This window comes from Rattus rattus, chromosome 12 (assembly GCF_011064425.1).
Source record: "Rattus rattus isolate New Zealand chromosome 12, Rrattus_CSIRO_v1, whole genome shotgun sequence".
Taxonomy (NCBI): domain Eukaryota; kingdom Metazoa; phylum Chordata; class Mammalia; order Rodentia; family Muridae; genus Rattus; species Rattus rattus.
In genome coordinates, this window is record NC_046165.1 from 58,767,081 (window position 1) to 58,828,028 (window position 60,948).

Below are 60,948 nucleotides of genomic sequence, written 5' to 3' on the forward strand. Positions count from 1 at the left end.
CTACTCTGCACATTCTCATTCTGATCCAGTGATGAAATCTGGGGCATAGAAGTCCATGGTTCTGGAAAAAAAAATTGTCATAACAAGAGAATATGTGAAGACACATTTTTGGACAGAAAATGAAATGTCTACTTATTAGGGGGAAAGCATTTGATTTATTTTTTGATAGGCCATCCAAAATGAGATTGTCTTAAAGTATTTTATTATTCTCAGAGGTTAGGAGTGTGAAGTACCCTTAATAAGGGGAGCAAGAGTATGCCCAAAATAGAGTATCGAGCAGCCCGGCCCGGCTCCCAGCTCTGTCACGAGGGCAGGTTTGGGTGTGGGACTCTGGAGGGAGATTAAAAGACTATCTGTCACGTAAGGGCTGTGAGGAACATTCCAAACTGTCCCTCATCAATATTCTCTTCCCCTGAAAACATAACTTTCACTTCCTGCAGAAATAATGTTTCTATTGTTTAGTTATAATTTCAGAGCCTTTGGGGAGTTATCTTCTTAGATTTGCTTTTTTCCTCTGCTCTACAAACGTGCTTGTACGTTGGGTCTGATAAATCAGGTATTTATCTCCAAACTAACTGGGTGGAAACAACAGCAAACAGGAGATGGGATGATTCCGAATCCACCGACTTGAGCTGTTACACTCACGACAGTCCTTTGCTTTGGTTCTCATTGGTCCGGGGCCCATAAACAGCAGGTGGGGCCAGCGTTTTATTACTGGGAGGAACCCCAGCGCTCAGCTCATCCAAGGATCTCCGTTAAACCTGCCCAAGTCTGACTTCATTAGGATCAGCTTCATCCTCACGCTGGTTACTCATCCCTCCCTCACGTTGTTTTCATTGTACAATAGGCACGTCCCCTCGAGGCACCCCAGATGACCTCTGCTGCCGCTGTAACCGTGTGCCTCTAATGGGGACTTCATTTAGCTTTGCTTATAAAAGTGAGAAGATACCTGGGCAGCAGGGGCAAAGTGAAGGAAAACCTCTGGCCTGAAGGGATGGTGGACCATGTAATAAGTCTTATTGGGACCCGGAATGGTCCTAGACACCTTTGATATGGTGGTGCATTCAGTGGTCTTCCTTGCATATTCTGGAGAAATCTCCCCAAACCTTTGAAACCTCGAGTAAAGAGAATGTCTTTTGTATAGCAGTAGGACAGGTGGGGGCACCTACGGAGCTTTAACATCAGTCTGGTCACCAAAAAAAGCAAGGTACACAGAGAGGGGTGGATGTGCAGCCCTCCCCTCAACCGCTAAGAAGCAGGAAGGGATAAAGGCTGTCCACAATAGCTAGTGGACATCAATCATGCTAGATAATAAGATAAACAAAACAAACAAAAAACAAACCCAAAATATCGGGTTCTGAGTGCTTTGAGAATTTGTGGAAGATGCTGGAAATGAGGTGTCCTCAGAGGTTATGGGGGTTCTGTGCTCTTAACCCATTACCTCATCCTGCACAATGCATCCATGTGGTCGATGAGCTGTGTCCTTGGTAACACCATTGTAGTAAATGGGGACGTGTAGTTAAATAGTGTTTTCCTGAGCTCTGAGCCACTGTGACCAATTAGACTGGAGGAAGGGGCTCATGGGAACTCTGATTTATAGCCAAGGTTAGAAGCATATACCACACCTGGGGTGCATGAAAAAGCTCTCTAATGGGGACAGTGTTAAGGTCCCCTCTCTGTGGGATCTGAAGCTAATTGCAAGATGATACTGGCAGAGTTGAAGTGAATTAGAAGACGGCTAGCTGGTACCCAGTTACTCTGGAGCTGGTTATTGATGGAGAGAAGCCCCTCTCTCTTTTTGATGAGCTGAGCTAAAGTAGTCTGTGTTGATTGTTGAGGGGGAGAATGGAAAAAAGAAAACCCAATAGCACCGCTTGGTTTGGTTTTATCCCACCTCCGCACAGCAGACTGGGCTACAGTGAGAGACAGTGAGCCTGCCCCACCTCTGAGGCCTTACTTCGTCCTTGGGGAAGACTGGCCAGAGCAGAGGAGGTGCGGGGGAGGGGTGCAGACAGAAGGAAGAGATCACCTTTGTTACCACACCCATTTCTAAGAAAAGGAGAGAAGGTGGGAAAAGGGCAGCCTGAGCTAATGCCACTTCACGGGGCTCTAGGACAGCCCCTCCTAAGACTTCCAGAGTGCCTTGTCATTTTGGTGCTTCTCTGTGAAGTTTCTGTGTCCCAGGCCCCATCTGTTCCCCCAGAGTCCACTGAATAAAGATTCTTTGAAAACTATTAACGGCTTGTGCTTATCGCCCACAGGAAACCAATGTAAGGACAGCCTGCTGGCTGCTGTGCCCCTGCCTTTACAGCTAAGACTAGGGTGGAAATCCAGTCCAGGAGTGGAGAAGAGCTAGCCACCAAGTGCAATGGAAAGAACCATAGAGTGTACAAAGGATGAATGGCTTGTGGGGCCTGGTGGACACTACCACTATTCTTGCTTCAAATGGAACCATATTCTATCGGGTTTCCTTAAAAGTATGTACATAACATATATAATAAATACACACATATAAACATGTATACAACACACATTATATAAATATGTATATTATGTTAAGCCACTTGAGGTAATAATGCTTTCCCAAGAGCCACAGACTATCCAATAATTCCCAGGGCCAGGTATGAAAAACCTCCCTTCAAGTTGTCAGTCAGAGGAGTCAAAAAGACACCCCAAACAACATAGGCCTTTACCATGGCCTTTGTTTGCCACTTAGAACCTGAAGCTGAGGGAGGCCCTATTGCTGGAGTCACCATGTACTTGGACACATGATTCAGAGGAACTGACCTGAAGAAACTACCTCCTCCCTGAGGAGGTTCTGAAGATTGTTTGTTTGTTTTTGGTTTTCAACACAGGGTTTCTCTGTGTAGCTCTGGCTGTCCTGGATTTGCTCTATAGACCAGGCTGACCTCAAACTCAGAGATTAAAGCTGTGTGCTACCATAGCCCATGTAGTATGTCAAGAGTCTGTACACTGCCAAGAAAGAAGACCAATCAGTAGTCTCACCCAGCTGTAAACCCACATACAGATCATGCCAACGACCCGAATAGTGACAGATCCCCGAGGGCACGGTACGAGGTGCACTACCTTCATCTTGAGAGCAGCAAACGGCTGTCTAAGTTGGACACAAGGCCAATTCAACAAGAGAGAGAATGAATGTCTGGTGCATTGGTGAGGCCATGGATCCTAAAGGCAAACCTAACACAGCTGCCTACCTAAGCCAGCATAATTCCTAACTGCACTCTAAATACTTATCCTTGGGCTCGCAGAAAGTGTAGCTCTCGCCCCTCATCAAAGAAGCTTCTTTCGCAGCAGACGGAGGCCATTACAGGAAGCCATGACTAATCAAAATGCAGAGACCAGCTGACGGTGGAGTGCCCAACCCAGTTAATGCAGCTACAGTATAACTCCCATACACCCACGGTTTAGGGGACATCACTGAAGAGTCAGAACAGGGAAGCCACACCCATGAAATCTCATAAATTTGGTCACCTAAACAATAGAATGTGTCAAAGCAAAGGAGGATTGGATGACCAAGCACCAGATGAAGAACTACAGGCAACAAATAGCTGCTGAGAGAGAAAGATCTGCTTCTGCTAGAACAAACCCCCTGTTGGGTTATCCAGTCAGTGGTCAGCCCTAAACAGATAGGAGGAGTTGGAGTTGGGGGAGGGTGGCAGGGTGAAGGGCGGAAATGATGTAAATACAGCACTCACTAAAGTAACAAATCTTAAATAAATGAAAGGCAGTGCCTGGCTTTAAAAGGATATTGCGAATACAGAGGAGGAGGGGATGCTGCCTAAACGTATAGGATTTCAAAAAGCACCAGGTCTATGATTCTGCTAAGATTCAGGCCAAACGATTCCCTTCTTGGACTGGAAAGATGGCTCAGTCAGTGAAGTGCTCCCCTTGCGAACACTAGGTTCTTCCTCAGAAGCCATGGAAGCAGCTGGACACAGCACACCAAGGAGAGGAGGCCAAGCAGATCCCTGGGGCTGACTGCTCAGCCATCCCCGACTGACCGATTGACCGGCGAGTTTCAGGTCAGAGAAAAACACAAGGTCATGATGCCTGAGAAATAACACCAAAGGCTGACCTGCGACTTAGACAGACAGACAGACAGACACACACACACACACACACACACACACACACACACACACACACACACACACTCCACAACAAACAAACGAACAGCCCACGAAGACCAACAGCTTGTAGAGTAGCCCCAAATTCCAGTAAAGATTCCAATTCCTCTCCTGCCCCTGTCAAATGCCTGAGAATTTGTAACTTGGAAGGGAGGGACTCAGGCAAGTCTGCATCCTCAGGCTCCCAGCTCCTTCCCTGCTGTGCCTGAGTGAACTGGTTTCTCCTTTAGGCAGGGAAAAAAAAAAATCAAGTTTAATGTCCCTGTCTTCTCTTCCTCCTTCTGCATGCAGCTGCAAACAAAGGCTTTGGAAGGGTCAAATGGGTGTCTGCTCTTGAAGGCAGGAAGGTTGAGCCTTCTGAATAGGACTGAGCTTGGCGTGTCCTTGAAGGCTGCAGCTGGGCCACCTCTACCCCAAAACAGAGCAGGGCGTGTGGCCTCTGGAGGAAGCTCAGCATGTCTGAGCAAGGAGTAAACAACACACATTTAATGCTGGGTTTGTCTGTGGTGTCCTATTTAGGGCCTTCCTTCATTTCTCCCACCTTCGTTCCCTCCCTCCCTCCTTCTGTACCCCCCTTTCCTTTTCCTTCTTCCCCACATCTCCAAGGTTTTCAGGGTCTCAAACAGATAACCAGGGAAACACATGGGACTGAGTGTCCACTGTTGTACGTGGTCCTGGGAGGACAATGACATAATTCTCATTTAAGGATGAAGACTCTGAGCAAAGCCAACCCCTAGGTATCAGACGGCCACGTCTATGCACAGACTTTTAGGTTTATAAAAAGTGGTCTCGGGGCTGGAGAGATGACTTAGCAGTTAAGAGCTAAGATTCAAATTCCAGCACCCAAATGGCAGCTCACGACTGTCGGTAACTCCAAGATCTGACAGCTTCACACAGACATATATGCAGACAAACACCAGTGTACATAAAATAAAAAAAATAAATAAGATCATTTTTTTAAAGGTGAGACACCCACCAGGCAGAAAGCAGGGTCCTGAAGCTGCCATCGCTGCTGGGCCTGAGGAAGCCTCAGGCATGAGACAGAGTAACTGGAACTCAGAGAGGCAAAGCTTTCCTAGAAAGGCCCCCTAGGCTGAGGTGGCCCTATAGAGCAGGTCTTGGGGTATGGGACACACCCAAGACCCCAGTCTTCCCTTCTCCCACTTCCTGCTAGGGCCCCTAGTACCTGAACCCAAGGAGACAGGAAGCAGAGTACAGAGCAGTGTCCCGTGGTACCACAGAGCTACACACAGGCTTCTGCACCCGGCCTGAGGACCTGTGCCTGAGCTCACAGTGGTTGTGGGTGGCCTATTATCTGACAGACTGAAATTCTGGTCTCTTCTTCTCTCCCCTGCCTTGGAGAGGAAACCCAGTGAACACCAGGCCAGCAGCATCCCCAGTGGGCACAGCCTAATCTACCAGTCCTTGGCTCTCTGCTCTTACTTAGCAAGCATGTGTCCTGGTGTTACAGTACTGAACGAGTTAACACCCCTGCTCTGCTCTAACCTGTAAAGGATGGTGACCCTCAGTGAGGTCATAGCCAGACCCTTGTTTAGCCACCCAGCAGTTCTCAGCTATGCCAAATGAAGCAGGGATGTTTGCTGGATGTAAGGTAGATGTAGCAAGTCCCCTGGGAGAATAATTTAATTTTACGGGGAAGAAACTACCAGAAGCACATGTAACTCATTACCTTCCCTCGCTTCCCATGGGGAGCCATGGATGACGCCACGAGTGTGGTGGGGCAGGCTGAGGCCACGGAGAGAGCAGGACTATGTTTTTCTAACTCTAACACCTCTCTTTGGGCCTCATCACTCCCCCTCACCCCCCAATGATTCAGAGGAGGCTGGCCCAGCCAGGCACCTTCCATTCCCAGGACTCCTCTGTTTAGAGCCAGCCTGAAGCAGTCCTCAACTTGCAGAACAGGCAGGGGAAACAAAGGCTAGAGGGGGAGTGGGAGGGAGAAGAGGTGTAGGAAGGATCCTGGGGGGGGGGGGATAGGAATCAGGACTGGCTGTCTCAGCTCTGAGTTTCAGTTTGGAGGAATAGCGGAGTGAGAGCACATGGCGCAAAGAGCCTTTCAGGTCTTTTCTGGGATGGTTCTCCTAAACATTTCTGATATTATGTCACCTATGCTATTGCCTAGCAGGTTGTAGCCCTGCCCTTAGCCTTACAGTCTACTGTGGACCCCAGGGAGACTGTTGAGCAAGCAAGGGGACACAGCAAAGAAGAAGCAGCCTCAGAGGTACAGAGAACCTGAGCTACTGAGGCAGGTGAGGGTGCTGCAGACACCGGTGTTTGAAAAGGGGCCTTTCGTGCAAGGGACCATTGACCACCAAGTCCCTCCCCTTTTCTTATCACCTGGGAAACAAAATAGAGGAGTAGAGGCAGGGAAAGGAGAGAACAGAAGCTAGATGCAAGGAGGGAGGGAGGGGAGGGAGGGGGGAGGTGGAAGAAATAGATTGGACAGAAGGGGGCAGTAGTAGAAGTAGCAAGGAGACACTGGGGGAGGAGGCCCTCTCCTTTGCGCACTCCCTGGCAGTAGACCCTCTAGTCCAGCTGCACGAGGCTTCGACCCTCAGACTCTCTCATTTCTGGACATGCCACTTCCATGCTTCGGAGTTCCTACTTCAGCCTGCAAAGCAGGAGCTCTTGGCCCTCCGGTCCTTTGATCCTCTCACAAAGAGGGTAGGACACAGTAACCAAGTAAGAGTCAGGACCAGTTGTAGATCCACACGCTTGCCAGCTGGGTGAGCATTGTCCTTCCATGATGCCTTGCTGCATAGGACTCTGCTGGCAGCCAGTGGCAGCCCTGGACCACAACCACCTTACCAGACAAAAGGCAGACCCTGTGTTTTCAGTCTGCCTCCCACTCAATCTCTCTGTCACAGAATCCAGAGGAGGGACCTTAAGGATCATCAGCCCAAAGCTTTCCCATTCTTTCCCCAGAAAGGAACCCTGAATTACAGGCAGAGAGGCCCTGAGTCAGGCTTCAGTCCTGCTGCTACTTGAGTGGCCTTGGGTTAGTCATGCACTAATGTCATTGACTTCCTGGTGCCTGCTACCTACAGAGTGCCTGGACAACCCAGAGAAGAACCTGTCACCTTCCCTGGCTTCAAGACATTTGGAGTGCAGTAAGGATGAAAAAAATCACAGACACACACAAAGACACACACAGAGACACACACATACACCATACATACACCATATACAATATACACACCATACACACACCGCGCACATAATATACATATGCCATACACACACCATAAGTACATACAAACACACACATAGACACACATATACCACACATCATACACACACTATATATATGAGCCCAGCCAGCTAGAATACACTACATTTTGATTGTTTATGGTTTATGTCCCCCAAACAGACTTGAGTGCTGACACCTCCTTGGTTCGCAGACAGTGAGTAGATCTGGTCCTTAAGAAGCAAGAGGCTCCTGAGGGTTCTCATTTAATTGGTCCCATGCTGGGCTTGTACTTTGCTGACATCATTTGTAGGTGATGGAAACTTCTGGGTCTGTTTGGAGGAAGTAGGTCATTGGAGGCATGTCCTTGGGGACTGCAACTTGTCCTGAACTACTCTACTCCTGACCACTGTGAAGTCAAAAGGCAGCATCCTCTCCCTTTGCTTCCGTCATAAAGGTGTCCTGCTCATGTCGGGCAGGACATGGAGCCAGTCAACGTCTCCAACTGTGAGTCCCACAAACCCTTCCTCCTGTAAGTTGCTCCTGTCAGGTATTTGGGGCAATGGCTGGAAACCAAACACAAGCTCTGAGACTCAGAGCAGGGATGTGCCTGGGGAAGCCATCCATGGGGTACAGAGTGGGTGGTTGGGGCTTGGGGTGAGAGATGGGGCACAGGTAGGTGAAGAATATGATGTGGGACTGTGGCTGCCTCGGAGGTGGCCAGAGCAAGAAGGTGCAGATAGAATCCACAGGCTCATGTTGGGAGAGCTATCGCTCGGCAATGAGGCCAAGAGACAACTGGAAAGGACGTAGCCAGGTGGGACCCCTGTCCAACACGAGTACTTACACCACAGTTCTATTCTTTTCTTTTTTTTTTTTCTTTTTTCTTTTTTTCGGAGCTGGGGACCGAACCCAGGGCCTTGCGCTCGCTAGGCAAGCGCTCTACCGCTGAGCTAAATCCTCAACCCTATTCTTTTCTTTTTTAAAATACAATTTATTTCTTTTTATTTTATGTGCATTGGTGTTTTACCTGCATGTATGCCTGTGTGAGAATGTTAGACTCCTTGCATCTGGAGTTACAGAAAGTTGTGAGCGGCTGTGCGGTTGCTGGGAATTGAACCCCGGTCCTCTGGATGAGTAGCCAATGCTCTTCCCACTGAGCCATCTCTCCAGCCCCCACCCAAAGCTCTTAAAGTCCCACCTGCATTAAAGCCCAGGTCACACCTGGATAGCTGGGCTGTGTTTTAAGGGTCCATGCCAAGACCCAAGAGCCAGTCTCCAGTGAGAGAAAATACACTCCTTTCCAGTCCCATTCTACACTGTAGGAGGCGGCCCTAAAGGGGGCCTGGAGCTTGGCCAACACTTCTCAGTTTTAATCTACTGAAGGCCCCTGGGATGGGCCTGGCCCAGGATTCCATCTGTTTGTTATCTCCTTCCAGTTTCTCTCTTGGACTCATTCCTTTCCTTCTTCTGTTTTGCTCTACAGAGAGGAAAATCAGGAAAAAGAAAAAAAGCACCAGGGTCCTTCCAAAACAGACCCATAGATTCTCCTCACTCTCTCAAATCTCCACCCTCCTGTGTCCCCTCCCAGAACCTACCAGCCTGGGACAAAGAGTAAGGCAATGCGAAAGGTGTCTGCTTTGCTGCTTTTAGATTTCAAGGTCCTCCAGCTCTTGTCCTCAGACAGTCCTCAGCTCTTCAGTGAGTATTTAGGGAGTACTTGACTGCTCTGGGGGTCAGAGGCATTGGTGAGCAGCCCTCCTCCTTTGGAGGAGGTGCCAACCCTCCTCTAGCTTCCACGCTTCTTACCGTGGTGAGCAGAGAACAAACTATAACAAACGTGCAAACTGCATAGAGTGTCAGGAGAGGTTGTGGAAGTGAGGAAGATGAGACGGGAGGGGGAACAGAGGTGGGAGGGTAGCAGGCAGGAGGCAAAATGAGAGGCTAGATGGTGTGCTCTCTGGAGAGAGCATCTTCCTCAGGGGTGGAGGCTAAGGACACTGGGGACTCTGTCCTGAAAGGGCGTGTCAGTAAGAGAGAGGAGAGTTTGGAGAGTTTGGGTTCCTTGGCCCTGTGATCAGGGGCTGGGCTTTAACTGGCTTTTAAATTGGGCAGCATCATTCTCCAACTCTGAATTTAAAGAGCCACACCCCTAAGGCAATGACCTCAGAGATACCAGCTGCATCCTCTTCTGGTGGATGAGGACACCAGCCTAGAGTCAGTCAGCCACATCTCCTGGCTTCACTGCACCAGAAACTAGGGCCCAGGGAAGCCTACTCAGGACCCTAGCACAGCTGAGAGCCCATCAGTCACTGAATCAAAGTTCTCTGCAAATCCCTCAGGTTGACACCAGGAAGCATAGAAGCTGGGTTCATTGCTTGATTTTGTTTTGTTTCCCTGGTCGAAATGATTGCTTTTGATCTGAGGTCCAGAACATAGAGGAGAGAGATGGGAGAGGGGAGAAAAAAGTGGCAGGCTTCACCCCTACTCCAGGCTGGGTGTCCCAGGTTGACCCTGGGTGACTCCCTCCAACTACTCACAGCCATAGTCCTTTCTGGCCAAAACTGGCCTCTTCAACAATGTGCCAATGAAAAGAGCATGGTCCAGCAACACCCTCACTGACTTCATGAGCAAGGCAAACACATGCACACGTGTGTGTGTGTGTGTGTGTGTGTGTGTGTGTGTGTGTGTATGCACAACTTGTGGCATGCATACACATGTACTTCTGTTCTCTTCCCTGGGTGTCAGGACACTGGCTTAGTCTGAGGAACAAGTGGACAGGACCTTTCACCAACTCTTCTCTTTCAAAATCTTTGTGTGATGCTTTATTTTGATTGACAACTTGGTGGATTTAGAATCACCTTGGGGACACATCTATAGGTGTGTCTGAGAGGATGCTCAGAGAAGTTTAACTGAAGGGGGAGACTCACCTGCACTATCCCATGGGCAGGGCTCCCCAAGTAAATACAATGGAGAAAGGGGGTTGCTTAGCAACCCCACTCATCTTCTCTGCTTCTTGACTGAGGATGCAGTGTGGCCCCTGCCACCACACCTTGTCTGTCATTATGCTCTACACCCTGAAACAGTGAGCCAAAATGGTATGGTTGTTCTTACGCTCTTTCCAGAAGCCATTTCCCTGCTTTACCTCAATAGCCACACCAAGGGGACTGCTCTCAAGCCTGCTCCTCCTCCTCCCACTATCAGTCATGGGGCTGGCACTGTTCCAGTCCCTCTTCAGAACATCCCTGACATCCAACACAGAGTAGAGCCCAGAGGAAGAGCTAAATGCTGAGAGCTCCCAAGGATGGGCCAAGAAACCCTTACTTCAGAGCTCAGATCTCCTTGTCTGTCCCTCCTGCAGGGGCTGTCCCTTTCCTCCTCTCCAAGACACCTCTTCCTTTCCTAAACCTGCCCTGTGAGAAAAAAGACAGAGCTAACGCTCCTGAGAAAGGCCATGGACAGTATCACAAAGCAAAGACCCAGGCTGCACACTACACTGGACAAGGGGCTGTCGCTAGGTGGGCAGCCTGACGTCCCTTCGAAACAACCCCGTAGGCCTCATTCCTTTCCTCTCAGAAGTTGGATGTTGTTCTCCTCTTCCACATAAGCCCAGTGAAGAGTGGGTTTGTGCGTGAAGCAAGCTTTTATTAAGTACCTGCCCCATAGCAGTACAGGCATTTACTAAATGCCTGCTTGCCCGTGCACAGGGAACAGGTGCTGGCAATTCTGTGCGGGAGCCTCTCTGAGGGACTGGTGAGTTATGGAATGTTTGATGTTGCCCTCAGTCTCGACAAGCCCATCTATAAAACAGGTTCTCATTCTGCAGTGACACAAGTTTATTCAGACGAATGAATGAGAAACTGTCATAGAAGGGATTTCCTGAGACATTCAGTATCCACAGAACTGAACAAGGAAGGCAGCAGGCACTGGGGTAACCAAAAGCACAGTGGAAAGCAAGGGCCTTCGACACCCCAGAAGGAGCGTCAAAGCACAAGACAGAGCAAGAAGCACTCACCATCCTCACACAGGTTCAGTTTGGACAGGCTCCTGCCATCAAAGGGTTCCTCAAAGATGGAGCCGTTGTCACGGTCACTCACAGTATGCAGGTACATGGCTTTGTTGTCCATCATAGCCTGAAGCAGTAGAGACACCAGGCAGCATGGAGGGGGGTGAGAGGGAACAGGGGAGACACAGTCAGTTATGTGATAAACAAGTGTTTGAACCAGTTACCCACCCATGTGACCCCCAGCCTGCAGGTGCCCACCCATGTGATCCCCAGCCTGGAGCTGGCTCTCTCCACCCCTACAGGAGCTGGGAGCATCGTCCAGGTTCTCAGGACCTGCTCTATCTCCAGCTCTTCCTGCTCAGAGCCTGAAGGCCAAACACGGGTTCTGTCCTTCCTTTTTCAACAGCTCTTTGTGGGGCTGCAGCCTTAGGCTGGAGATACCATGGCCACACTGGGCAGCACTTGAAGCAGATGCTACCATCCAAACGACGAGTAGAAAGCATCTCCCACAAGCAGTTCTCAACCTGTGGATTGTGATCCCTTTGGGGGGTCAAACAACCCTTTCACAGTGGTCACCAAGACCATTAGAAAACACGGTCTGTTACAGTTCATAGCAGTAGCAAAATTACAGTTATGAAATAATTTTACAGTTTGGGGCCACCACAACATGAGGAACTGTATTAAAGGGATGCAGCATTGGGAAGGTTGGGAACCACTGTGTAAGCCCTCGTGGCCTGGGAGAGTCGGATAATTGCAAGAGAAAATCGGGAAGCACAGATGCATTGAGAAGATTTAGGATCAGCTGAGGACATCAGATGGTCCCTAACCCCACAGCAGATTGTGGTAGGAATTCATCTCCCAAGGAGTCTAGGGGGTAAGGGCTCTCCATAAGTCTTAGTGGCCAGGGGGCTTCTGCCTACATGATGCACCCAAGGACACCCCAAGCTCCTGACTTGGGAAACTCTCCCTTGAAGTGGCCCAGCCTTGGCGTTTGCATAACAGTGTGGCTCACATCATCCCATTCTGCCATGCATAATTGTGTGACTGTAAGGCCATCCTCAGAGCCTGTACGGGTGGCTCTGGGGCAGAAAGGCATTATGAGACCAGGGCTGGAAGGGATTTTCTGAGTTCTTTGAGATGAATTTGCATTCTTTGTGTAATGAGAAAAATCCATTTATAAAACCAAATCGCAAAGTGTTTGTTTATACAAAATCCTTTGGCTTTTTCCTCACATACATGGCCTGTAATTTTACACATTGCTTTCAGCACAACTCTGACTGGTCATAAGAGTATGTCAACTGGCTTTCCCAATGCTCTTTAGTTGTCTGGCTATTTAACCAAAATAAAGAAGAGGGAAAGGAGGGGAAAGGAGTGGAGGGGGAGGAAGGCAAAGGAGGTAAAGAGAGAAGAGACAGTAAGTCAGATGGGAGAGGCATTTATTTATATTTAAAGTGAATTTTGGAAAAAACAAAGCCCCCAGGAAGATGGGCACAAGCCCAGCATGGGACAGATATATTGAGATCCTGAGAAACAAGCAGGACCTGCAGAGTGGGTGAAATGCACGGTGCCTGGAAGGAACTAGTGGGGGGACACTGCAGTGGGTCTTAGGGGTCATCCATTCCTCTTTAGAGGCAGGGCATGAAGGAAGCATCCGTGGGGATAAAGAAGGAGGGGAAAGGCCAAAGCAAAACCATGTGTTCTTGGTCTATGAGAGAAGCTTCTAGAACAGAGACTTGGCCTTTGGGGATGAGAAGAAGCTAAAACTGACCAGTGACTATTCAACTGTCCATCTAATGACCTAGGAATGATGGAGTGTTCTGCTCTATTGCTCCAAGAAATGGGGTGCCACATTCCCCCCCTTGGGTACACACACACACACACACACACACACACACACACACACACACACGCACACAGGCTCTCAGGCACTGGCCTTTCTTCCAGTCTATGAGAGAGTCCCAAGAGGAAGATGGTCTTTGGGTCTATCAGGACTTCTCACATAGACAGCTCCCACCCAGCCATTCTGCGCCTCTCCCCATGGTGTCCAGTCTGCTAATCTGCTAACACTGGCTCTCTATCCAAGCCCTCCACCCAGCAAGGGCCTCTAGGTGGGGCATTGGATGGCTTCAGCTCTGCTCAACTGTAGGGGATCCTTCCTGGTCTCAGGATGTGTGTGGTCCTTCCTCTCTGGCCTCAATTTTAAGCTACAAAGCTAGAAGCCACTGTCTCTGCAGCCTGTGACAACCCTTGCTCTGCCAGAGGTTCCCAAAACCTACAGGGCAGGCAACCCTACTTTTATGCCACCATTTTTCTCTCCTGATCAACTCCAGACCACTGTGACCTAGAATGTGTCCACCAGCAGCCCCTCCTAGCCATGCTCTCCACCTCCTTGATGGACTGAGCAATAGTCTAGAGAAAGGGGCCAGGGCAGAGCAGGTCCAGATGTGAGAGGGATGGCTTTGGAAATGCTCATTTCTTTGTTACTTGGAAACAAAATGTAAGCATGTTCTGCCTGCCCTGTTTTATGTGGAGCTGTGTTTTCTCTTCTCCGAGTTGGGAGCAGGACTGGACTCTGAGATACTGTTCTAACATCTTTAGACCCAGATCTCAGGCACATCATAGCTGACAATCTAGAGTAGTGGTAATCATGGAAGCTGCTGGTGTACTGGAGATGCCCTTTGGTCCTCAGACTGATTGTTCCCCATCCCCCAAACCTCTTGGGAGCACCTCCTGGAAGCACCATGAATAAGGCAGGAAGGCAGATCATTTTATCATTCCCATTTTAAAGATAACCTAACCAAGACCAAAGAGGCAAGAATGACTACACTAGAAATTAAGAGTCAAAGAGGCAATAATTAGATGTTTCAGGGGTCCCCACACACAGCACCGACTCCATCATGGGTTGCTGTATCAAAGGTATTGAAAGAATAAAAAAATGCAGCTAAGAAGTCAGAAGTTTAAAAATGCTATCTCACCCCTAAAAAGCCCTAAATACCTCAAATTCCAGACCCTGCTCTCTGCCAGTAAGTAGGTAAAAGGTCACATCTCTTGAGCCTGCTCTCCCAGGAACTAGATGAAAGGCCCTTAGATATGCGATTCCCAACCTAGTAAAGATAACAGAAAGCTTCTCCCAGGATCTAGCTGACCATAAAGTTAAATTAAAATCTTAGAGAACAATCTTGAGAAACAGGAAGCTCCTTGTGATTTTTCACTGGTATTCTCAACACTTTCCAATGACTCCATCCCTGCCCCCTCGGGTTGTGGTTTCTCCCTTTAAATACCCTTTCTCCCAGCCTCTCGGGGTCGAACTCCACTGCCCCTGCGTGGCATATGTGTCTCGACCCCAGTGCACTGGTTCCTATCAATAAACCTCATGTGATTACAGCAAGGACGGTCTTGTGTGAGTTCTTGGGGGGTCGCATCATCCCGAGACTTGAGTGAGGGTCTCCCCGCTCTGGGGGTCTTTCATTATACATATATGTCAACCACCTTCAGGGGCCACCTTCAGGGATGCTGTAAAGGGGGCTGCATCAGGTACACTGTGGAGGGGCAGCCAGTGCACCTCTGTAAGGGCCCGAGCAGAGGAAAAGGCTGGAAGAGAAACCTGGACCACATGGATGGAACCACAGATCTCCTGGTGTTCAGTGGGCCTTCAGCTTTGCTAATCAGGAGGAAGCCACCCTGTAAATAGGGAGGGTGGTTCTACTCACCCCCAGGGGATGTTATGAGTCACTCCCCATAAAGGGTGGGATAGGGACCAAGCATTGCTTCCAGAGTCCATCTGACAGCTGCCCTGGGACACCCTTGCACTCTTTGTGCAGGTTCAGGAGTAAGAGAGCTCACAGCACAAGGGCTCATTTTCCTATCTCTCAGTTAGGGGAGGTGGTCTATTTTGCAGACCTCATCTAGTCTTCTGCACCTCACCCCTGTAATATGAAGTTCACTTTGCTGACGACCTCCCTAGAGAAGGGAAAGGGCATGGTGAATCATGTAAGCTGATGCAGGAGCGAGGACTTTTCAAAGCCATACAAAATAGCAGGGGACAGTCAATGACTTTGTAAAATTCTTCCTCAACAAGTAAGGGGGTCTCAGAGTTCTGAGGACTCCCCCTTGCTCAAAAAGTCCCAAAAATGAAGTTGTGAGGGGGTTCTCTTTGCAAAAAAAGCAACCTCAAAAAGCGTCATAAGACTGAGGTTCGAAACCTGGTTCTGGAAGTTTCTCTGGGAGCACCAAAGGGGCTAAACTGCTGAGGCAGGGACCTAGACCAGGGGCCTCACTTGTGACTCTGAATCTTTTCCTGTGTGTTCTGGCCTCTCACTTGGCAGGGTTTACAGCTTCTCTTTGGATTGTGTGGCTTCTAAAACCCATTTAAATGAAATAAAGTCATTGCTAAGGCAGCCCCCAAGAAAAAGTTGCTAGGTAGGTCTTAAACCTTTTCTTTTTCTAATTGCACTCAGTTCACTGGATCCTAACTCACGGTTAGAGATGTCCAGATGCTTCACTAATAATCTCTGGCATCATTTGTCCCACCCTGGTGTGTTTACACACACACATGCATGCACACACACATGCACATGCACCCATGCATGCACACATGCACCCACACTGCACCCACACACACTACATATGGGTGTGCACACACATTTACTCCCCAGATAGGCTCTGGAACTATGACATGAGACATAAAACAGCCAGAGACGCCACGGAAGCCACAGCATTCCTCTGGCATACGGATGAGGGCTCACACTCTACAGCCCTAGCAACAGAGTCCGGGAGGCCCATGTGTGTCTACAGGCTCAGATCCCTGGGGCCCTCCCACCTGGAGCCAGGCAACTCCAGGTCCTCTGTCTGCAGGACTTCCCAGCACTCAGTTTCCTCAGCACATCACTTCCTCCACCTGCCCTTGGGGCACCATTACCCAGTAGCTTCTAGGTCAAAATGGCAAGACTCACCTGTATGCCCCGCGCTGAAGCTGGACCCTGTCCTTTCAGTTCCCAGCGATTGCCATGGTAGCCAGAGAGCCGACTGCTGCCTCACAGAGACCCAGAAAGTCCCTTGAAGCTTGTCCCCACAGCCAGTCAAATCCAGATGGAGTCATATAGAAAGAGGCTTCAGGGTCACCTAGGGACTTAGGTCAGGGCCACAGTCACTTCTATGGGAGGATCAGTTCAACAAGGTGGCCGAATGACGGGTCTGCACGTGGGACTCCCTGCCTTGGGGCAGCGTCGGCCAGCGTCAGAAAGCGATCCGGAGACAGTCTGTGGAGTCATCCGCAGCTCTGCTAGGTACTGACTGGGTGGGAGGTGCTCCAACCTCCAGTCTTTATTTTTTAAGAAAAGTTCTAAAAGCAACTGCTAGAGGGAGTCTGGACTACGCCTGCCCTCTTGTGGCCACCCTAAGACTTACAATTCTCTGTTCCGCGTTTCCAGGCCTTCGCTTTGGGACTCAGTGACTGTTTTAAAGGCGCTGCTCAAAATACTTTTTGGACAGCTTCTGGGAAAATGGCAGCTAGACCTGGGTTATGACACACCCAAGGAAACCAGTCTTGTAAAATTTACTGTAGTACAGAACTGGCATTTTTCAATTCATTCAGCAAATTTGGCATTTCCTGAAGTTACATCCACTCCCAAGGGACTTGGACAGTTCACACTGGAACTATTTAGGATAAAGTCTGGGGCTCTGAAAGAACTTCCCAAGATCAAGCTCAACACAAATTCGGCAACAATGCCAGTGTCTTCGGAGCACAAAGGCTGCACAAGGCAAGAAAGAACGGGCCTGGGAGAAGCCAGCCAGTAGGAAGTCTGACTGGACCTCAAAGAACTGGAAACCTTAACACAATTACCTTGTAAAAAGGAGGTACACTGGGCTGGGAGATAGCTGAGTCCACAGGGCCCTGACCTCTCAAGCAGGACCTGAGCTGGATCCCCAGCCCATACATAAAAGAGATGGTGTGGTGGCACACACTGTGACTGACCCCATTACTGGGGAGCTATGGACAAGATTATTGCTGAGCTCACCAGACAGACAGCCTAGCTTGCTTGGTGAGTTCCAGACCAGCAAGGGAGCCTGTATAAAAACCCTCAAGATAGAATGACATCTGAACTTGACTTCAGCACCCCCCCACACTTGTACATGCATAGACACACATACACATATGTACACAGATACAGATACACACAGTAAAAATAAGTACAAATTAAAAGGATTAAAAAGAGATCCAACCAGGTGTTAAAGAAGCAATGAATTGAGATCAGAGTAGTGGGAGGAGAGAGAATATCAGAGAGACATGCCCCGCCCCACCCCACCCCAGAACCCAGTGTAAGCCACAACTGGATAGATCAGATGATGGATCTGGACCGCAGTGTGCAGACGCTAACACTCATAAGTAAGTTCCTGTTTGTTGGTTAGACATGAGATCGGGGTTTCAAGGTTGGTTTCTAACAGAGGGAGAGTCTGCCAAACTCAATTCTGCCACAGTGCAACTGCCAACCCTCAGAAAGTCTCAGTCATCCTCAGTGACTGCCTTCCTAGCTGTCCCCAGGGGCAGCTCCTGCAGGACACTGCTGTGCAGGAAGAAACAAAGCAGTCCTTGTGTAAGGATGAAGAAGTAGAGGAGGAGGAGGAGGAGGAGGAGGAGGAGGAGGAGGAGGAGGAGGAGGAGGAGGAAGAAGAGGAGGAGGAGGAGGAAGAGGAGGAGAAGGAAGAGGAAGAAGAGGAGGAGGAGGGAGAGGGAGAGGAGGAAGAGGGAGAGGAAGAGAAGGAAGAGGGAGAGAAAGAGAAGGAGGATGGAGAAGAAGATGAGAAGGAGGGAGAGGAAGATGAGGAGAGGGAGGAGGAGAAAGGGGCATTTTGTGATATATGTTATATCCTATAAATACACAGATGTATGCATACACTATTTCAAATGCTTTTCAAATATCTATATAGTTGTTTCTCGATATCCTCCAGAGGCCGGTTTAAGGACTCTCTTGGGGATGCCAAAACCTCAGGCATGTAAGTGCCCAGCATAAAACATCATGGTGCTTGCATAAAGGCCCCATACAGCATCCTGTCTACTCTAAATCATCTCCAGGTTATGTATACATCCAACACGATATACATGTTATGTAAACAGCTCTCATACCATATATACATATTATGTAAACAGCTATCATACCATATACACATGTATGTAAACAGCTATCAAACCATATATACATGTAAACAGCTATCATACCATATAGTTTCGAGATTTAGGATAAGGATACATTTTAATATTCAGTACAAACCCTGATTACTTAAAAGATAGTCTTGATCTGTGGTCAGCTTCGTTCTGCAGATGCAGACGCTGTTAATACAGTGAGGTACATTGTGGACTTCACAGCAGCCTGTGAGGCAGGTGCAGCTCCTGAAACCATTTACACAGAGATCGAGTGATCTGTCTTGGGTCACTTCAACCTGTAGTTCAGCCCTAGGCAGTGAGTCTAGGCCAGTAATCACCCTTTTTATCACCCCTTACAAAAAGAATGCTTCTGTCACTCAGCAAGTCACCAACACCCCGGGAACGGAGCCTTCCCTCTAGTTAGGTGTGTGTACACTCAGAATGTGACACTCACAGACCGTCGTTACAGACACATATGCATCCGCAAGAAACGCAGCGTGTCAGTTCTGCGGCTGGAGCTCATGTCCCAGAAGCTGACTCTCCAGGGCAGCAGTGCCCAGGGGCGGGGCCTAGTGGGAATGGCCGGAGCCAATAGCACTGTGAGAAGGATTTACAGAAATATCTTCTTCCTCCTGTCTGTCCGTTGACATGGCAAGACTCGACCTTCACTCTCTCTTGCCTCCTGCCACGTGATCACACAGTAAAACAGGCCAGAGGCTGGCATTGTTATCTTAGATTTTCAGGTCTCAAATGGGGAAGAAAGGAATCGCTGTTTGTTATAGATTTCTCTTCCCAGGCATTCTGTTTCATACCACAAACGAATTAAGGCAGTCACTAAGACCTGGGGCCTTCACCTTCGTGGCTCCTGGAACCACAATACCTGATGCCAGCCAGGGAGGAAAGGCTTCTTTTACCTCGTGACTTCAGACCACCCTGTCAGAGAAGGTGTGGTGGAGGCTGTTCACAACATGGCAGGCAGGAAGCAGATATCAAGGCAGGCAGCAGAGGCTGGGGTATGACTTCCACCAGTCAGGCTCCACCTTATAAAGACTCCACAATGCCCTCAAATAGCATCAGAGGCTAAGGACCAAGTTTTCAAACCGTGGAGCCTGTGATGGGGATTTCAGATTCAAACAACAGCACCCACTGTGCCTGAAATGGACCTTTCCTTTTTTTTTTTTTTTAATTCACGAACCTACAGCGACCTGCTTTAAGAAGTAAGGAAAGCAGACAGACTGGACAAAGAGGAGGAGGTAAAATCTAAGCACAGCCCAAGTGTGGTGGTTTGAATGAGAAAGGTCCCTCATTGTCTCTGGCATTTGAATACTTGGTGGGCAATGCTCGGTGGGTTTGGGTGTGCCTTGTTCTCTCTCTCTCTCTCTCTCTCTCTCTCTCTCTCTCTCTCTCTCTTCTCTCCACTCCCCTGCCTCCTCCTCCTTCTGATTCGGGTTCAGGATGTGAGCCCTCTGGTGTCACATCCCCACTGCTATGGTCGCTGACCCTATGGAACTGTAAGCCAAACAAACTCTTTCCTTGGCCCCAGTGCTTTATCACAGCAGTGGAGAAGTGATAAGAGGCTGGCCAAGCCCCTCCTGCACCCTCTGTAAGGAAGACACCGATTTTAGGCAGGGGCTAGTTTGATGCATGAGGCCCACAGACAGACATAGGACTGTCAAACTGTAAGATTGCCGGAGGAATCTGTGTATTGCTTTAAAGCCAGCAGCTATGGGCCAGGACACTTTCGCCCTTCCCCTCTTGTGTTTCTGACTTGTCTCAGGATAAGATTTATCTGTACTAGCTAGTTAAGTCTTTGCTATTTTTCCTTTCTTCTTGCTGAGTAGTATAACATGTACATGGACCCATAATTTGTTTACTTTTTATTTAATTTTTTATATGTATGGGTGGGTACCATGTGCACCCATGCATGCAGGAACCCACAGAGGCCAGAAGAGCCATTGGATCCCCTGAATCTGCAGTCACAGATGGTTGTGAGCCAGCATGGGGGTGCTAGGAACTGAACCCTAGTTCTCTGAGAGAGCAGCCACTGTTTATCTCTTCTTTAGGGGCGTTCCACTTGTTTATTATCTTGGTTGTGAATAAAAGCCCAGGCTCCACATATAGAGGACAGCAGTACCTGGGAAGGTAGGCTTTCCTTTTTAGTGGGCAAGAAGGACTTAGGGCTCTCTCTCTCTCTCTCTCTCTCTCTCTCTCTCTCTCTCTCTCCTCTCTCTCTCTCTCTGTCACCTAAGCTCAAAACAGTCCAGGGATTATAGAATGGCTCAACAGGCAAAGGTGCTCGCTGCCAAGCCTGATGCTGATGACCCAAGTTTGATCCCTGGACCCCACATGCTGAGAATTGACTCTGGTGAATGGTCATTCTACTTGTGCATGCACACTGTGTTGCACACCTAAGTGCACACACATGCAAAATGAACAAATAAGAGAGTTTTAAAAAGGTTGACATTAAGATAAAATAATAGTAAAAATCAGTCCAAAGCAGTTTTTTCCCCAAACCACGAGTTTATGGTAGCTGGTCACCTGGATCCCGTGCTCCATCACCACCACTATGAGGTAACAGGACGCATGGTGGAAGGTTAATTAGGCTTGTCCATAGCTAAGTCTGCGAAACTTAGGGAAAGTGGAGTCTGAGTGTTTGATATGAGGAGATAATGTTTTTGCATCACTAGAACTCTCCATGGCAACCTCGTTAGTTCTGTGTTTCTGGTGAGTAGCCACGTCAGACCATAAGCGCCGATTGAGGGCTTCCTGTTTTCTTGGGATTACGTCTGTCTTGTGTGTCTTATTCCAGCACATATCCCAGAAATGGACCCAGAGGAAGTAGAAAGTCAACACTTGCTGGACTTGACAAGCAGCGGCCCTCAGAAGGGCCCTGTGAAGAGAAGAGTGGGTCTCTAGCCAGGCAGCCTTTCCAGCTCTGTGGTTGTGGGTAGTCATGAAACTTCTTTGAACCCAACTCTCCCAGTCTGTGAAACCAAGTTCCTAGTTTTGGCTTTCCTGTCTCAAGGGCATTTAGGAGAGAGAGGCTCTTTAAAAATATGCTCAGGAATCCCGAAGCTTGGCCATAGCTATTACTTCTCAAAGTTGACAGCTCCTGACAAATGAAATAGTAATTGTCATGAGTGTCTCCACAGTGTCCAGATGCTGACAGCTGGGGCTCACTCCAAGTCACGGAGGCAGGATCCTCTGCCTTGTGGCGCTCCCTGCTCTCTACCCAGCATGAAATCTGCCCAAATACCTGCTTTGTTCATTCCCCAGAAGGTGTGTGGATGATGAATTGCAGGAGACAGCCCGTGTTTCCCAACACTGGCCCAGGGTCATAGGCAGGGAGCATCCTCCCTGGACCACGTCTGGGGACCTACGTGGAGCTCATTGTATTGTCAAACCTGGAGATGCAGGGTACTTTCTAAGGAGTGTATCTCAGAATCAAGATGACTTAAATTTTGCTGGGGAATTAGATAACGAGATGTTTGCAATGCGAGCAATTTGTAGTTTGTAGCCAAACATCCAATCATAAGAAACTAGTCAGAGCAGAGATGCTGGGCCAAACCCTTAAGAAGAGAGTGACGGGGCAAATGTAAAACAGACACCAGTGCTGGGATGATGTTCCTGCCCGTGGACAGGATGTGGGATACCAGACTTCCCAGAGCACATTAAAAAAAACCTTACTTTACATGACTCTGAGTTAATGTAAGCCATTATGAGTTAAAGATGGGCAGAAGCATGGAGGGGGGCACAGAGCCCCTGAACTCTGCACTGACAAATGCATACAGGATAGCATTTGTTTACGTCTAGATTCATCTGCTAGAAACTGGAACCAGGAGGCTGAAGGGTCCAGAAGTGGGCAAGAAAGGGGCAGGTTCCACTCTGAGAAGAAATCACTCAGAGGTTTTGGGTTGCAAATGTCTCAGAGCTGTCATGGGAAGAGGGTTCTGGGTTTCCTGAACTATCCCGGATAGTTTTGCTTTCTGTACTGTGAAGATTCATTAGCTATATGAGTAGAATCCTTATGTTCTCTTGACAGGTTACCCACTTCATCACTATACGATAAGCCTTTTTATGCCTAATAATATTCCTCTCCTTACATTTACTGGCCTGATATTAACAACAACCTTAATAGTAACAAGGGCAGTGACCCCATCTATACTCAAGACACTGACCACAAGCTAATCCCATATTGTTGTGCCTTTTAGTATTATGAACTTGCAATAAAAAAATCTTGATATTTAAACTTTCAACTTATTTGTACTTTTACATTAAATTGGATTTCTTGTAGACATCTCTAATATTTATCTAATAGTCTCTGCTTTTAAATAAATTTTAATAATTTTAATAACATTTACATTTATCATGATTATATAATTATGTTTTAATTCTATCATTTGGTTACTTTGTTTTTGCTTGTGACATTTGTTTTTTTTTTCTATCTCCCCACATTTGCTGTGTTATTTGAACATCTTATAGTTTCTGTTTATTTCCTTTAATAGCTTACTAGATATATTGCTCTTTTCCCCCTCATGGTTGCTTTGGGGTTTATGTCTCTAACTTATCATACTCTGCCTTAAAATAATATTATATAATTGTAGTATTATGTTACTCTATATAATATAATCTGACTATGCTTGCAATATGCAGAAGTAAAAACAAAGGACCAAAGGGGACTCATTTGTCCTCTTTTCCAGACTAACATTTTCACCAAAAGTGTACAAGAAAAAGAGAGTGGAACTGCCTATACCTGACTGGCGACTTAGCAATTAAGGCGGTGGCCACAAGCTACATTAAGACATTGACCCCAAATTACACTCACATTGTTGCCTTTTTCACTAACATGAGCTTACAACCTTAAAAAAAAGTTTCTTTATGTAACACAGGTGAAGCACTTCTGCTACTTCAGAGAAAAGCACTCCTGGAAATGAATGTCAAACTTAATTTAATACTGTTTTTATGAAGTCCATTTTTACTTAAAGTGATGAATAAATATATTGATTATATGTGATTATAGAATGGATGCTCTCTTGAAAAAGAAACTTTTACTTCAAACTACTATCAGTATCTGTGGTCAATAAAGAGATGAACCTTTAGGGGAAAATAAAAAATGTATTAAATTTGTTTTCACAACTTCTAATTGCTTCAGGCCTTTCCTGATGACACTGCTGAAGGTATTAAGAAATAAGAGTTTGTGGTATGTGTGATGAGAGGTGTCAACATTTAGAATATCTGCTTAACCTGAAAACAAGTATTTTGAAAACACCTTATAGTATTAAATCATGCACTGGTCTTTAAAAATGCATTCACAGTATAAGATAAGCCAGATGTGGTGCTATACATATGAAGTTACAGAACCTGCTTTTTTTTGCATTAGATAAAATAATGGATTTCACTGCTACAGGTTCTGGTTCTCTCTTGAAGATGGCTGAGGGAGCAGAGGGTCTGTGAGGGCAGGAATTGGTATTTTAATAGCAGTCCTATCATAAAGGGCTTACTAATTACTAGTATAATTTGGGGAATTCTTATAGAATCATCATTAAGAATTAAGAAACCATCTATTTGTTTTTATAGCATCACTACAAGACAGTACATCTTCATTGTTCTGCAGAAATCTGCTCAAAAGCATAGTCTAATATCTAGCAATTGTTATATATATATTTAATAGTAACAGGAAAAGCATATTAATAGCAGGAATCTTTCCTCAGATGTAATATCTTTGGCCTTGCCTAGAAGAATAAATCCATCATGGTTTTACAGTCCATGCTGAACCATCTTAAGAAGATCACTGGCTAGTTTTTAGCTTCTCCAAAATGTTTCCTGGTCTTTTACTGTAACAGAATTTGAAAACAAAGTTCAACAGTTTTGTTTCAGCTCCTACACAGCAACCAGCCTTTAAGAATACCATTCTTGGGTGCTGGGAATATGGTTAAGAGGACTGGTTGCTCGTGAAAAGGACCCGAGCTTGATTCCCACTCCCAAATAATAGCTCACTATCATCTGTGATTCCGATTCTAGGTGATGCAATGTCCCCTTCTACCCTCCATAGGCACCAGGTACATACATGATGCACATAAATACATGCAGACAAAACGTCCATATACATAAAAAAACATGACTTTTTTCAAATAAACTACCATTCTTCAAGACTGTAGAACTGAAGGATTAACACACTGACAAGTTAAAAACACCTATATTCCAGTTGTATAGCTGTCAATATGAAGTGGAATTTTCTTTAAAATACCTACCAAAAAAGCACACATAGGGGTCCAACTGACTTCTGTTTAGAGGGGAACCGAGCACCAGTGTTCATCTCTCTGCTTTTTGATTGCAGGTGACGTGAGCAGGACTTTGCACTCCTCTGGCCCTCGGTCCCCTGCCATGATGGATTGAACTCTTTAACTCTGAACTTGTTCCAGTGTATTGTATCACAGCCACAGTAAAGTAACTAATACCTTGGTCTCAGGTTTATTTGTAGGGGGGCAATATTGTCTCTTTCTCAAAGTCTCATCACTAGTGAAGTGGGAAATAGAACCTGGTACCTAAGGCTGAACTTTGTAACTTTCTACTTGACATGTAAGCTTTCAAATGTGTATATAATTGTCTTCAGTGATTTATAAGATTCTTGTCCTTAGAGCTTAAGAGTCCACTCTGGAAAACAATTTTTTGTTGGTTTTTGTTTATTTTTTGCTTTTGGCTATGATACCAGAAATAATGATGTAGCAGTTTTGTGTTATATAGAAATTCCAAATAATGAGGAATGGTTTTTATGCTGTTTCAAAAAAAATTAGCAATAATTCTGGTTCTTTGGCCTCAGGCCTGTTTTTATCTCTTTACATCTAAGCCCCTCCTCCCTAAACTACAGTTTTGTTCCAGGGGAGCCTGCTTTGCTGGGGGACATTCGCAGGAGGAAATCTTGCATGCCCCTCCGCAGTTGTGCGTTTTCAGCAACCTCCCTCAGGCTTCTGTGGAGCTTTTCCATCTCTTTCTGTTCATTCCGGACATCTGCAGAGAAGCAGACATACATGTGCACTCAATGTCCTCTCAAGAATTCCTCATGATGAAACCCTCAGCAACCCTGTCACTTGTAAAATCTAGAATCATCGGATAATCCTATCCCCTTGTTTTACAAATAACACAATCAAGCCATACAGTGTCTTTGTCAGCTGAAGACTTATTTCAGCATGGCTCTGGGGAGGTCACTCCTAAAAGGAGCCTACCCTTTTAAAAGCCCTAGGAGGATGGAGAGCTCAATGCAGTTGTGGGCAGGGATGGGGTAATGCCACATTCTCAGGGTCTTGGTATATCAGGAGAATCTTTTTCCTCTATCATCAGGAGATGGAATCCTTTCTAAAGAGGTAGCAACTGGGAAGAAAGGGTTGTGGAAACCAAATGGTGGGTTACCAGTTGCCAGCTACGGAAACCTGGGAGTGAGCGTACCTAGGCTGAGTCTCTTTTTCTGCATCTGAAAGATGGAGCACCAGCTAGTATCTCAGAGGACTTGGGAGAATTACACAAGATGGCGCCCACCAAGTTGAAGTACTTGTCTTTGTTGGTGGGTGTGACAGTTACAGTCATTGTCTGCAGAACTTGTCCAAAAAATTCTCACCTTGATATCTTTTGTTTTTAATTTTTTATTATGTATTTTTATGTATATTTGTGATTTGCCTGCATATGTGGGTACCGTATGTGGGCAGTACTATGGGGGTCAAAAAGAAGACATCAGATCTCCTGAGACTAGAGATACCGGTGGATGTGAGCTGCCATGTGGGTGCTGGGAGTTGTACCCAGGTCTTCTAGGAAAGCAGCCAGTGCTCCCAACTGCTAAACTACTTCCCTGGCCTCATTCTGATATTTTTAAATTCAACCAGGGATTACTACACAGTTGCCTTTCATTGAACAGTTTTACTATTTACCAGCCAGCTCCTTGTAGAGTCCATCTCCCTGGGGTGCAGCAAGGGTTAACATGGTAGTGATGCTGCCTTTGACCTTCTCAGTGATTCCATGCTGCATGACAAGAACATCAGATCGGTTAGGGTGAAGAACCTGAGGGGAAGTGAGTTATATAAAATGAACCTCACTTGGTCCCTTAGATGGAGATGACCAGAATCTGGTTGCCCAAGAATAAAGTCAGGTTGAAGCATTTGGGAGTGTGCTAATGACCCCAGAAGTTTTAGCAGAAGGACAGAGGACAGCAGTCCCACTGGCTCTGCAGCTCTTTCTTGCCTGTGAGAATGCATGGCAGGCTATCTTTTGAAGGTTGGCCAACTGAATCTGGAGCTAAGGAAGCGATGCAGCATCATTACCCACAGTCCTCTACTGCTTGAGTCCAGAGCTGGTGTCTGTTACCATTGCTCCAAGCAGCATACCTTGTTTGATAGGACTAATTCTTCCCTAAGGCCTGAAAAATGTCTTCTTGCTACTCTCAACCCTTTGAGCACCTAGAATAAGTTTCTTCCCTCTTCTGTTTCTTGTCTCCCATGGCAAACACCAAGACTCCATGGTGTACTCAACTTCTGAGCCCAGCTCTCCTCACTTCCTGCCCTTATTTTTCTTTTTCAATGCTGGAACAAGGGCCTCTACCTTGAACAGTTAATTAAGCTCAGTGGGCCTCAGCATCATTCTCCGTAAGATCAGACAGTGGGAAAGCTGTAACTCCTAAAACCAGATGCAGTTACCTCATTGGAGACAAAGCTGCAAGCCTCCCAATTGATCAGTTTGGCAGAGATTCATCAATTCAGTGAGTAGAATAGTATTTTGCTCTTCAGCCTGTAAGAACACTGTAAAGGAATCCACCTACTTTTGTTTTTAGTTACTCACTTAGCTAGCTAGGTAGCTAGTTCTACAGGTAGGTGGTACATGCCCTGGCACACAGATGGAATGGGAAGGCAACTTGCAGGAGTCAGTTTGCTCCTCTCACTATGTAGGTCCTGGGAATTGAACTCAGGTCGCCAGGCTTGGCAGCAAGTGTCTCTACTTGCTGAGCCAGCTCATCAGCCCAGAGGTCAGTTTTAAACAATAGGAACTCTTCTCACATTGAATGTGTAAAAAACAAAATTCCATTCATTGTGTAGAATAAAAAAATATTTAAATAATTAAAGGTTGACTAATAATCTTGATTTTGAAAAAGGTTGGGGGATGGGAGCACATGATGATCTTGCCCATTATTATCTATGTACATTTCTGCGATTTAAGCTACAGGTTAAACCCTGGACAAATGGCTGAAATGTCTATGTAACAAAGTGACCTGGATGCCAGGTTCTCCCAGCATCCCTCAGCCCCTACTGCATGAGTCCTGAGTCACTATCTACTGGCAATGCCCCAGGGCCCTCCTGGCTGGCATACTTCTCCCCCTACCCTAAGTTCTTCAGCCCAGGGGCTAGGCTGTCCTTCCCCAAGCTACCCTTCCCTATATAATCCAATTATTTTACCTGATCTATTTGTCTACTCTCCTTTGGGGCACCTTGTTGCTGGTTCCCCTCCTTCTCCTTCCCCTTACATGGCTCAGGGTCATGACCACTGTGGACTCTCCCAGATGTCCCTGCCTCTGCCTATGCTCTCTCACATGTCTGTAACATACTTCCTCCCAAACCATACTTAGGAGCAGTCATGTTCTTTCCTTCCTGTTTCTTTTTTGCACTCACATGTACACATGGCTAGTGTGCTGGCCCCTTTTTGGTGGCACTGTTTCATTGGGCACCTTCTGACACAATTCCTACACACTCAGTGGAGGTTGGTTCTTTAGAGCTTGGTAAGTTTCCCACGTGTATTTCTGGACTGTGATACGATGTTAACTGACTGGACTCAAACAGCTGCTAATAAGTAAGATGGCTCTCACCTAGTCCAAGGGAAGGAAGCTCCACGCTTTATACAGCAGAGACTGGGGTTTCTAAACCTGAAGTAGGTGGGGTCAGGAAGAAACTGGGTCCACCATCTCACTCAGGGAGGTCAGTGAAGAGTTATGGGATGCGGCCACTAGCTAGCTTCCTCTGGTGGGCGGGGCAGAGGTCAGCCAAGCCTGAACAGTGGCAGACACCTTGGGAGCCTCATATGGCTGGGGAGGGGCTAGACTAAGATGTAGGTTTTCTATCACTTGGGAGGGAGAAGGTAGCAAACTAAGAGACCTAAAACCAAGACGAAATTGCCCACATACACTTAGGTACAAGAGGACTTTTAGGAACCATACCAGAAACAAGTGGACTCAAACTTGAATCTATGCCAGGTCCTACTACCCACTGACCTATGGTCATATTCTGACATTTGCTTATCAAAATTGTATGGAGCTAAGCCATCTTCCTTATTAAAAAGAACAATATGGTTTCAGATTATGCTACTGTTGGAGATGCTGACACAACTCTATCCTGCTCTGCCTCTCAGTAGCTGTGTGACCTCTTGACCCCTCCCTTCTGCCTGGGTTTGTTTATGCATAGAGAGGATACAACAATGGTACCAACCTCACAGACATGCTAGGTGCCCACAAAGACGGGAACACCCACCTAACTCTTACGGTCCCTGCTCTGTGGATGACTTTGCAGAGAGGGATGGCACAGGAAAGAGAGAAGGAGCTGCGTTTCTAAAGTCACAGTCCTGTGACACAGCACCAGTGCTTGGTGGTAGGGAAGAAGAGACGCTGAGCACTGTGGCCATATGCTAGGCCCGGTGCAGAGGGCATCCAGCTCTTCCTGGTCCAGCTGTCCACTATTTGTCCTGTACCGGCTCCCCACCTCTCCTCCCCAGGGCTGGACGTCCCCCTGCAGATGCAGAATACCTTCAGTTGTCGAAACTGGTGCCACATCCTCTCTTGGGCCCTCTCAAACAAGCCTTCGGCCACCTGCCGCTCCACCCCTCTCCTGATGTTGTCCTTCATTCTCTCACATGCTTTCTTGCCAGTGATCTGAGCTGCCTCTGACCAAGAAAAGAAAGTTAGCCACAGCCACATGACCGCCGGGACTTGGTGAGAAATCTGTGGTATCAGAAGGAAAACCAGGCAAGCAAGCAAGCAGGAAAGCACCTGTACATGGACATATACATACATGTTGAACAATGACACCCGAGATTTAGATTAACTACCATTCAGAAAACCTAAGGACTGACTGGATGAAGCAGGTTACAGACATCACTCCCTAACTCAAAAAGAGCCTGGGGGTTGATCCCTGAGCATTTAAAAAAGGTGCAGAAAAACTTCTTCCTCAGCTACAGCCCAGGGGCTCAGGCGACGCGTAGATAAACGACATTCCTCGATTCCTGTGCCCTGGCAATTGTTTCAACATGTAGGTTGAGAGCATCACCAGAAGTTGATTGGAGAGGTGAATTCTTACAAAGAAGCAAGCAGAGCAGGAGGCTAATAGAAAATGGAGGGTTCCAGAAACCCAGGAAGTGGAAGTGCCTCCCTGGGGACCACCTTCATAGCAGGGCTTCAGGTCACTTTGGATGGAGCTGGTGACAGACTCATAGATCTTCCTCTTCCTTCGGAGGATGTGGCTCTCCAGGCCTCCCAGGATGGCACTTATCTGAGAAGGCATGTTAACACGAGGCCATTTGGGATGGTTCCTCTGACAGCAGCACTCGGGTGTGCCTATCTGCACAACACCCCATTCCCCTGCCTCACGTTAGGCTCAACTGTTGTGATGACAAATATTGTTGACTCCACCAGATCTAGAATAACCCAGGAAACAAGTCTCTGGGCATGTCTGTGAGGGGTCATATCTATATGATCTACATACTAGTTGATCTATATAAGTCATATATCGAATGTGGGTAGCACAACTCCACTGAGTGGTGTCCCAGACTACACCAAAAAAAAAAGAAAGCAAGTTTACAACCCATATTCAGCATCCACTGGTCCTGAATGTGGGTGTAATGTGAGTAGCCGCCTCCATCACTTCCCCTCAGTGGACTGCACCCTCAGACCGTGAGCCAAGACAAACCCTTCATTCCTTAACTTGCCTCTGTCGGGATTTGACGGGGGAGAGTAACTCATACAGCCGCCCTCATGTCACGGCCCAGCTGCCAGCTCCTCGTGCGTCAGGGCTCTACCCAGAGGATTGTTATTCCCTAAAGGAGCCCCATAGAACCTAGACTCTACAAACCACCCACCCCGTAAGTCATCCTAACTAGAGCATACATCTAGGAAGCCTTATTGAGAGACCAGGGATGCCAGCATGATTCCTAGTATAGCCATGTGATTCCAGCTAGGCCTGGAAGAAAGTGAGTCACAGACAAGAGCCTGGAGTTGTCAACGCTAGCAAACGACCTAAAGTAATAATGATGATAATAGGAATAGCAACAATGATGATAATGATGGTGATGATGGTGATGGTGATGGTGGTGGTGGTGGTGATGATGGTGATGGTGGTGGTGGTGATGGTGATGATGGTGATGGTGGTGATGATGGTGATGGTGGTGGTGGTGGTGGTGGTGATGGTGATGGTGGTGGTGGTGATGGTGGTGGTGGTGGTGGTGGTGGTGGTGGTGGTGATGATGGTGGTGGTGGTGATGGTAGTGATGGTGGTGATGGTGTTGGTGGTGGTGGTGATGATGGTGATGGTGGTGGTGGTGATGGTGATGGTGGTGGTGATGATGGTGATGGTGGTGGTGGTGATGGTGGTGGTGGTGGTGGTGATGGTGGTGATGATGATGACGATGATGATGTTGATGATGATGATGATGATGATGATGATAGTAATAATAATAAAGGCTGACTTTAAGCTTTGATTCTTTGGTTCCTTCATAAAACTGGCAGAAATGATGGAGCGGCAAATGACCATCTTATTATGGGATGCACATTTTTATACACTTAAGTATTCTGTGAATATTCTGGGGTCTGAGTCTACTTCACCACCTTGGGTGCTCCTATTCATTGCTTCTCCATGGAACAAAGCTTACCTCAGTGTCCTCTGCCTCCATGGTGGCTTTAGGACCTCTTCTCCCATCCCTATCCCTCCATGGCTCCTCTTCACCATCCTCTCTGAGGAACATACCTCCTGGATCAGGAAGCTTCTCTTGTAGCCATCATGTTTCCAGCCACTTCTAACCCCAATCTCTGCCATTCTCTCCTCCAGGGACTGCTTGAAAGCATCTATGTGCTGCATCAGAGCAGGGGCAGCGGGCTTCCCATCCCTACAGAAGAAAGCAGTATAGTAGGTTAAGTGACCATGGTGGTGACTGTGCGGACAAGGTGAGCATGAGGCAAGCTGATTACCCTCTATTGTTTTAAAGAGAAAAGCTGATGCAAGCTGGCAGTCATCGGATCCCCATAGTGTGCCAGACACTGGGCTATTCAAGGCTTTTGGCCTCAAGGCCTATGTAGTCAGTGTGATGGTGTCTGTCGTAGACGAGAAAATCGGGGTACAGAAGGGAGGGTTGGAATGCAAGAGATCACACAACTAATAAGAGGCAAAGGCCAGGCTCACCTTAAAACTCACTGTCAACTGCCAGTGTCTGCATCAGGGAAGGTGGGGTTTGAGCCTTCAGGGTGGGAGGGATGAAGGGGAGTGAAATGAAGAGGTTATCCCCTTCAGAATATCTGAGAAAGAAGAAGCAGCAGGCTACAGAGCCCTTGGCTTTGAATCCTTGAGTTTTTCCATGAATTGGTGACAGTTCTTCATGGTCTGCCTGTTTGTGTGCAAAGGACCAAAGCCACTCTGTAGAGTTCAAGAAGCATTTGACAATGCAAACACATGCCTATCAGTACCACAGAGTTGGCTGTACTGAAAGCTGCTCTAAGTCTCTGTGATGGGGTGGTGTAGGAGATGGTATGGAATGACTCAACGTTTAAAGACTGGTAGGGACAGAGACAGGATGTTCGGGGACAGGATGCTGTACTAGGAATCTGGGGAGCATCTTTCTATTGATGGAGGAAAGAGTTAAAGGTCAGGGGATGAATGGGCAGGGGGAAGGGACCATGCCCACAACTCAGGAGCACGCACACTGCAGAAGCAGACAGCATCCTCCCGGGACCGCTTTTTCTTTTCACACTCAGGGAAAGTTCTGAAAGCCTGGTGCTTGTTTTATTCCACACTCTCCAATCAAAATACCCTGTCTCAGGGCTCAGATCCCTAAGAAAACGAATCCCCTGCTGCACGTAGGAGATATTTGAAAAATAATGGTAATCATAATATTAGTCTGGAAGAAACATCTCCATCTGTACTCCAGGTCACCATGGGAAATTTTTAAGTAAACCAAACCAAGATGGCTTTTGTGTTTTGCCAGAAGCTAAGCTTTCCATCTCAAATAACCAGCTACTCTTTACACTTCCAGAGCCAAAAAAATAAATTCCTAAATCTGAGACTCTGGCTTGATGTCCCACAGATGTGTATTAATGAGAGAGTAAGATGAAAGATTCTTTACCTAAAAATGCCTCCGAATACAGGGTCGATCTGGTCATAGATGGGCTGAGACAGGGCTTCATTCAGGTCGATTCTGGCCAGAGTCCTGGAGGCATAGACGCCGTTTTTCAGGCAAACAGCTTTCAGGGTCTGGTGAAAACCTTGGTTTCCTCTGCTCCTCTAGACAATTAAACCATAAATTAGCAAGTCAGTGGGAATGAACTAGAAAGCCATAGGGTCGAATTCTCATTGTCACTGGTCAAAGGCCATTACTAGGAACTATGGAGTGGAAATAGAGACAACTTAGTCTTTAAACATGTCCTTACGCCACTGACCAATCATGGTCGCATCTCTAGGGTGACTGGAAACTCCTGCCTGGGCTTCCAAAGGGTCTCAGGCTCACGTCAATCACAAACTCTGTGATGATTCATACTGATCATCAATTCGATAGAATCTAGAATCACTAAGGACACAAAACTCTGAGCATGCTTAATATAACTCTAGACTGAGTTAACTAAGGTGGGAAGATCAGCACTAAATGTGGGTGACACCATTCTATCAACTGTGGTCTCAGAACGAACACAAAGGAGAAGGCAAGCAGGACACCAGCATCCATGTCTCTCTGCTAGGCTGCAGATTCAATGTGACCAGCTGCCTCACACTCCTGCAGCCACGCCTTCCCTGCCATGATGGGTTGTACCCTCAAACTGAGCCAAACAACGCCCTCCCTTCCTTAAGTTGTTGTATTACTAAGTATTTTGACACCAATATATTAATTCACCTTTCCAGACAAACTTTGAGTTGCAGTCTCCTCCCTTGCCAGTCTCTATTGTCAGCCTCTAATGCCAGCCTCTAATGTCAGCCTCTAATGCCAGCCTCTAATGCCAGCCTCTAATGTCAGCCTCTAATGCCAGCCTCTAATGCCAGCCTCTAATGCCAGCCTCTAATGTCAGCCTCTAATGCCAGCCTCTAATGCCAGCCTCTAATGTTAGCCTCTAATGCCAGCCTCTAATGTCAGCCTCTAATGTCAACCTCTAATGCCAGCCTCTAATGACAGTTATTTATAAAATAAGCAATCATGGCATAAGTTGAAAAAAAATGAACTAACAGTAAGCATATGTCTTAAAATCCCTAAGGAAGAGTACAAATTTTGTTGAATATTTAATGAAATACGATAGTGATCAATAACAGACAATAAAAGTGTGTTTGCTAAAAGTACAGTAGAGGACACCATGAGCTTTAAACAATGATTTATTTTAAGAGAATAGCTGCATAGTATGATGTAATAGATAATATTACATGGCATAATATCAAATACACTGCAAAAGTGTTTTAGTCACCATGTGTTGCATATTCTTTGCATGTGCAACAGCCCTAACAGGCTCACTTTTGAACACTTGGCCTCCAGCAGGTGGTGTTATCTGAGGAGGTTGTACAACCTCTCAGACATGTAGCCAAGCTAACAAAAATGGATCACTCCAAAGTGCTATCTGCTTCTGGTTCCTGATCCATCAAGGTGTGAAAAAGCCACACTGCAAGTTCCCACCACAATCATCAAAAGAGATGTGCTAGCCCCACGTCTTCCTTCCCATGCTGGACTGTGCCCTCTAAACTGTGAACCAAGACGAGCCTCTTCTCCATTAACTTGCTTCACAGCCTCAGGAAAAATAACGCATGAAGTATCATGTACAGATTTGGAATAACTCACTTTACCAACTCTCTCGGTTTTAGACCTTTAGGTGATTTCACCGTGTTATATAAAAGACGGTGATGGTGTGTGACTGCCCTAATTTCTGACCACAAAGGAACATTGTTTATCAGCTAGGTGTACATCACAGAGAAAAAGTCACTGAAGGACTAATAGAGGGGGCCATGGTGGGGTGGACTGTTGCTGAGGTCTGCAGGTGGCAAACAATGTGTCTGAAGGAGGTGCCTTTCCCGCATGACTTTATCTGCTAGCACTATTCAGTCGCTTACCTCTTACGACCTGACTTATTCTACAAAGAAATAGAAACCCTTGCTAGGAAACAGAGTGCCTGAATGTAGTGAGACGGGGGACTTAAAACAAGAGTAAATGCCTATCATATCTCCTTTGGGGAGGGTTTAGCTAATGCTTCAGGCCCGGGACTTTTCCTTGGGCTAGTCAGGTTTGACTGGTGTTAGAGTTACCTGATAAGGCAGGAGGATATGTTTCCAAGGGTCCTAGCTGGCACAGTATGCTGGCTTTTTGCCACAGCTGGGTGATGGCAGTTCAGGGTCACATGTTGGCAGTGTTTGCTGAGGCCTCTTTACATAGGAGACTCATGGACTTGCCACATATTTTATTGTTAATGTCCCAACATTGAAAGTCATTTTAAAAACAGATACGACATATTATCTGAGTCTCCCATCTCATCCTGCCACGTGGACAGGTCACCACCACTCCTTAATGGGCCGAACCATCAGTTACGTTGTCATCCTTCCAAAGCCTGCATGTTAAAGTCCTAAGAACCAATGTTACTGTATTTAGAGATCTTATTTAAGGAAGCCATTAAGGCTAAGTGAGGTCACAAAAGTGAAGCCCAAACTCAATAGGATAGGTGTCCTTATGAGAGAGATACTAGGAGTACATCACACATACACACACACACACACACACACACACACAGAGAGAGAGAGAGAGAGAGAGAGAGAGAGAGAGAGAGAGAGAGAGAGAGAGAGAGAGAGACGGGGGTATAAAAGCACTATGAGCAGGCCACTGTCTCCAGGTCAAGGAAATGGACCTCACCAAACACTGCTAACACCTGACCCAAAACTTCCAGCTTCCTGAGCTGTGCCTGTTGCTCAAGTCATCCCTTGTGTCTGTGATACCTTGTCATGGCTGCCTGTGCGATATGACAGAACCTTAGTCTTGCAGAATTCCACCTGTACTTACAGCGCCATCTTTGAGAAACCACATACAACTGGTTGATAGACACAACTGTTTGTGCCTAGCAAGGGGCCTGCAGGGTGCTGCTCCCTCTTTCTAATAGAATTGATAATGGCACCAATGCCAGGAGATGTTTAGGCCATATAGGTAATTCTACAGAATAGATGATCAAGAAATCTCTAAACAGGCTTGAAATACTGAATGGTTTGTGCCTTGCTCAGGGTGTGCAGTAGAACTGACTCTCAAACGATGAGACTAAAACCCAGAAGCCCAGCCCTGCCTCTGCTGAACTGCAGACTTCACTGGCCCCAAAAAGCCACAGGCGGACACCTCTCATACAGAGGATTTCCTATACAGAACTTTCAATCTTTTCCTACACAGAACTACTATCTTTTGTTTGCTTGCTTGATTGGTTGGTTGGTTGACTGACTGATTGATTGATCTTGATTTGGGGTTTGGAGATAGAGGTTCATTCTGTATTCCCTCAGATTAGTTGGGAACTTACTACGTAGCCCAGGCTAGCCTGAAACTCACAGCCATCCCCCAGATTGGTAAGGTTATAGATGTAAGCAGTCATGCCTAGCTTTCTTCAAGCTCTTTCTAGAAACTAAGGAGATAGTGGGAGACGCATTTGGAGACCAAGCTGCAGAACAGAGGTGTGTTTCCTCGAGAAGGCTACTCACCACCAGGCATGCCCCGAGGATGCGGCGGTAGGTTGCCCTGGCCACCTGGACCCCTGTCTGCAGGGGCTGTTCCATTCGAGCAAAGCACTGCTCAATGGCCTTCTCCAACAGCTCCATCTTCTCCTCCACAAATTGCCGCAGGCCACCCATGTTCAGCTGTTCAGTCTAGGGACAAGGTCACAGGAGCATCAGATTCCCTAAACTCTGCTCCTGTGGAAACCTTCGCCAGCACAAACAAGCACAAACAAGCTTCAGCCTGCAGTTTACCCAGAGTGAATTATCCTTATTGTCCCCAGAAGGTACCCTCAGTGCACAGATCTCCTTGAATTTCTTAGTATGGGAAATAGAACGAAAAATGCCTGTTGCAACTTATTTGGGGTGTAAGGTCCAGCAGGCTATTTGGGGAAGCAAGTCTGAATAATTGTCTATACTCTGGTTTCTCTTCATACCACAGAAATCTTTCTTTTTTTTTTTTTTACTAAATAATAATTCAGTTATTTTGAGAACAAAGTTTCCAGGGCACAGGAGAGGCATGGGGGTGACTATGACCATAACACATATGTGGGAAATCATAATGAAACAGCAGGTATAGTTAACACATACTAAAATAAACATAACAGAGTTTTAAAAGAAAACACGTTTTCTCAATGCCATCTGAACCGACAAACATTTAAGGGTCTGAGTTACACAAAGCAGTTTTCAAGGGTAGTATTTCTCGGACTTCAGTCTGAAAATCTGAAGGGCTAAGATTCTGCATTCCTACTTAGCCTCCAAGTGAACTGATCATCTCTGAACCTTTGAACAGCGGAGCTGTAAGAGCACATGAATAAGGCCATGATCCCATTTTCTCAGAAGAATGCTGCAGAGTGAGGAGGAAGAACATGCCCAGGCATGCATTGCATGACGATGTTTTATGCAGCAATGGACTACATAGATGGTGCTAGGGACCTTCTAACACAATGATAATGACAGGGCCTAGGTGTGGAGGAGATGTCCATGTCTGTTCATGAAGAGACATACTGAAAGGTTCACACAACAACAAAGGTTGGTAAGGATGCATTTTCTGAGAACAAATTCCTGCTGAAACATGTTAGATGTAAGGAACAGTAAGAGAGAAGCTGGGACTTCCTATGGGAGTCCAGGGTTCAACAGTGAAATGTCATGGCCAACTTCCTATTATCCTAGAATTAGTTACTTCATTTAAAATCACCAATCACCCCCTTCCCCCATCCAAACTTTGTGTTAGAAACACAATCTGGACAAGAAAACGATGAAAGTTGGTTTCTTTCTTGTTCAGGAATCCAAAGGCACAGACAGAACTCGTCTTCCAATTTTCCATCAAAGAACTAAGACCAATATCGGAGGCCAAGGAATTTTGAGGAAAGCCACTGTGATTCCTTCAGACCTCCCTCAGGGACAGTCTCATCAGCCTCTGCTCCTGGGTCTTGCATGGCTTAGGTTTGAAGTGGGCAAAGACCAGCAAACAGGGACGGGACATTTCCCAAAATACCTTGTCCTTGTGTTTGTAAAACAAACCACCCACCCACAGCATCACGTTTGATTCATTTTCCACAGGCACTTCCAAAAGCAATCTTGTGTTGGGCAAAAAGACAGATTTCACCCCGCAGAACTTTTTCAAGGAAACTGGAAGGTCAAACCCTTCCCCAGCCGTTTCGGAGGACATCAGTCAAATCAGAAAAGAAAAAGAGTCTTGGATGCCAGGAGCTTTGCTGTGTTTTATCTCATGCAGCCAAAACAAAACACAGTCAAAGAAAAATGACAAAGAGACAAAGGCAGCTGCGTCCAATCCCCTCTATAGGCTCTTTCAAATCATTGGCCAACTTTCTGCCCTGTTTATTTTCACATTGAGGTTGGATTTCCTGTCTCTGCCATCTTGTCACCTGTCAGGCTCATCCCTGCCTTAGTTTCCCCAGGTCTGGACCAGCTCCAGAAGCTTTCCCAAGAGCCTACTTAGTCCCTCCCTTTCCCAGTTTAAAAAAAAAAAAAAAAAGTCAGATGACTTGATCCTGTAGATCTGATAGACAAACCCAAGTGTGGAAATACACAAAGATCAACCAAGTGAGAAAAGCAAATGCTGTCTACTCAGAACTACTATTGATGGAACCCCTCTCCCTGTGCTTAGTTAAAGATTCATAATTGGCTTTCTCTGGCTAGTTAGGGAAATTAGTCATCAAGCCCTGGCCACTTGGAACTGCTACAGAAGTTATTGTCCAACTATCCAGATTGTTACCAGAGATAGCAGTCTGACCTCCTGCACGAGTCTTCAGACTTGGAGACAGAAGACTGGCTTCCTGGGTGGGGGATGGTGGGAGGGGCTGCTTTGCTGACACTTTACAGTAGGGTATGAGTCTGGGTTCTGTTTCATATACAGTCTTGCTGATGCCTGAATACTCAGTCTCTCAGAAAGAAACAGTGCAGTTAGCAATTGGGTGTAGGGACTTATTTTTCTCCCTACGTCTCCAACTCTTTATTTTGGCAGTCTTCACTGTTGGGGTGAGGGAAGTCACCTTATTAAAGAGAAACCTGTCCATTTCTGTGACGAAGCATAATTTTAAATAGACATTCCACAGGTCTGCATTGTAGACTGGGAAGACAAATGTTTAAATTTGCCAAAATGCCTCCACACCAATCCCCTTCCCTTCATGGTGTTACTACACTTCTGTTACGTTCAAAGGTGAAATGTTCCCCCACAGGCCTGTGTGTGTGAACCACTCATCTCCACCTGGTGGCACTGTTTGGGGAGACTGTGGAACCCTTTGGACATGGGGCCTAGGTGATACACACAGGATCCTACGTCATCAGAAGTGGATCTTAAGAGCTATAGGATAGCCTCCCATCTTCTCAGAGCTCCCTGTTACCTATTTGGTCCCCAGAATGTGATCAAGCTGAGCTGCAAGCAGCCCACCACCATGGCAGACTGTGCCCTTAGCTGTGAGCAGAATAAACCTTCCTAAGCTTGGTTGGTTGGTTTGTTTGTTTTTCCCTGATGGGTGTTTTATAACAGCAACAAGGAAAGTAATTAATACAGACTGAGATTCTGAGAGCAACTTGGGAAAAGAAGCCACCAAGGGCCAGTTAAGGTTTACACAACATGGCACTAACATGGATATCTTGTATGAATTAGCTAAAGCATGGACATCCAGGGGGCAAAGAGTCAGCACAAAATGGCTGATACCTGGATGTCTGGAACCCCTAAATCATATATAATCCGTTATATAATTATTTGGGGCAGAATTTTTCTTCTGTGTGATTCTATATGAATATGACCTTGAGGTCAGAAGCCCAAATCTTTGCCTTTGTCATTCCGTGTTCATCAGTCAGTCTACCTCCATGTGGTCTGTGAGCCAGTGTACACATGTGCCTGTGTGTGCCACGGTACCTGCCTAGCAGCCTTCATCTAGAGGAAATCAGTAGTTGTTATCTGCCTCTGTGTCCTCACAATCTCTCGAACCTCCAAAGCCCCCTTCCTTTCCTTGCATTGGAACATGGACTTTGCAGTGTACCAGGACACAAAGGAAATCCACAGGCAGATGAAGGAATCTTTTGGACTGTAAGGATCATCTCTGAGACAATAAAGGCTTGTCTGCAGCCAAGCCAAGTAATCCAGTCATCATTTAAACACATCCCATCTTGTTCAAGTCTCAGAGAAATGCCAAATATTCAAGTACTGTCACGGTTTCCTTTCAATACATCTGTCCAGGTAAAGTCTTCCTTTCTCTTTTACCTAAATGTTACGTTTTTTCATCTTTTTGTTGTCATTTTCTTCTAGACTCTAAAGGCTTTCCATCTTCCTTCGACAGAAGAAAAAGATATCCTAAGTTAATTTTCTGGTGTGTAAAAGGGGGATGCCCTATTATCCAGGTTTGTCATCGTCTCCTGTGATAATCATGACCAGTCAGAGAAGGAAACAATTTATTTATATTAAAGGTTACGGTCCATCACGAAGGGAAGCAGAGGCAGGAATTCAAGGCAGAAACTGTAGCAGAGACATTGAAGGAATGTGGCAGCCTAGTTTGCTCCATCTGGCTTACAATGCTACCTTTCTTATACAGCCTACGCTTACCCGCCCAGGGACGGAAATGCCCACAGTAGGCTGATACCTCCCTACATCAAGAAAATCCCTCCACCAGACACACCAACCGGAAAATCTGATGAAGGCACTTCCATAGTTGAGGTTTTGTCTTCCCAGGTGTGTCAAAACTGAGTTAACTATAACACCTACCCAGGAAGAATGTAAGAGAACCCAGGGCCCTTCCTAACTTACACCTGCTCAGGCAGAGTGTGGGACAGCCCAGGGGCCTTCCTAACTTACACCTGCGCAGGCAGAGTGTGGGACAACCCAGGGGCCTTCCTAACTTACACCTGCGCAGGCAGAGTGTGAGACAGCCCAGGGGTCTTCCTAACTTACACCTGCTCAGGCAGAGTGTGAGACAGCCCAGGGGTCTTCCTAACTTACACCTGCACAGGCAGAGTGTGGGACAGCCCAGGGGTCTTCCTAACTTACACCTGCTCAGGCAGAGTGTGAGACAGCCCGGGGCTTGGGGATGGGGGAGGGGTGCCTTCCTAACTTACATCTGTGCAGGCAGAATGTAAGACAACCCAGGGGCCTTACTAACTTACACCTGCGCAGGCAGAGTGTGAGACAACCCAGGGGCCTTCCTAACTTACACCTGCGCAGGCAGAGTGTGAGACAGCCCAGGGGTCTTCCTAACTTACACCTGCACAGGCAGAGTGTGGGACAGCCCAGGGTCTTCCTAACTTACACCTGTGCAGGCAGAATGTAAGACAACCCAGGGGCCTTCCTAACTTACACCTGTGCAGGCAGAGTGTGGAACAGCCTAGGGGGTCTTCGTAACTTACACCTGCTCAGGCAGAGTGTAGGACAGCCCAGTGGTCTTCCTAACTTACATCTGCACCGGCAGAGTGTGAGACAGCCCAGGGGTTGGGGGTGGGAGGGTCTCCTCCTAACTTACACCTGCTCAGGCAGAATGTGGGACAGCCCAGGAGTGTCTTCTAACTTATACCTGTGCAGGCAGAGTATGAGACAGCCCGGGGTGAGGGGGGTGTCTTCCTAACTTACACCTGTGCAGGCAGAGTGTGGGACAGCCCAGGGGTCTTCCTAACTTACACCTGCGTAGGCAGAATGTGAGACAGCCCAGGGGTCTTCCTAACTTACACCTGTTCAGGCAGAGTGTGGGACAGCCCAGGGGTCTTCCTAACTTACACCTGTTCAGGCAGAGTGTGAGACAGCCCGGGGCTTGGGGATGGTGGGGGTGTCTTCCTAACTTACACCTGTGCAGGCAGAGTGTGGGACAGCCCAGGGGTCTTCCTAACTTACACCTGCGTAGGCAGAGTGTGAGACAGCCTGGGGGTTGGGGATGGGGGGGGCGTGTCTTCCTAACTTACACCTGTGCAGGCAGAATGTAAGACAACCCAGGGGCCTTCCTAACTTACACCTGCGCAGGCAGAGTGTAGGACAACCCAGGGGCCTTCCTAACTTACACCTGCGTAGGCAGAGTGTGGGACAGCCTAGAGGTCTTCCTAACTTACACCTGTGCAGGCAGAATGTAAGACAACCCAGGGGCCTTCTTAACTTACACCTGCTCAGGCAGAGTGTGAGACAGCCCAGGGGTCTTCCTAACTTATACCTGTGGGGCAGAGTATGAGACAGCCGGGGGAGGCGGTGTCTTCCTAACTTACACCTGTGCAGGCAGAATGTAAGACAACCCAGGGGCCTTCTTAACTTACACCTGCGCAGGCAGAGTGTGGGACAGCCCAGGGGTCTTCCTAACTTAAACCTGCGTAGGCAGAGTGTGGGACAGCCCAGGGGTCTTCCTAACTTATACCTGTGCGGGCAGAGTGTAAGACAGCCCGGGCGTTGGGGATGGGGGGGGAGGCGGTGTCTTCCTAACTTACACCTGTGCAGGCAGAATGTAAGACAACCCAGGGGCTTTTCTAACTTACAGCTGCGCAGGCAGAGTGTGGGACAGCCCAGGGGCCTTCCTTACCAGCAGACTTTCCTCCGAGTTGAAAGTGTCTGTGAGAAGCAATAGGCCAAAGGCTTCAGTGACATACTTGGTCACCAGCCTCCTCTTCTTGTCCAAGAGCCTTTTCCTAATATATTCTCTTAACTTGGGGATCTCTGGAATTCAAAACCAGCACAAATAATGTTGAAACATTTGTGACAATAGAATTCTTTTTTCTTTTTTTTTTTTTTTTTTTTTTTTTTTTTTTTTTTTTAGCTGAGGACTGAACCCAGGGCCTTGTGCTTGCTAGGCAAGCGCTCTACCACTGAGCTAAATCCCCAACCCCGACAATAGAATTCTTAAAGGTAGTTAATGAAGCAGTTCTCCTGATTTGGGGAACGTGTCATACTTCTGCTCCTTAAGCACCATTCATTCACCCATGTGCACATCTGTTAAGACCTGTGTAGACATAATCCCTGTTTGTTTTAGGCCAAAACCCAACTTGAACCCTCATCTAAATACCAAGAGCCCTCGGATACACATGGGCCTCAGGATTCTCAGCTTTCCTTTGTGCTCAGGGCCAACATACTCTTAAGTCTAGTTTCCCCTTTCATCTTTGCACATGGGGGATTATTTGCTCCTCATTTAGACTCAAAATTATGCAGAGAAAGGAATCATGGCCTTCTAATTTCTCTGCCTTACAGACATACATCCAAAATACATTTGTTAACAATGGGTAATTGAAGAATCACAAGCAATACACCAAGGAAATGAGAACCCAATGCCTTGACTTTTACTAACTCTGGTAAAATTTGAATGAGAGAAAAATTTTGGTCTCAGACACGCAACAATGCAAGGAGGAAAAAATTATACGCACACATACACACATAGCATATAATACATGCTAATAGGATTAGAAACTGTAGTTAAGTGGGAATGAAACTTTGCTATGGCAAGAAAAATTCTAGAGCAGGATGCTTAGCGTGCCAAGCTTATTCTTTCAAATGTTAGTGGTTGAGGTTAAAAAATAGAAATTACCACTTTCTTCCTCAGTAAGGAGGGCCTGCTGCCAGTACTCGTGGGCACTGACTGTGTACACCAGATCCGAGGCTTCCAGAACCTTGGAGTCAGCTGGCAGTTTCCTCTGCAGCGAGGGAGACACGTAGAGAGCAGAATAGGTCAGGTATGTCGAAAGAAGCACCACAGAAGCCCCGAGGGAACTCACAGCAAACTCACTGAGTGCCTCAAGGAACAGACGTGAAGTGTATGTGTGTGTGCACGTGTGTGCCCGCGTGCGTGCGTGCATGCATGTGTGTGTGCATGTACACATGCATATTGAGGTCAGAGGTCGATGTTTAGTATTTTCCTTAATTACTTTCCACATTGGTGCAATTACAGTTGTGACCACTATCAGTAGAGTCACAGTCTCGCACTGAACCTGAAGTTCACAGATTCCGGTATCGTGGTTGCCAGCATGCCTCAGGCCACCTCCTACTCTGCCTTCCAGCACCAGGAATTCAGGCACCCACTACCACACTCAGTTTTTTATGTGGGTGCTGGGGATCTGAAACTAGGATCTCCTATTTGCATAGTAAGGACTTTACCAAGTAAGACACCTCCCCAGCTAAAATGATTCCTATTGCCAGCTGTCCACTCTTAGGAAGGCCACAAGGAAACTGATATCTGGACAATACTCTCGTAACTGTGAAATTAAATTTTCAATTATAGCAGGAAATGCATAGTGAAAATTATTCAAATGTAAGCATGCAGAAGAGGATCCTGTTTTGAATGTTTTATAAGTAATACGGGACTGGGGGTGGGGCTCAGCAGTGGGGTGTGGCTTAGCATGTGTGAGGCCCTGGGCAACTCCCAGAACCAAACACTGAAAGCACAAAAATATGTATTGTTGTCAGTGGTAACTGGAACCACTGCTCCTTGAGGTCTGGCTGTCACAGGCTCCCCCACCCCCCACTCTGAGTAGTAGATACACTGGCGATGCTGGGGGTGTCTAGAGCTCCCCCATAGAGCACATAATGCAAATCAGAAGGGTGAAGTGCTACTGTTTTGTTTTGTTTTAAACAGCTGGTTTAAAAACAGTTCCCAGCACAAGGCCAGGCAAAGAAATGTCCTAAAAAAACAAAACCTTCCTCATGTCCTATAAAAGTTAAAGTTTCTTTTTAAACAGGTTTTTTTTTTTTTTTTGAGAATTTCACTCAATGTGTTATGATCAAATTTACCCACAACTCCTAACTCCTCCCAGATCCACAGAAGTTTCTTACTCAATAAACATACTCATTTCAATATGGAGTAATTTATTTTTAATGTTAAGATATGTCGGGGTTGGGGATTTGGCTCAGTGGTAGAGCGCTTGCCTGGGAAGCGCAAGGCCCTGGGTTCGGCCCCCAGCTCCGAAAAAAAGAACCAAAAAAAAAAAAAAAGATATGTCCCTATTGGGGTTGGGGATTTAGCTCAGTGGTAGAGCAGCGCTTTCCTAGCAAACGCAAGGCCCTGGGTTCCGTCCCCAGCTCCAGAAAAAAAAGAAAAAGAAAAAAAAAAAAAAGATATGTCCCTATCACCCTAGACTCGCCAGGATTTCATCATGAAGAGATGTTGGGTTTTGTTAAAGAACTTTTCCTGCATCTGGTGAGATGATCATGTGATTTCCGTTCTCGAGTCTCTTACGTGGTAAATTACAACAGTGATTTACATACGTGAAACCATCTCTGAGTCTCAGGGATTAAAGTGACCTGGTCTTGTTGGCTGGTTTTTGTTTTTAATGTTTTCTTGAAGGTGGTTTGTAAGAATTTTACTAATGCAGCTCTGATTAAAGTCATTTTGAATGTCTGTAAGAAGATTATGTTCTCATTTAGCACTAAAAAGACTTTTTGTTTACAAAAGAGCCTGGAGACTTAAAACTGAAGTATAAGTTTAATATTAGTGAAAAAAATCCGTAGGTTGAAGTCAGAGTCCCTTAGACAAAGGTTTTAGGAGGTAGGATTATTGTGATTAAGCCCTGAGGGTAGAGCCCTTACGAATAGGATTAAAACACTTACGAAACATATTCTGGACAGCCCACCCCCTTTCCATCGAATGTGGACCCAGGGAGAAAATGGCCATCACACTGTGAACCAGGAAGTAAACATTCCCCAGACACTGAATATCCATCTCTTTGACCGTGGACTCCCAGCCTCCAGACCAGTGAGAAATACACACACACACACACACACACACACACACACACACACACACACATGTCTGTTGTTTCTAATGGTGCTCTCACCATGGCATACCAGTTAGACCAAGATGTAAGTCTCAGAAGAGTTAGAATGAGGAAGAGAAGAGCTGAACATCTCACAAAGTACCCAGTCTTCTCTGTGTCTCTAATATTCAAGGAAAGGGAGGATGGAGATTTTTAATCCCAGCACTTGGGAGGCAGAGGTGGGCAGATCTCCATGAGTTCAAGGCCAGTCTGGTCTACAAATCAAAATCCAGGATAGCCAAGGATAGACAAAAACAAATAACAAAAACAGGAGAGAAACTGTGCAGAATCACAATAGTGTGTGTGTGTGTGTGTGTGTGTGACAGAGAGAGAGAGAGAGAGAGAGAGAGAGAGAGAATCCCTCCCCACCTTTTCTCTTGACCGCCCAGCTTGAACAAAGAGCTGATATGATGCACCATAGTCCTGTTTCTCACACTGCCTTTCTATTGAAGAAAGCTCATGGGGACCCTCTAACCTGTCCCCAGTATATTCTCTCTCCTGTGCTGTGTTGAGACTGCTCCCCTTTCCCAGCTCTTCTCCCAACCCTCTCTCATGCTCCCACTTCTGATACACTCCTTCCTAAATCCTTAATCCCATTTTCTCTAGAGACTTTGACCTAACCTTTTTCTAATTCTCATTTCCATAACAAGATCTATTGACCTATAGCTAGAACAATGACTGCCTTATTCAACTTCAGCCTCATATATCTCAAGACTAAAATGAAATTTGCTCCAAAGACATACCGTACAAATGAAGATTTTACAAATGAAGGTTCAAAGTGGCCAGAGAATTGGTCCAACACTTAATGGGGATCTACATGGGTTGCAGAATCAAAAGTGCTTGCATTCCAAGAACTGCAGCAAAACTGCACACTGGCGTACTGCTGCCCAGATCCCAACTCATGCAAATCAATTTGCCACATTTATTAGCAATAAACATAGTGAATTGAACACTGAAGTGTTATGCCTTCCCAGTTCCCAAGATAATCTGATTAGAACCTCATGAAATTCGTGCTTCTCTGCCAGCAAGAACCATCTGAGAGATTAACAACAGCTCTGCTGTGTTGTCGCCTCATGGAAACTGGCATCCAACTGCTCAGCAGACGACTTCCGCTCTCGGAGGAGGCCTGATCACCCAGAGCTGGCAGCACAAGCTTTGGCATCTCTGGTTCTACATGGCACAACGTGCTTTTTCGATGTCCATGTAATGGAAGTCAAGACACGTCAAGCTATTGTCTGAACTGGACAGAAGCCAAATGTTACCATTGAAACTGGAACTGAAGAGTTCATTTGGGCAAACCTTAAGTGTGGGAGGGAATAGAGGTCCTCCAGCATGGCATTCATGCCTTCCTGGTCAGATTTCACCTCTAAATAGGTATCTGTTTTACAGTCACCGGAAACTATTGGGGTAAGTTTATCTTTAGACTATTTTATTGATAAAGTAGTAAAAATAATTGAGGAAAACACTAAGGTCCCCCAGAATAAATAATGCACCTCCAGCCTTACTTTGTAATTTGTCAGACATGGCTACCACTGTATTCTTGCACGTGCTACGTGTACCCCTGACCTAAAGACTATGGTTCGTGTGTGTGTGTGTGTGTGTGTGTTGTTTGTGTGTGTGTATGCATATTCCTGGCACACACGAATGTATGTACTTTGCATATGTATATGGGAGGTGTACTTACCCATGCATACACATATTGAGCTGGAGTTCAACATGACTTTCTTCTCTGTTGCTCTTCACCTCATTTTTTGAGACAGTCTCCCACTGAACCTGGAGATTGTTGTCTCGGCTAGACTCGCTGACCAGCAAACCCCCAGGCCCACATCTTGGCTCACATAGCTTAGTTTACAGCCTACAGCTGTGTGCAGCCATACCAGTTCTCCATGGATGTCAGGGATCCAAACTCAGGTCCTTCCTCATGCTTGCAGAGCAATCATTTTATAACTAACCCATCTTTCTAGCCTAGCATGATTGTTTTGTTTTCAATTATTCCCAAGAAGCTGAAATTTTCGATCCCCAGCCCCAAAAAAAAGGAAAAAAAAAGCTGAAATTTTCCCCAAATCTTTCCCTAGAATCATCTCTCCCTACTGCCAGTGAGACTTAGACACTTGTTCCCATACAGTACCCTGGGATATGGGTGGGTGCACACACACACACACACACACACACACACACACACACACGCACGCACGCACACACACACACACACACACACACACACACACAGAGAGAGAGAGAGAGAGAGAGAGAGAGAGAGAGAGAGAGAGAGAGAGAGAGAGAGAGAGTCCTGGGAAATAGTACCCTCATTTACTCAATCCATTAATTATGAGGGAGATGGTACTAGTTCCCCATTTTACAGACAAGAAAGAAGAGGTACGAAGAGGTACTCTAACATGCCTTAAGCCGCAGTGGTCATGAAGCAGTAGGACTAACTTAAGTGTAAATTGCCTTCTCCAAAGCTCGTAACCTTAATCCCACGAAGGACCAAATACACATCTGTTTTTCTGTATCTGGGGACTGAGAAGCAAAAGAACATGCAGCAAAACTGCAAACTCACCTTCAATTTCTCCTTGAGAATTTTATTCCTTTGTAGTTTGATTATTTCATTTCTTTGCAGAACAGCCTCTCTCTGACTTTGAATAGCTTGCTAGATGAAGAAAGGAGACAAAGCAGCCAAAGGCTAGGGTTATCAGCAGTGGTGCAATGAGATGGTCGCCCAGAAACTCAAGTGTGCACTTATAGGTTATGGACCACCAGACATAAATGACATTATTTAAAAATTACTGTACCAGATGCTGGAGAGATGCTCAATGGTGGAAAGCACCCATTGCTATTTCAGATGACCTGAATTTGGTTCCCAGCATCCACTTCTGCGGACCACAACTACCTGTAATCCCAGCTCTAGGGTTCCGGTGCCTTCTCCTGGCCTCCACAGGTATCCACACTTATATAGCAAGCATACACACGTACGCACACATGCATGCAACATACACACACACACACTAGTAAAAATAAATCTGTTTTAAAATGACTGGTCCATACTTACATTTCCCATCTTTCTTTCCCTGAAATGAAATAAGAAAATGTCACAACAACTAAACTTTTATTTTGTATTCTAGCAAATTTACAACTTTGCCTGAAGGCAGTATAAACAGACATGACCCCTTAGCCTTTGTGTGAAGTTTTCTGACTCAACTCTCTCTCCCTCCCTCCCTCCCTTCCTCCCTTCCTCCCTGCCTCCCTTCCTCACCCCTCCTCATCCTCTTCTAGTATCTTGGATAGGGAGCCTTTATTTCTCAAAGGTAACCCATATTTTGCACTCAGAAATGCCCTGTTATGTCACTCCTTGTCCCAGGCCGAGGGTGGCCCTCTCAGTCTGAGTTCATGTGGCACTGGGCTCATCCCTCTCTAGCCTTTAGCCCTTTTTGCCCAGGAAAGAGGTGACCCTCAGTGCCCAGCAGATTCTGAGATATCTGGTTTTAGTGTTGGTATTGGGGGGAAAAAAGGTGAGCTTCAGATATTCTGTGGTAGGGAGTGGGGCAGAACAGACTGTAGGGGGTGAGCGATGAAGCTAGAGTTCTGACCTAGACCATGAGAGAAAAAGAAGTCCTAGAGAAAGGAGCCAGGCTTGGGTTTTGCTGAGCCTGGGAGGAATGTGCAGGGGACAGGTGAAGAAGCCCCGGGATGATGGCAGAGCCCTCAGTGACCCAATGATGTTGACACTGCATCATTGTCCTCATGCTGTGTACTCATGCCTGTTTGCCATGGTTCTGCTGGTTAACTTTTCACTCTCAGAGGGACCTCGGTGTGATAGGCAAAGTCTACTTCTCCCTAGTTACTGGGGGGCAGAGCTACATGGAAACAAAGACACCTATTAATTTCTATCAAGCCCTCCAATGCACACCTCTCATTCCTAGTCATTAAACTGGCACTCTAAAACCTTCTGGCCAAATTTTTCCAAGTTTTGAGCTTAAAGACAAACTTTAAACCACGCTGAAGTAAAACCTGGCACTTGAAAGCTACACCAGGCTTTTATGGTATGGACATCCAGGTATGACTGGATAGTCTTATGGTATGTTCCTCCCGGTGGCGGGAAACCATGTCTATGTCTCTGAGGACAGGAAGCATTATTTTTACGTTGCACATTTGAGTGGTGTCTCAGAGTTGCATAGAAGACAGTGGCTTAGCACAGAACTATCCCCAGAGTGTCACATGTTTCTAACTTGAGGCCATCCACCCAGGCATCTTGACATCTCAACAAGTTGCATGTACATCTCTTCATCCCCAACAGTCACTTGGCAAAGCCTGGGTCATTTTCATAGCCAGATACCAGGAAGGAAAGTCCCCAGGCTGGATGGCCCCGAAAGCCTTGAAAGATCACCCCTATACCTGAGATATTCCTGCAAGTGGAGTTTGTCAGTTTTGGTGACCACCAGGGCGATGTCCCTGCAGAAGCCACGCTGACAGGCTTTGATGCTCTCGCTCAGCAGGTCTTCATGGGCCTTTCCTCCAGAAACTCGCTCTATGTCGCTGATCACCCAGATCATGGAACACTTATCAATGGTCTGCGGGACATGCCCACAGCAAAGGTCAGAATGTAGTGGCATCTCAGTTATAGAGATTGCAGTTCAGTGATGGGTCTTTCACTTTTCCTCCTCAACTCCTGCTTCTCACTCAGAGCTCCCACTCCATACTCTGCACCAGCCAAGAAAGTGGCTCATGGGCCCTCATGTGTGCACAAGTCACACTCTTAGCTTGGTATTCATTTGCCTTTCAAGGTTCTTTACTGGATGACCACAGATGAACAGAACACCTCTCCTGGACATCCTACACAGATCACCTCCCTACTACAGCTCCTCTCTGACTACTCAGGGCAGTTCTCTGCTACCTAGAGGGAAGACTCTCTGGGCCTTGCACCTTAGAGTCCACAGACTTTCAATCTTTTGACCCACCAGGACTCCTGGCTTCCTGCAGAATGATTGACAGAGTTCTACACACAACTCAATCCTTCAAGCCCAGACCCATCAGTCATGTGGGTCACCTCAGTGACCTTCTAGGAGAGGGTTCTTCAAAACTACTTTTGGCTACTGAGCAAGAAGCTGGATAACCTGTAATTTATGTTCCAAAGGCCATTGAACATGACATTAACAGCATCAACACTGCTTTATTAAATGCTCATCTTCAGTGTAACAGCTATGCATAGCCCTGTGACATGCTTCTCACTGTATTGTCTGTCTTACCTCTGAATTCATGAAATGCTGATCTGACTCAAAAGACAAGATGATTTTCAGTTTTTTAACACAGTACATTGCACTTAAAGGAATGGCTGATTTGTCACTTGAAAAATACTCTCATTATTCTGATTCAGACCAATTGTGTTAACTAGTGAAGATCCTACACCCCAGAGGATACTTGGAAACATCTGGAGATATTTTTTAAAGAATGTTTTTAGTTGTACATGCATGTGTGTGTGTGTGTGTGTGTGTGTGTGTGTGTGTGTGTGTGTGTGTGTGTGGTGTTTATATGGGTGATTTGGACTGACTGACAGACAGTTGTGAGTCCAATGACACGGATGCTGACAATTCAACTCAGGTCCTTTGCAAGAGCGGCAGCAAGTGTGCTTAGCTGCTGAGTCATCTCTCCAGCCCCTCTGAAGATATTTTTAATTGTTACAACTTGGGATACTGACAGTTAGAGGCTAAATAGCTTACAATGCCCAGAAGACCTTCCTATAATAAAGAATTGTCTGACCTCATCTGTTCCAAAGTTGAGGGACCTTGAGTTAATGGCAATGAGTTTCATAGTAGTTTTCCCCCAAGGTTAAATAGCTGATGAGTGGCAGAATGTGTGGTTAGGCCAGTTTCCTAACTTGCCTGCTGTGGCCCATGTGCGCTGTCCCTCACTGCTCCAAGACACTCCCCTATCAGCTGCCTTTGTGAAAAGGTCGAGCTGAGCATCCTCCCTCTACTCAGACACTAGCTCATGGCGAACACCTTTGAAGAGCTCCAGTGTGCTTGATTTTAAACACAGAAGTGCTCTGCCTGCATCAGAAGGGGGAGATCTGACAGCACCATTTGCTTGTACCTCCCCACCTCTCTCTCTGACCCCAAGCCTTTTGTTCCATAGATTGTGGTTTAAAGAATATGTCCCACAGGTTAGACAAAACCCTCTAAAGAGCAGAGTAAGGCCCTGAGAAGTAAAGGAGCCAGCCAAAGCCACACATACCTGGATTCTGACCCTGGTCTGTTTGGAATTGACCAACATTTAGGCACCAATATAAATATGCTTGCTGCCTCCCACCCTGCCCCCCTTCCCAAATTAGAGTCAACTTATAGACACTTGGGACTTTACAGTGTCAATGGTGGATAATGGACATTTTTTGGTATGGAAGACTGTAAGCTATCAGTTTGGGAACTGCTTAAGGATAAGGCCTCTTTCACACTTGTCTCTCCATGTCTAAGCAAGTGACAGGCGCTCAATAACCATGCAGTAAGAGGGGAAAGGATATCGGCCCTAAAAAGTGGCTGTGCTTAAATGTCAGACCCCATAAGAAGGCCCTGGCTACCAAGATCTTGTTGTAGTTCCAGCTGTAAAAGCCACAGTAAAACAAAGTCAACCAGAACTCAGAGGAGGGATGAGGCGGCGGCCTGCCAACCCCACCCTCATCCTTCCCAAAGATGACAATGAGCATCCAAGGGTTCAGCAACAGTGCCCAAAGTTTCACAACAACATCTAGGTGGCAGAGCCAGGACATCTAAATGTGTTGTCATCTTTTTAGAGACAGCAGAGTTTGTGGCAAGGAGCCATGTCCTAAAGACTGTTCTTCTTGGAAGAGGGTGCCTTACGGTTATTTCCTGTGAGGGGCTGAAAAAAAAAAAAAAAAAAAAAAAAAAAAAAACCCAAAAAAACAAAACCTCAGGAATGCAGGGGAGTGAGGTCAGGCAAAGCACTCTGGGAACCAGCTTGTCCCTGCAGCCACCTCCTCCAAGCATGATCCAGGCCAGATCTTTGGTATCCAGGCTTTGATAAACTGCCCAGTATGTCAAAAGTAGCTGCAGCCTCGTTCTACCCAGGGGAGAAGTGATGGTCTCTGGCTGTCACTCTGCTTAGCTTGAACCTAGCCAAGGTTAGGGTGAAGACCTGAGAGAAATTGAAGTTCACATGGCCTCTGACCAAGGCAAAGAGCATGGACTACCTAATTATAGGAGGAGAAAAATGGATGGGGGCAGGGTTGGGGGCAGATAGAGCCCTGTGGATCAGTTAACCTGATTATCAGTGAATCTCTGTCACTTTCTGGCCTTGGACAAACGTCTCTCCTTCTCAGAATAGTCACCATTTCAGCTGTCAAGTCCGGCTGCAGTTTCTCCCTTAGTGTGAGTGACTATACATAGGCAGAACTGCAAGAGTACTTTATAATAATTGCTACGCTACTAGCAATCGATGATGACACTGGTCGTCCATCCCTGTCCCTGTCCAGCTGGGGCTCTGTGTTCCCACCACACTGCTCTTCCTTCAGAGAATAGCCTAGTCCTTCTTTTCCTTCCCTTTTCTCAGAAGCAGCAGGATGAAGGCAGACAGCTCCAGGCTTCCCTTTGGCTCTTCCCCCTGCACACATCCCATGACCTTCCCTAAGGCCCCAAGGAGCATCATCCTTCCCCACCTTGCCAGTCAGATGCAGAGCCCTGGCTCTTCAGTGACTGCCTTCTGTGCCTTGCATTCTTGGCCTCTGCTATGGTTTGAATGGGAAATGATCCGCTCGGGCTCAGGTGTCAACACTTGGTTCCCAGCCCCGCTAGTGTCATTGGGGGAGCTATGGAACCTTTTTGACAGTCCAGCCCCACTTTCTGGTATCATGAGTATTCCCCCGTGTGTGTGTGTGTGTGTGTGTGTGTGTGTGTGTGTGTGTGTGTGTGTGTGTGTGTGTCTGATATCTGTGTATGTTCTCTCTCTCTCTCTCTCTCTCTCTCTCTGTGTGTGTGTGTGTGTGTGTGTGTGTGTGTGTGTGTGTGTGTGTGTGTGTGTGAGACATGAACATATATCTGTTTGTCTCTCTCTTTCTTTCCCGTGTGAGGATGAAATATTATCACTGTGCTTGCTTACTGCCAGGCAGGCCCAACGCTCACAACACCATGCTTTCTCCATCATGGTGGACTGTCTCCCCTTTGGAACTGTAAGCCAAAGCAAATCCTTTCTCCCCTAAATTGCTTTTTGTCAGCATTCTATTCCAGCAACAGAAAGCTTAGTAATCCAGCCTCCTTTGTGCTCACGGACACCGTATCCCTTTCCTCTTAGTAATCCAGCCTCCTTGGTGCTCATGGACACTATATCCCTTTCCTCTTAGTAATCCAGCCTCCTTGGTGCTCACGGACACCGTATCCCTTTCCTCTGTTCCCTTGGCCTCTCTGTGCCTGCTCTTCTCGTACATCGTTATACACTTGTCCAGCTATACAGCCTTCCTCTGCCAATTCCTCTTCCCCAGTGGAATCCAGTGGAATCCCCATGGGCACCAGTGTTCAGCACATGAACGAGTTAAATGTCATCAAGCTCACAAGTTCTCAACCCTCTTCTTTGAAGGGGTGAAGGAGTAGAGGGACGAGGGATGAGCCCCGTGAAAAAGAATCACCTTTTTCCACATCTCATCCCTCTTGCTGTTGAAATCACCTGTGCCTGGAATGTCTACCAGGACAACCCCTTCTGGGATCAGTGAAGATTTGGGAAGAATCACTTCCACATATTTGATCAAGGGCCAGATTGGTGTCTCTGCTGATTCTCCATCCCAGTCTCTCCTCTGAGTCCTGATGAAGGGGTCCAGCTTGACAGATAGCTCTCCTGCCTGCAGAGGAAGGACAGGTTGCACATATCAACCATGCTGATGGCTCTTTATCCTGGGCTGACTGTGATGCAGAGTCCTTGAAGGAATGCTGAGGGGTGGTGGGGAGTCCTTGGACAACAGACGTCAGGAAGTCTTGTGGTCTCTGCAAGGGCCTAAACATTGAGAGCCTAGAAAGGCTCTGGAGACCAGCAAGTTCAAGCTCCTTAACTTAGTCGAGGCTGGAGAGGTGGCTCAGTGGATAAGAGCACTTGCTGCTCAATCGTGAGGCCCAGGGTTCAGATTCAGCACTCACACTGGGCAGCCCACAGCCAACTATAACTCCTGCTCAAAGAAATCCCTCCTCCAAACACCATGGTTATAAACACTCATACATATGCACACTCACAAAAATAAATCCCTCTTCCAGACACCATGGTTATACACACACACACACACACACACACACACACACACACACACACACACATTAATAAATATATGGAGTTCAGTGGGGCTAGGAATGTAGCTTAACTGAGTGTGAGTGCTCACTTAATGCATAAAGCCTGGGTTTGGTTGAAGTATTGCATAAACGGGACCTGTTTGTAATCCTGCAACTCAGGGGATGGAGACAGAAGAATTTGGAGTTCAAGATCATCTTTGGCTACGCAGTGAGTTCAAGGCAGCTTGAGATGTTAGAAAGCTCCCCACCTTCAGATGGTGCAGCCCAACTCAGCTTGGAAGAGGACTCCAGGAAAGTTATTGGACACTAAATTTATCTCCTAAATTCCATTTGCTTCTAAAATTAATGTGATTTTCTAAATTTTGCCTATAGCATATTTTTTCCACATGGCAAAAGGCAACTGTGAAGAATTTGATTACTGGAAATCTCACGGATAATTATAGAGAGTCAATCATGACATAATAATCATATTTTCCAAATTAAAAATTGATCAGAAAATTGATCTTTTAAAAAGACTTTTAAAACTTCCAAGCATATATATATACATACATATATAAATATGTAAATAAATAAATTTATATATAAATATATATATAAAACTTGATAGGCTTTTCCAGAACATTTCAACGATAGCAAGTGGGAGAGAGGGTAGTTTCCATCCTCTTGTTCCTGCTTAGACACACTGGGAATGATGACACTTTCATTGCCGGCAGTAAGGGCAGTAATTCTCAACTGGGACACTTCAGAGAGCAGAAAAGCTGGAATGTATGGTGATCACTGTTGATCGATGTCTGCAGAATGTCCCAGAAAGAAAACAAAAAAGAATGAAGTTTCTTTTTAAAAGATTGTTTGTGTGTATGTATAGGCACGAGTATGCACACATACATATATGCACATGCTTACACACATGTAAGTTCACACATATGCATGCCACAGGGCACATGCAGAAGTCAGAGGACAATTTGCAGGAGTCAGTTCCCTTCTTCCACCTTGTGAGACTCAGGGATCAGGGTTAGGTTGTGGGGTTGTTGAGAAGTACCTTACCCTCTGAGCCACTTGGCTGGCCCTAGGGCAGGGAGGGAAACCTAGGGTTTTAATGTACAGTGTTTATAAATTGAGTGCTGGTGTCACAGATATTTTGTCTAACATAGATTCTGAAATTCAGCTTAATAAAATACATGCCAGTTCTAAGAGTAGGATGAGCATCCCAGGCTTCATCCATAGCAACCTAGATGTCCATCTGTTTGGGGATCTAAGGGAGTGAGGATGATCTAAGTCACTCGGGACAGGTCGGATGCCTGCCTTGTCTAGAGCAGCTAAGAAGAGGCACTCAGCCCGGTTCTGAACAATGACATCCACACAATTTTATCAAGGGTGTTTCTGGGAATGTTTTCACTTTCTGAAACGGGAGATGTTTGGTGGCAGCATTCATCTATTTCTTTCCATGAGAGTAGCTGCAATGTCTGGCTCTTCTGCAGCAACCGTATGACTAAGAGGCAACAAGCAGCATGGTAGGCCAAGGACACCGCAGAGATGTTGAATTTCACATGGCTGAGTCACAAAACTAATCTAAGACCCTATTATCTCCAAATGTCTTCTATGAGAAAAATGAGTAAATTTCACATGCTTAAGCCTTTATATATATAATATATGACATAATGAATACTATATAATGAATTAACATAAGACGGGTCTGTATAACAAATATACATATATTCATTTTTCAGTCAAAGCCATCCCAAATCCATTCTCAATGGACTGTAGTCTTTTCTAAACATAAAATCTCCATTTGGAAATCCAAGGTTATTGAGTGGTGGATAATGGTGGATTAGGGTACCAACTTATTTTCAATAAAAAAAAATTACACACTGTACCCCTGGGTGGATTCAAGTGTAATACTTAGATGTAGAAAAAGGAAAACGAAAGCTTGACGCTACCTCCTCTGCCTTTAGAGTGATGGTTCTCGAGGTGGGAATCCTGCCTCTGGGCTTCATCCTCAGCAAATCCTCATAGTGCTTCCTGTCTGCCCCGTGGCCATAGAGCATCTGTAGCTTCCGGGCGGCTTCTGCTGCTGCATCGTCCCTGTCCCATGTCTCTGCCTCTTCTTCCCCGGACCACTCTGCTCTGTGCAGGAGTTTAGTCAAGTCCTTTAGTTCTGCCTTCCACTCCTGTCAAGGCAGAACAGGGCCATGATGCTCATGACAGAATGATAGACCAGGGTGGAGGGTGATAACAGGAGAGGGTAGAGCACAGGGCCCCAAGACATGGGGGATCAGAGGTTGCGAGCAGAAACCTAAACCAGCTAGCCCAAATCCCTTGTGTCCTGGGTGACTGTGTCAACATCCTGGAGTCTCCCGACACAAGGAGCTTCATCTGAGGAACTGTCGATCTGTGGTCATGTCTGTGAGGGACTGTCTTGATTTTCTGGACTGATGGAAGAAGGTTAAGCCTACTGTGTGTGATGCTATTTTGGGGCAAGCGGTCCTGAGCATAAAAATCAAGTTGAGGATGAGCCTGTGAGCCACCCAGGGAGTGGGCCAACAGGCAGCAGTCCCCCATGGCTTCTGCCCTTGAGGTCCTGCCCTGGCTTCCCTCATGACAGCCTATGACCTGAAGTGCAAGGAAATAAACCCTTTCGGCCCCTGGGTTAGCCTTTGTTGTGGTGTTTATCAAATCAACAAAAAGGAAACTAGAGTATGGGGCAGCAGAGGCTTAAAGAGAGGAATGGCTGGCACAGGGTCTCCTTAGGACTTGCCTCAGAACATGAGGCAGAGGCCCCGTCTGTGCGGAATAGTCTCAGTTCACATCTCCATATTGATTGATTGATTGACTGAGACAGGGTCACTGAAGCTCACCAATTCAGCTAGACTGGCTCGCCAGTGAGTATTTCTGTCTCCTCCATGTTGGGATTACAGACCCACATGACTTCTTTTTACCCTCCATAAATGCTGGAGGTCCAGACTTAAGCCCCATGCTAGCACAGCAAGCACTTCACCAATCGAGCCATTCCCCAACCCCTGTGCTACACTTACAGTGAGTGTGATTGCAGCCTATGGTGGCTTGAAGAAGAAAAATTCAGGGGAGAGAGGGAAAGATAAGAAGAGAAAGCAGGAGGGGAGGCCAGCATACCTGGTCAGACAGAAGGTGGATTTTGGCCTCGTACTGCTCACAACAGCCAGAACTCACTTGTACGATGCATGACGTGCAAACACTTTCTCCAGACACTGGCAGAAACATCGCTTGTTGGATGAGGGCATTGATCAGAGAGCTCTTGCCAGCTCCAGTGATTCCCAAGAACCCCACATAGACCGGCTCCAGTGGGGGTTTTTCAATCAAGGCAAGAAGCCGGTTTCTGCATCCATTCCAAAATATACATTAGGTATGAAACAGAGTACAGCAGAACAGAATGCAAAGAAACCAAGCTCTAGTCCTGAGCCACTCGCTGTACCCTTCCTTTGTCTGAACAAGGGGGGAATATTACTCTCTGTTTACTACACAGACTTGGGCTGGAGAGCAAAAGGAACTAGATTTAAAAATGCCTGGTAAAGACAGTTCTCCATAAACACTGTATTGTCCACATAAACATGTTTGTGTTCCATGGAACCTGCATATTCTTGTCTCTAACAAAACTCATGCAGAAGTCCAAGGACGTCTCAGAGTGCCATGAGCAAGGTCAACGATGTCCTTGACTTTCCCAGGGGCTCCCGGGCCAGTTCTGCATGAACAGCTCATAAACTCAGTAATACATGGTTTGGCTGGGTTTGGAGCCTTTCTGCTTATCCACAGTGTGACTTGGCTCCACGACTTGGCCTCCCTGAGCATCAGTTTCAGTATAAATGGGGCAATCACATTAGCTCCTACTTTATAGGGGCTTTAAGAGGATGAAATGAAATTGTGGGTTTGTAAAGTGCACAGTAGAGGATCTGTCAACAGTGGCCACACAACAAATGGCTACTATCAATGTTGTAAAAAGAAAGCCTGAAACCATAGGGACTTCCCCCCTATAAGTCTACTTCTAATTAAAAGCACTTTCTGGGTTTTTTTTGGCGGAGGAGGGTAGCATCAGATTGGAGGGTGCAGATTCCAGACTCACATGAGATACTTGAGTCCACTTGGAATGCTGTCATCCAGGAAGACAGATTGAATCAACTTCTGATAAGTGTTGCTTAAAACCCTCCTGGTCCGACACTCCAGTTTTTCATCTGGAATCAACAGAAATGGGTTACCTGGCAGAGTAAAAGTACCAAGTCTCTAAAGGAGGCTGATGAGTACTCCATGGAAGAGGGGGGAAGCTTGGTGAAATGAGAAGCCAATTAACCAGAGAGCAAGCTGTCTGCCACTGGAGATAGGCACTCATGGTGTCAGATCTGACCACCTCCACAGACCAGTGCACTCTGTGCCTCCTTACCACAGGACTTACTTAAGTGTTGCCATGGACTTTAGCCCTTCTAGATCATTCTCTTCTGCAGATGCCATATAAACACCTAGCAAGGCATCTAGCTAACCATCTGTAGACTGTCTTCTCCTTAGGAAAAGGCTATTTTGATAACATCCCTCCTCCTCAGAGCAGCCTGGAGATAGACGGCCAAATTCCAGAACTCTGTAGAAACTCTACAGAGCAAGTGCATGCAGGGCTATCTTCTTGTCTTCAGAATTGAGCATCTTTCCCTCTGAGCATCTGCACATGTTTGTAAGACACAGCCGTGCTGCCCTGTGGCTTACACCAGCATTTCACAACACTCACATTCCTTTAGAGCACTTTGCTCCGCAGAGGGAAACGCTTGAAATTTCCAGTCTTGATGAGACCTGCGTCTTTTCTTCACAGGTTCTTTAAACAGTTCACAGTCGGCTAGGGATAAACAGAGAATATATAGAATTACAGGTTGAGGGTGAACCCAGGATCCTTGCCTCAGCTCTGTCCATGCACACAATCAAAATGCCTAAGACCACCCCAGTTGTCTCCACCTGCCTGCTAGCATGTTTGGAAGGCAGCTCTTAGGGGGTTGTCCCAATTTAGGACCTAATTCTCAGGTCCTTGTATTGATCAGTGACTTTTGTATTATCTGTGCAAAACATATGGTCACATCATATCTGCAGTCAGGAAACAAGCAGTAATGTGTGCCAGGGCACAGCTCATGTTTGTCATTTCATTCAGGCTAGTACCCCAGCCTAGGGAATGGCGAGGACTACATACAGAGTGGGACTTTACAGTCCAATTAGCCCAATGCAGAAACTTCCTCACAGACTTGCTCGTAGGCTAGGTGATTCTGGGTCTTGTCAAGTTGAGAATCAATATTAACCACCATGCATCTGGTTTCAACATTGCTCTCCAGGTGCAAACTTCTATTTGCATGTCCTCAGAAACCAACGTAGCTGGATATTGTTCACTAAAGGTAAGTTTTTAGGCGATCCACTAACTGAAGAGGGGAAATCTCAAAGCAGGGTCTATGGGGAAACAGACAGGCCTTGCAGATGAGGAAAAACCGCCATTAGAAACAGAACAAACGTGAAAGCAAGCATGTAATCAGGGCAAATGCTGCTAAACCTCAGAGTCCTTCCTGGTCTGTAAACGGAAAGGGTAGTAAACAGAAGCACGGAAACAGTTTAGAGATTCCCCCTACAATGAATGCCTTTCAGCCGGGCCTGGTGCTGCATGACTACGCTCCTAGCTACTCAGGAGGCTGAGGCCTGGAGACTCTGATTTCTAAACCAACCTGAGATACTCAGTATGAGCTTATCTCAAAATAAAAGGCTAAAATGGAGATTGGGGGGATGGCTCAGTCAACAAAATGCTTGTGATACAGGATGAGGACCAGAGTTCAATCACCAGCACTTACACAAAAATCATGGTGGGCTAGCTTTAATACCAATGCTGTGGAGGCAGAGGTGACCAGATCTCTGGAGCTCCCTGGCCAGCCAGCCTGGCATAACTGATAAGCTTCAGGTTAATGAGAGACTCTGCCTCAAAAAATAAGGCGGGCAGTAATCACAGCGCATTGTAGA

At 46.5% G+C, this 60,948-nt stretch overlaps 2 protein-coding genes across 2 annotated transcripts in view; both read right to left on the reverse strand.

Moving 5' to 3' along the window:
* Window positions 1-16,362, reverse strand: part of Scara5 (scavenger receptor class A member 5) — a 96,455-nt gene extending 80,093 nt beyond the window's left edge. The window contains exons 1-2 of the mRNA XM_032917687.1: window positions 16,315-16,362; window positions 11,372-11,489 (exon numbers count right to left, since the gene is read on the reverse strand). Of these exons, the coding sequence (XP_032773578.1) occupies window positions 11,372-11,486 (115 nt within the window). The 5' untranslated portion in view covers window positions 11,487-11,489; window positions 16,315-16,362. The remainder of the gene's footprint in view (window positions 1-11,371; window positions 11,490-16,314) is intronic.
* Window positions 16,363-25,365: 9,003 nt separating this feature from the next.
* Window positions 25,366-60,600, reverse strand: Nuggc (nuclear GTPase, germinal center associated). Its single transcript, XM_032917378.1, has 18 exons — window positions 60,567-60,600; window positions 59,690-59,794; window positions 59,039-59,147; window positions 58,075-58,297; window positions 56,883-57,113; window positions 54,297-54,506; window positions 50,063-50,238; window positions 48,720-48,738; window positions 48,231-48,320; window positions 43,450-43,555; window positions 42,454-42,587; window positions 36,425-36,589; window positions 32,856-33,013; window positions 31,487-31,625; window positions 29,908-30,016; window positions 29,275-29,411; window positions 26,423-26,513; window positions 25,366-25,511 (listed from the first exon to the last, which is right to left on the reverse strand). Exons 1-18 carry the CDS (start codon window positions 60,598-60,600, stop codon window positions 25,366-25,368), a joined length of 2,382 nt encoding a protein of 793 aa, XP_032773269.1.
* Between the last annotated feature and the right edge of the window lie 348 nt (window positions 60,601-60,948).

Coding starts and splice junctions, on each gene's coding strand:
- Nuggc (XM_032917378.1), bottom strand. CDS start 60,600: ATGCAGCACCAGGCCCGGCTGAAAGGCATTCATT. Junction 29,412..29,907: donor CCTGAAGCCCTGCTATGAAG/GTGGTCCCCAGG, acceptor TTTCTTGGTCAG/AGGCAGCTCAGATCACTGGC. Junction 25,512..26,422: donor ACTCTACAAGGAGCTGGCTG/GTAAATAGTAAA, acceptor GCTTCTCTGCAG/ATGTCCGGAATGAACAGAAA.